General features: G+C 37.4%; 2 protein-coding genes across 16 annotated transcripts; one reads left to right on the forward strand and one right to left on the reverse strand.

Annotated features, from left to right (window-relative positions):
• Positions 1-9,199: 9,199 nt before the first annotated feature.
• Positions 9,200-14,653, forward strand: LOC135150428 (uncharacterized). The gene is made up of 3 exons (XM_064086721.1): positions 9,200-10,286; positions 10,584-11,503; positions 14,546-14,653. Exons 1-3 carry the CDS (start codon positions 9,200-9,202, stop codon positions 14,651-14,653), a joined length of 2,115 nt encoding a protein of 704 aa, XP_063942791.1.
• Positions 14,654-17,226: 2,573 nt separating this feature from the next.
• LOC135150288 (uncharacterized) lies at positions 17,227-57,965 on the reverse strand. 15 transcript variants are annotated; one of them, XR_010288651.1, is made up of 11 exons: positions 57,699-57,961; positions 57,475-57,582; positions 20,569-20,647; positions 20,263-20,409; positions 19,735-19,970; positions 19,579-19,652; positions 18,502-19,388; positions 18,327-18,405; positions 18,180-18,244; positions 17,678-17,788; positions 17,227-17,601 (listed from the first exon to the last, which is right to left on the reverse strand). XR_010288651.1 is itself a non-coding variant. In XM_064086548.1 (9 exons), the coding sequence occupies exons 4-8, from the start codon at positions 20,287-20,289 to the stop codon at positions 17,731-17,733; spliced, it is 423 nt and encodes a 140-aa protein (XP_063942618.1). In that variant the 5' UTR covers positions 20,290-20,409; positions 20,569-20,647; positions 57,475-57,582; positions 57,699-57,965; the 3' UTR covers positions 17,227-17,601; positions 17,678-17,730. The 15 variants fall into 15 exon arrangements, 1 of the variants encoding a protein (XP_063942618.1); XR_010288652.1 differs by having other exon boundaries at positions 18,352-18,405; positions 57,699-57,960; XR_010288645.1 differs by adding an exon at positions 17,968-18,078 and having other exon boundaries at positions 18,180-19,388; positions 57,699-57,959.
• Positions 57,966-70,467: the final 12,502 nt, after the last annotated feature.

A 70,467-nucleotide genomic window follows, 5' to 3' on the forward strand; every position in this document is an offset into this window, starting at 1 on the left:
AAGTTCATGATGATGAAGCACTTGCTGAGGGGGAGCATCAGAATGTTTCAGACTCTACCCAAGATTCCTCAGAGAATGCTGACTCAAACTCATCAGAGAATACTGATTCAAACTCTGATAGCACAAATGCAGGGGGAGCTACAGAGAATAATCAACAGAATCAAGAGAGCATGGATCAAGGGGGAGGATCCAATGATGAAAATGGTCAACTTCCACATGCTAGGAAGTGGACAAAATCTCACACACCTGATTTAATAATTGGAAATCCAGAAGCAGGTGTGCAAACAAGGACAGCTACAGCAAATGAGTGTTTACATCATTGCTTTCTGTCTCAAACTGAACCAAAGAAAGTGGAGGAAGCTCTTCAAGATGCTGACTGGATTCAAGCCATGCAAGAGGAGCTAAATGAGTTTGAGAGAAACAAAGTATGGACCCTAGTACCAAGACCTAAAGACAGATCCATAGTTGGTACAAAATGGGTGTTCAGAAACAAAACTGACAGTGAGGGTGTCATTACAAGGAATAAAGCAAGGCTTGTGGCAAAAGGGTACTCACAACAGGAAGGTATTGACTATGATGAGACATTTGCCCCAGTTGCAAGATTGGAGGCAATCAGAATCTTTCTGGCCTATGCTGCTCACAAGAAATTCAAAGTATTTCAGATGGATGTCAAGAGTGCTTTTCTGAATGGAAAACTGGATGAAGAGGTATATGTTGAACAACCTCCAGGATTTGTGGATCCAAAACATCCAGACTATGTCTACAGGTTGGACAAAGCACTTTATGGACTAAAGCAGGCTCCAAGGGCATGGTATGAAACTCTGGCTCAATTTCTTCTTGAAAATGGATTTACTAGAGGTACCATAGATAAAACCCTGTTTTATTTGAATCATGGTAATGATCTGCTTTTAGTCCAAATCTATGTTGATGACATTATTTTTGGCTCCACTAATGCTAAACTCTGTCAAAGATTTGCCAAGCTCATGCAGTCTAGGTACCAAATGAGCATGATGGGGGAACTCAGTTACTTTCTGGGTTTACAAGTTAAACAGACTGAAGATGGGATTTTTATAAATCAAGCCAAGTATACCAGAAATCTTTTGAAGAAATTTGGTATGCAAGACAGTTCAGCTGCAACTACTCCTATGGCAACAGCAACCAAACTAGACAAAGACACTGGTGCATCAGTGGATATCACAAACTATAGAGGAATGATTGGATCTTTGCTTTATCTGACTGCAAGTAGACCAGACATCATGTATGCCACATGTCTATGTGCAAGATTCCAGGCAGATCCAAGAGAGCCTCATCTGATTGCAGTAAAGAGGATATTCAGATATCTCAAGGGTACCACATCATTGGGATTATGGTATCCTAGAGAATCAGATTTTAGTTTAATTGGATACTCTGATGCAGACTTTGCAGGTTGCAAAATTGACAGGAAAAGCACAAGTGGGAGTTGTCAATTTCTGGGTGGAAGACTTGTTTCTTGGTACAGCAAGAAGCAAAAGTCCATTTCAACATCAACAGCAGAATCAGAGTATATAGCTGCAGGCAGCTGCTATGCTCAAATTCTTTGGATGAAGAATCAACTGTTGGACTATGGGTTATCCTTTTCTAAAATTCCTATTTATTGTGATAACCAAAGTGCTATTGCTATGACAGGAAACCCAGTTCAACATTCTCTGACAAAACACATCAGCATAAGATATCATTTTATAAGGGAGCATGTGGAGGAAGGAACCATTGAACTTCACTTTGTTCCTACAGAACAGCAGCTAGCAGACATATTCACCAAACCACTAAGTGAAGCAACCTTCACTAGACTGGTGAATGAGCTAGGAATGATATCAGGAACTGAGTAAACATACTGGTCAGATCTTTCAAATTACCATATGTATTGCTCACAAATTTGCCATGATATACTCTGATTGTTAAAATCTGATGTCATTCTCTGATGATATACTCTGTGTGCTATACTCTGCTGATATTCTCTGATCGTCATTCTCTGACGATATTCTCTGATGTTTGTAAACTCTGAATCTTGATTAATGATTTCATTTCTATTTCTCTGAGAAAACAAACCTGTGAAGATACTATGAAGCATGATATGAATTAGTAATCATGAATCTCAGTTCAGTTCTTTAATCTTGATCTCCATTTTGTGCTACTACTTAACACTATCTGCATATTGAAATCATTGAGACTCTATTACTTCACATATCTTAATTATAAGTGAGACTGACTAATTTGCATTTTCTCTCAGTAAATTAGACAGTGATTATAAACTCTGATGATATATACACTCCTGCAAATAAGCATGGTACTCCTTTGAGATCTTAGATGTCTATATGACAGTGACTGGGAAGACCCAAACCCTTACTGGTATTAAGTAATTGCCAAGATTTTAAAATCTATGGTGACCAGTCACAATCTCTGATTACTGGAGAAATACTGTGGCAAAATTATCCTTAAAAGGTCGTGATTCATTTACACTGAAAAGCGTCCTTTTGAAAAAAAAAAAAAAGGGGGGGTTTAGTTTATTTTATCAGAGTATATCGTTTGTCTATGTCTTGAGAGTTTAAATAAATTATTCTTGTCTACCTTATAATTACGAAATTGTGAAATTCTCTAGTCTCTGATTTAATATGTTAAATCACACACATAATGTCACAAGCACATTATTGAGCTATGGATTTTGTGACAAACTCTGATTTTCTGATGAATTTTCTAAAAATCATGTCTTTATTCTGAGGTACTTAGAAATTTATTTTCTTTGATGTAAATCTCAGAGTTTAAGATTCGAGAGATTTAATCTTGATTTTTAAATCTTGTACATTTCAGGAGTACAAATATTCAGAGAATATGAAGGGAGTATTTCAAACGGGTGTATTGTTAGTGGGTTTACCTCAAAAACATTTTAATAGGAGAACGTGTAATCAGCATTTATAACTGCACATGTTTTACTGCGCTCATGATTATTACTCTCTTTTCTCCATCCCACTAACTCTTATCTACCAGTTAAAATCTGACAGGTGTCCAAGTGAACAAAGAGCCATGCGTGTACAACTACACAAAATCTGAAGGGTTTATCACATCAGATTTTAATTCTTATCATTCACTTATACACTTATTCACTTATACTCTTACACATACTCTCTCAACAAACTCTTGCTCTCTGCTCTCTGATATTCAAATCTTCTCACACACACTTCCTCAAACACCTTCCTTCTCAAACTCTGATATAATGGCAACTACTACATTCATCTTTGCAGGTGTGGAATTTGTTACCAATAACCATGCTGCTATTCTAAACACTGCCGACGCTCCAAGGGATTATCATCCCATGCAGCAATTTCTGGCACAGAGTGCCATTGCTACCGCTCTCACCGCTCCTGCCAGACTCTCAGAAGCCAGCCAGATTCAAGAAGAGGGCTCAAAAGCCTGCAAGAGCAAAAGTCCCAATCACTGAGATCACAGACTTCACAGTTGAGGAAGACCACACACCATCAACTCCAGTTGCTGAACATTCTCAAGCTCTGATGGTGCTTCCTATCCAAGCTGTTCCTCTCACATCTCCTACAGCATCTACTTCATCCTCTGAAGTAGATGAAGAAATAAAGTGTGATGAACCAGTTACAACTGAAGCTGGAGCAAACATATCTGATCCTCATCCTCCATTATCTGATCATGGACCCTCCACTCCACTTCCTACTTCTCCAATGAAAATTCCAGAGGGTGCCATAGTTCATGATACAGCTCCAGACAACTACAGGTCTGATGTAGTTGATGAATCTGACAAAGTAGCTATGGAAGCTCTACAGTCTCTTGCTCAGACTGGTGAAGAGCCTATCAAATCCCAGTCTGAAGCTCAAGAAAAATCTGCTCAGGATACTGTGGAGAAAGTTGCTGATACTGTTCCTGATGCTGACAAAGCAAATTCTGATGCTGATACTGAGGATGATGACAGTTCAGATACTGACAAGGATGAAAATGATGGAGTTCCTCTAACACAACAAAAGTGGGAGTCTACTAGCCAGTATAATGTCAGGCTACAAACTCTGACTACAGACTCTGAGCCACTTCCCACGGATCTTCAAGTTGATCCTCCAAATGAAGTATGGGATAAACTCTGGCTGAGTCACCAACATTCTCTGGAGCCAGCAAAAGCTGAAGATTTTCTCTCTATGGCAGAGAACAAAATTTCAAACTCTGATGTTATGTCAAGCCTCAAAGGCACAATTCTCTATCTGAAGACATTTCATCCAGCTCATGCTCAGACATCTAAATCAATAGATAGTCTAAGAACAGAGGTGGCAAATATCAAGGAGACAACTGAACTGGAAAAGAAAAGGACCATGCTACCTCTGAAAGAGAATGTACAGAAGCTGGTGACTGCCAATGAATCTCTGGACAAACGGATGACCATGATTGAATCAAATCAAGAAAAGATGTCCAAGCAGCTTGAAGCCATCCAATCTTCACTTTCTCTGATCACATCAATACTGATTCCTGATGAGGATGATGTCAAAAAGGGGGAGAGAGTAGCTCAAGTCAAATGCAAGTCTACTACTCAAACTCTGAAGAGAAAGAAGAAGGATGATGATGATGATATTGATGATTTCACAAAGCACAAGAGATTTCAAGCAGGGACTGGTGGAAGAGTTTCAAACTCTGACAGTCAGAAACAATCTAAGCAAAGCACAAAGTCTGCTCCAACACATAATTTCACATCTGGATCTAAGCAAAGACCAGTGATTGGATCAGACAAACCCATGCCTGATGAAGAGCTTGCTAGATTGATCTTTGAACAAGAAAATCCAGAAGCTAATTTGGATTTGGAGTTGATTGCTGCAGAGGAAGCTGAGCTGAAAAAGGAACATATTGAAGCTATAAACTCTGGAAAGATCCAAAAGCCTGCAAAGTCAACTGCCAAACCAAAAGAAAAGGGGATATTGATTAAGGAATCTACTGTTGCTGATCAGAGTTTACCAGTCAAAAAGGTATACTCTGAAGATGAATACACTTCCAAGGGTAAAAGCAAAGTAGATGAACATCTGGAAAAAGGCTGGGATAAGAAGAAATCTACAACCTCTGACAAAGATCAAGTTGTAAAGGAAAAGAAAACAGAAGCTGCAATCTCTGACAAAGCTCATGTTGCAGAACATCAAAAAGAAAGATTAACCTCTGACATAGCTCATGTTAATAAGGATGCAAAGAAGGACACAACCTCTGACAAGGCTCAAGCTGTGTTCAAACCAACAACTACTCCACTGGCTGGATTTGCAAAGCCTACTCTGATGACTGAGATAAGCTTTGAAAAGGGCTCAATTCAACCAATCTCTCATCGTAAGGCAGGAAGAGATAAAGGAGGGCTGGGATCCAAATATGAAAAATTTGATCAGAGTATAGGATCAAGACCAGATGACCCCTCATCTCTCTGTGCTCCCAAGACTGGAGTATTGCAAGACAAAATGGACAAATTAGATTCAGTCCAGTTGGTGAAGAATGACAGAGGAGATAATGTTCTTATCTACTTCATGTCTGATGGAACAGTGTTTAGAGTACTTGAAGCAGATCTCTATGCTAAACACTGGGAAGAATTGAGATATGTCTCACACATATTTCTTGTGAAGAACAAGTCATGCCAACACATCTCCAACCTGCTCAAGGATCAAATCAGAAGAAAGATGGGTATTACAGGAAACAAAAATGCTGGACCTTTCATTCCTAAATACTTCAATCATAAGGGACAGCTGGTTGAGATGAAGACAAATTCAGCAAAGATTGAAACAATAGGTGGAATCAGAACTCTTGCATTTAATGAAGAGTCTGATAAAGCTTACAATATCAGGCTGGATAGAGACTTGAAGAAGAACAAGATTTATGATCTCAGAGCTGCAATTTATCAAACTGGAATTTCAGATCCAGAGCTGAGAGAGATCAAGAGACAAATGATTACAGTGCTTGAAGAAGCTGAAAGAGAACTCCTCAGAAGGTATCTACAGACAGCAAATGGTGTCTATGCAGCTAAGGAGTAAAGTATCTGTAAGTTTTAAAAGTTTTCTGTTGTATAGTTAAACTCTGTTGCATTTGACTTAAATGTTTTGACATCATCAATTATCTGTTAACTTGCACATAACTTATTTATGCACAAGTTGGGGGAGATTGTTAGATATAATTGATGATTACTAATATTCTTAAAGTCTGTTTTAGAACAGGAATCATCAGAGTTTAATCTGGAAGCTGATCAGAGTTTAGTAAAGTCTGACAGAGTTTGATAAAGTCTGACAGAGTTTGATAAAGTCTGACCAGAGTTTACATAGTCAAGATTCGACAGAGTTTACACGTGGAAAGAGCTCAGAAGCGGATATACTTCAAGGAAGGATAGAAGCGGAGGAGTGATTTACTGGCTATGGAAACTAAACAGAAAACTGGAGCAATCTTTGATTGATAGATTTATTAGCTGATTTATAGGATATCAAATCAGAGATTGATTTTGTAACTGTGTCTATATAAACACAGATTAGGGTTACTCTAGATGAGTTGAGTTATCGAGTACATTGTTAAGAACCCTAGCAGCTCTTAGTGATACATTATAAATCACTGAGAGAGTTTTTGTAACCATTAAAGCTTTGTGAATATAAGAGTTTATTACTTTCAATCTCTTATATTGTCTTACTGTGTTATAGATTGTGATCACTATATCAGATTATATAGTGAGTTTATAGGACCTAACATATATCAGCGTCTTTTACCTTATAGTCTTATCTTTTCCTTTACCGCACTTGTTTTATTTCACTTTACTTTCAGTACCGACCATAAACTTTTGAGATAATATTGCACCCCTTTCCTTTATTGTTTTACATTCTGTAAAGAAGTATGCAATTTATTTAGTTGAATAATCTCAAAAATGTTTTCAGAAATTTGTAACTCTGTTTTCTTAAAAACCTTTTATAAAAAGAGAATTTGATTTAAAAAGGCTAAGTGAATTGTTTCTTCTTTACAGAATGCCTCCAACAAGACATACTCGTGCCAACAGCAACCCTGAAGGCACAAACAGTACCAATAATAACAATGACAACCAGAATGTCAACACAGGCACAGTAGATCCTGCTGTTGCCCAACTAATTCAAATTTTGGCCCAACAAACTGCTCAGCTTACCCGACAACAGCAACATTAAGAGAATCCTAGGGTAACTTTTAAAACTTTTCAGGCAGTTAATCCTCCAGAGTTTAAGGGCTCAGCAGATCTTGTTGCAGCCCAAACATGGTTAAAAGAAATGGAAAAGTGTTTTGAGTTAGTTCCAGCAAGTGAGGACCAGAAAACAAAGTTTGCCAGTCATTACATGAAAAATTAAGCGACGTATTGGTGGGAATTTGTTAAGAATTTGGAAGGTACAGTTGAAATTACTTGGGAAAGGTTTAGAGAATTGTGCTTAGAAAAGTATTTTCCTAGGTTTCTTCAGGATCAGATGGAATTGAACTTTTTAGAGTTGAAACAAGGAAATATGTCTATGGTTGAGTATGAGAATAAGTTTGCGGAATTGGCTAGATTTATGCCAACTTATGTAGAGACCGATAGGCAGAAAGCGAAGAGGTTCCATCAAGGTCTGAAACCCTGGATTAGAAGCAAATTAGCTATTTTACAATTGGATACTTACGCAGCAGTTGTTGAGAAAGCGGTGATTGCGGAGACTGAAAATGAGTTGTTCAGAAGTCTAAGGAAGATAAGAAAAGAAAGCCAGACAATAGAGAAGGACCATCTCATCAAGGGAGGTTCCAGAAGAAAGGGAAATTTCAAGCAGGAAGGAGTTCCAATTTTAAGAAACAGAATGTAGGCAGTGGTGGACAAGGTAGTCGTTTTATTATGGGAAATCAGGCCAATCAGCAGAGGCCTTCAATACCAGAATGTCAGATATGTGGCAAGAGACATGGAGGAATATGCAACAAGCTGAACGTGGTGTGTTTTAAATGCAACCAGAAAGGACATTATTCTAGAGAATGTCAGAATCAACTAGCAATAAAAGATCAAGCCAATAGAAGCTCAACAAGTAAGACTCTAGTCATAGGATATACATGTTTTAAATGTGGAAAGCCAGGACATATGGCTAAGGACTGCAAGACATCAGCCCCTGTTAGTAATGCACTTAGGATCATGGGAACTGTTCCAGAAGTGAATGAACCTCCTAAGGCAAGAGTCTTTGATATGTCAGTGAAGGATGCTATTCAGGATGCCGATGTGGTGGCAGGTACGCTTAACGTAAACTCTTTAAATGCTAAGGTGTTAATTGATTCCGGAGCCACTAGATCATTTATTTCTCAAGCTTTTGTTGATAAGTTGAATTGTCCGGTTGAATTGTTGAATGAGGTTATGAATGTAGAGCTAGCTAATCAGGATCGTATTCCCGTTAATCGAGTTTGTCCTGATTGTGAAATTGAGATTTTAGGAAATAAGTTTTGTGCCGACTTGATACCTTTCAAGTTGGGAGAATTTGATGTAATCTTAGGGATGGACTGGCTGTCTAAACATAGTGCGCAAATAGATTGTAGAAATAAGAAGGTAATATTAAAGGCACCAGACGATAGGGTAATAACGTTTAGAGGACAAAAGCAAGTAAAGAAGTTCTTAACCATGATTCAAGCGAAGAGGATGTTACGTCAAGGATGTGAAGCCTATATTGCTTATGTAATTGATAAAAGTCAGGAATCAGTAAAACTTGATGATATTCCTGTAGTAAATGAATTTCCAGACGTGTTTCCTGATGAGTTACCAGGACTTCCTCCAGATAGAGAAATAGAATTTGCAATTGACTTAGCACCTGGAACGGAGCCGGTATCCAAAGCCCCGTATAGGATGGCACCCGTAGAGATGAAAGAATTGGCAAAACAATTACAAGAGTTACTGGAAAAGGGCGTGATTAGACCGAGTGTATCCCCATGGGGAGCACCAGTGTTATTTGTAAAGAAGAAAGATGGAAGTATGAGGTTATGCATAGATTATAGAGAGCTTAATAAGCTTACTATCAAGAATAGATATCCTTTACCCCGTATTGACGACTTGTTTGACCAATTGAAAGGAGCAAGATATTTTTCTAAGATTGACCTTAGGTCAGGATACCACCAGCTCAAAATCAAATCTGAGGATATACCTAAGACAGCTTTCAGAACAAGGTAAGGTCATTTTGAATTTTTAGTGATGGCCTTTGGATTAACGAATGCACCAGCTTTTATGGATTTAATGAATAGAGTCTTTAAGAAGTATTTGGACAAGTTTGTGATTGTTTTTATAGATGATATTCTGATATATTCTAAGACAACTGAGGAGCATGCAGAACACTTAAAAACAGCCTTAGAGATACTAAGGAAGAAGAAGTTGTATGCGAAGTTTTCTAAATGTGAATTCTGGTTAGAAGAAGTTCAATTTCTAGGACACATAGTGAGTCGTGAAGGAATCAAGGTAGATCCAGCAAAGATTGAAGCTATAATGAATTGGGAAAGACCAAAGACCCCCACAGAAATCAGGAGATTCTTAGGGTTAGCAGGTTACTACAGAAGGTTTGTACGGGATTTCTCAAGAATTGCAACCCCACTGACTAAGTTAACTAGAAAGAATGAAAAGTTCATATGGAATGAGAAGTGTGAGGAAAGTTTTCAGGATTTAAAGAAAAGATTAGTGTCAGCACCAGTATTGTCCCTTCCAGATGATCAAGGAAATTTTGTGATTTATAGTGATGCCTCTTATAAAGGATTAGGATGTGTATTGATGCAGCATGATAAAGTTATTGCGTATGCGTCTAGACAACTTAAACCTCATGAACAGAAGTACCTTACTCATGACCTGGAGTTAGCAGCTATTGTATTTGCACTAAAAATATGGAGACACTATCTGTACGGAGAAAAGTGTGAGATTTACACAGATCATAAAAGTTTGAAGTACATCTTTACTCAGAAAGAGCTTAACATGAGACAAAGAAGATGGTTAGAGTTGATTAAGGATTATGATTGTACGATTAATTATCATCCAAGAAAAGCCAACGTAGTAGCGGATGCTTTAAGTAGAAAGGAGAGGTTAAATGTATTGACTGTGCCAGAGGAATTGTATAAAGAGTTTCAAAAGTTGGAAATCGAGGTAAGAATTCGTGAACCATCAGAGATAGCAGTGTATACCATGACCTTCCAACCAGAGCTATTAGAAAAGATTAAGAAGTGCCAAGAAGAAGTAATGAATCAGGATGTAAACAAATTAGTAGGAGAAGAGTTATGTACACAGAAAGATGACCAGGGTATTCTTAGATTTTCTTCCCGGATATGGATTCCACCGGAGACAGAGTTAAAGAATGACATCTTGCAGGAAGCACAAAATTCTAAGTATTCAATTCATCCAGGCAGCACTAAGATGTATAGAGATTTAAAGGAGAACTATTGGTGGCCAGACATGAAAAGAGAGATTGCGGAATGGGTAAGTAAATGTTATACGTGTCAAAAAGTGAAAGCAGAACACCAAAGACCAAGTGGACTATTGCAACCTTTAGAGATTCCAGAATGGAAATGGGAACATATTGCTATGGATTTTATTGTAGGATTACCGAAGACAAAAGCAAATCATGATGCCATCTGGGTTATAGTGGATAGATTAGCCAAATCAGCTCATTTTCTTCCGATTAATGAGAGGTTTTCTTTGGATAAACTGGTTCATATGTACTTGAAAGAGATTGTAGTTCATCATGGAGTCCCCGTATCCATTGTATCAGATAGAGATCCACGATTTAATTTGAGATTCTGGAAAAGTTTTCAAGAATGCTTGGGCACTAAATTGAATATGAGTACGGCATATCATCCACAGACAGACGGCCAAAGTGAGAGAACTATTCAGACAATCGAGGATATGTTACGTGTTTGTGCAATCGATTTCAAAGGCAATTGGGACGAACATCTACCTTTAGTGGAATTTGCATATAATAATAGTTATCACGCGAGTATTGGAATGCCTCCATATGAAGCCCTTTACGGACGCAAATGTCGATCACCAGTATATTGGGATGAAGTCGGAGAACGCAAAATACTTGGACCAGAACTAGTGCAGCAAACCAAGGAAGTCATCGAAATTATTCAGAAGCGACTAATTGCAGCGCAAAGTCGTCAACGGAACTACGCAGATCAATCCCGGAGAGACGTAGAATTTGAAGACGGAGAAGCAGTACTGCTAAAGGTATCACCATGGAAAGGGCTATCCAGATTCGGAAAGAAAGGCAAGCTAAGTCCCCGATATGTCGGGCCATTCGAAATCTTGAGGCGTATTGGCAAAGTAGCGTATGAATTGGCATTACCCCCACAAATGGAGCATATTCATAACGTCTTTCATGTATCGATGCTTAAAAAGTATAATCCAGATTCGAAGCATGTGATAGAGTATGAGCCGATAGAACTGGAGGCAGATTTATCTTATGTAGAAAAGCCAGTAGAAATCCTAGATAGAAAAGAGAAGGTGTTAAGGAACAAGGTAGTTAACTTAGTGAGAGTACTGTGGAGAAACCCAAAGGTTGAAGAGTCAACCTGGGAATTAGAAAGTGATATGCTTGAAAAGTACCCTCATTTGTTTACCTAAGCGATTCTGAGGACAGAATCCTTTTAAGGGGGGAAGGATGTAACATCTGGGATTATCCGTGTAATTATTTTGATGATTAATGAATATTATATGAATATTATGTGAATATTATATGAATTTCTGTGAATTAATTGTTTCTTGTCCTATTAATATGGCTGCTTGTTTACGATCAAATTTGAGGAATATCAATTTTTATATGCTCAGTACAAAATATAGTTTATTTAGATATTTTTATATTGATTTATGTATTGTTGTATGATTTTATATTTGGTTTATGGATTTAATTACGTATATTATATTTAATTATTAATTATTTTGATTTTTCGAAAACCGTCAACCCGTAACGGTACCGAGATTTTACTTCCCGAAAATTTCGACAAAACTCACCTTTAGCTTAATTTGAATATTCCGGACACTTTTCATGTTTTGACTTTTTCGATCCGGAGTACGGTTTTCCCCGGAGTCGGTCCGGCGGAGCTTTTCGGGCATTTTAATTACCGATAATTATCTGGTTGTCTAGATATACGTGAAAACAAGATATTTTGATTATTATATTATTTCTTTTATCGTAATACGTGCAAACGGGACCCGCATACTAATGATTGATTGAAAAGCCCCGTTTTAATATATAATTATCTCGAAAACCGGTACCGATTGGACCCGCTTTATTAATATAAAGCTATTAAACATTGTATTTTCGTGTCATATATGATCCAGAGGGGTATTAATTATTCGTAAATATAAATAGTCTTAACCGTACTTTATTTCACTCGGGAAATCATAATATCAGTTAAATACGAGTTTATCGAGAGAGTGTTCTTCGCGTTCTTGAGATTCAAACGAAGATTTGGAAGCGTTATCGGACTCGGATTTTGGCGTTCAAGTACTCAAATCGAAGGTTTTGCTGAGTAGAATCCATATCTAGCATCAGAATCAGTGCAGCAACAATAGGTGGGCACGGATTTTTGAGTTTTAATTCGAATTAAATAAGCTTAAATTAGGGCTTTTTGATTTTGAAGTCGTTTGTGTGATTTGATGATTTCATGTTGTAGATTAGTTTCTCCTGATCATTTTGGTTTATTATATGTGTGATTTCAAGTTCAATAACATAGTTAAAAGTGGGTTTGATTCTGCTGTGTTCAAGAACTAGGGTTCTTCGTAGCTTTGAATATTTCTAATTGAAATTTGGGCTTTTCTTATTTGTTAATTGCATGCTTAATTGGTTTATATGGTTGGATTGGTCGTGAGGAGAGGAATTCAAACATGTGATTGGAATTGACGGACGACCTCGGAATCGGTCGCCGTGTTCTGAAAAACAACTCGCCGGCGGCGAGTTTGTTTCGATCTTTTCCGGCCAAACGGCCTATCTCCTGCAAAATCTGAGGCCACCAATCGATTCCTGGTGGCTGATATAGCTAATCTGGAAGTTTTGGTAGATGTTTAAGGCCGGGAGACCAACCTCCGGTGACACAGACGGTGGCCGGCGGCATTTATGCTGTTTGGTCACTGTAGTTTTGAAGATGGTGACGTTTAGTCACCGTCGTTTCTACACTTTCACAGATCGCATCATATTTTTAAAACCTGACAGTTTGCACCCCTGTGTAAACTTTTGATTATTTACAAAATAAACCTTTTCAATTTATTTTCAAAAATCATTTTTAAATTACTTATTTTAATTTCAAAAATAGTTTTTAATTATTTATTAGTTCAAAAATAAATCTGATTTAATTTATTAATTAATTTCAATTTGTAATTAATTATTATAATTGGTCAATTAATTTAAATATTAATTGATTAATTGTTTTAATTAATTATTAATTGATTTTAATTGATTTATTAATTAGATTTAATTATTTTAAATAATTTTAAAATTCCGAAAAATAGTTTCGAGCTTTGAAATATTTTTCTAAAATATGTTTGAAGTCCGTTAATTGATTTCAAATGATTTCGGACTTGATTTCAAGTATTCAAAATTGATTATTTATTTATAAAATGATTCTCTTATTCGTTTTAATTCCGAAAAATGTTCAAAAATTCATAATAAATGCCAGGAAAATCCTTTTGACTTCAAACATTCGTTGAAAAATAAATTTTAGTGAATACCTTATGTGATACGTGTTATGTGCTATCTGATCGATGTGCTATATGCCTATGTGAACGTTATATGGCTGTTTCTGGCATATTTTTCAATCCGTAAATCGGATTTGGGTAAAACGAAGGGTAGATTGAAGCTCGTTTCGAATGTGCGATAATAAGAATAGTATGAGATCATATATTGATAGATAATTGTTGTGATTAGCAGAAGAAGCGAGACGTAGAAAGGGAAAGCAAGTGGTAATAGAATAGTATATCGAGCAAGTACAATCAAAGCTTGAGATCAGCTATATAAGGCAAGTTTCCCTAATACTTTCTTTCAAATATATATGATAATTGATGTGATTACTTCGTGAGATTTCTAATTAAGCCCTGTTATTTCTTGAGCTATAGCATGAATTGGTTATTCTATTAATTCATGAACCTTCAACCAGATTCTTTGAATTACAACTTGGACTATTCACTTCATTGATTCTTGAGCCTCCAACCAGATTCTTGGGTATTTGTTACGAAACCTGTTTCAATTGCGAACCTCATGTTCTTGAAACTTTTAAAGAAATACCATACGAACCTTATTTCATTTCAATGACAAATCCTTGACCCCTAAACCAATTGATTTATATCCAGTAATACCTGAAATGACATATACCTTACAATTGTTCATTTTCTTCCGATAAACTAATTTCTTTGGTCTTGAAGATACCCATTTATATTCGAATCATTTTGTAAAAGAAACTAGAAACCTTCTTTCCTATAAACAGTGGCCTTTGATATACCTTACAATCCAATCATGCTTTATCTGATTCCTTGAATCATAAAGTATTCCTTATTCCTATTCTGAAGTATCTTGAAGATACTCTTGAATTGCATTCTACTTCTGCTTCAAAGTTAAATCATGATATTGATGACTCTGTTTTATTGAATTATATTGTTGATCATCTTGAATTATGATAGAGTTGGATAGTTTTTCTTAAATGGACCAAATGAATGGTCAGACCAGATGAGTGGTCGCTTTAGGCCAATGTGTGCCTTGGATCCAGTAAACGAGCATGGCCGGGCCTGCTCGGGGTTAGTGTCTGACTGATCAGCAGCCTAACCTTTGATTTCAAAAATAAATTTAATATCCAATTCTAATTGATACTCTAAAAACAAATCTTGATATTGAGATTGATTCCATTAGACACTGGTTTCCCTCAGCTTATGATTAATGTTTTAAATTGATATTGCTATACTTGCTGAGCTTGTTAGCTCACTCTTGCAATACTTTATGTTCTTTCCAGTGAAGATAGAGAAGGTTGGTAATGATGACCCTCAGGCTAGTGGTAAGGCCAGGATTCCAGGCTGAGAGACGGAGGGAGCTATCAGCAGCACTTGGCTTTTTATATATAAACTAGTTTGAGTAGCGGAAAACATTTGAGGTGTAAGCTTTGTAAGATTTAAGTCTATATTTTGGGATTTGGGTTTGTAATAATTAAAGTTATGTTGTGGCTTGTTTTATACTTTAACCTGTTGCGATCCATGGATAGTGAAGGGTCACCGCATATATTATATTAATTACAGGTTTATATTATGTTGTGGACCCCAAACTTCTGACCCGGGTTTGGAGGGCGCCACAATGTAAATAGGGAAAAGTAGTCAAAATATTGATTTTTAATGATTTTGGCATTTATTCCTTTTGTATAATATGTAAATGTTTCCCTATTCACTATATTCAATTCAATTTTCAAATCTAGACTTTTTGTTATAATTTCAAATTAATGGAGTCTTTTTTCACTCCACAATTTTAGCTCTTGATAAGGAAGTTTTTATATATTAGATTTTTAAATATTCAGATACATGGATCTCGACTGTTATAGCTCATATGCAAATAGGGAAGTCAGACTTTATTTGATTTCCACTAATTTTGACATTAATTACTAAAATACTTTTCTATTTAATTTTAACAGTTTTCATGTTCATTATATTCAATTTTCAAATCAAGACTTTTTGTTATAATTTCAAATAAATATCCCACTCCATAATTTTAACTCTTGATAAGGAAGGTTTTATATATTTTGACTTTTTTAATTTTTTGATACATGGGTCTAGCCTGCTATAACCCATATGTAAATAAGGAAAAATAGTCAAAATTTATTTGATTTAACTGATTTTGGCCTTTATTATTACAATACTTTTTTGTATAATATATACTGGTTTCCATATTCAATACATTTAATTTCCAAATCAAGACTTTTGTTATACTTCCTAATCAATGGAACACTTTTTAACACCACAATTTAGCTCTTGATAATGAAATTTTTATATATTAATTTTTTTATATTTTTCCGATACATGGATATAGACTGCTATAATTCATAGCAAAAAGGATTTAAAATTTAAATTTATTTAAAATATTTTCAAACGATAATTCAAAGCATTGTTTCTAGCACAATCCCACAAGTTATGCATTCATTCTAGCTTTTGTTTTTAACTGTCTTAACTAATACGTAAGCATTAATTCGATAAGTGCTATAATTCACAGCGTTTGAAATTTAAATTTATTTAAAATATTTTCAAACGATAATCTATTAAAATGGTTGAAGAAACGAAGACCACATAAGGATACTAAACCACCTGGTTGTGAAATAGTTTCTTCAAGTACCTCCAGACTCGGAGCTTACGGTGTAACTTGACTTGCTCAAAATAAGAATTGCAAGACTAACACAAATATGATGCATGAAGAAACGATAGGTGGTAAGTCTGATGTTTTCATATCATGGACGAAGTATATTCATCTGGTTTCTTTGAATGAAGTTTGCTAATCCATGTGTACTCTTCCATTTTAGTATATCACAATATTTGCATATTATACTCCTGTGAAATATATTGATGAATTACTGCATCAACATTTAGATATCAAGTTATATCTGCGACTAGTAATTTTGCCCGCTTCGCATGGGCGTTAATTTCAAAAAATTCATATCTCATTTTAGAATAAAAATTTTGTGAATAATTTATTTACAAATTATCTTGTCACAACGTCGGCTTGCTTCGTTTTATCTTTAAACTATTTTATCTTATTTTATTTTGTTTATAATATGTTAAACCAGTGATATATTATACAAAATTTAAAATTAAAAAAATAATTTATAAATTATAATAATGTCAGTTCAATTAATTTAAGATAATTATTAAATAGTTAAATTTCTATGTGAGTATAATGTAAAGAATGAGCTAATAAATGAAAAAAGTTTTGTATCAAAACTTTGTATGTAAGTATGATGTAAAGAATGGGATAATCTAAATTTTTATGTATCAAAACTTACCAGAAAAGGTGAATTATATAAACTTGAAATATCTACCAAAAATAAGAAAATTGGGAGAACTTGAAAGTAAATATTTACTTCAACAAATTCAAAAAAGATGTGATATAAACTTTTATTATTATATTTTAGTTTTTGAAAAATGAGGTTCTATTTTATGAGAAAATGAGAAACATAAGAAATATTCACTCCATAATTGTTGAAATATCAGCAACAGTGAACTTGAAATATCAGCAACAGTGAACTGACTGGCATGGACGATTCACTATTGAAAATTTAAAGCCAAAATAACATTATGAAGTTGTGGCTTGATTTTTTTATATTTCTTTTATCAAGAAAGTTGTGCCTTGTGAAATTGATTGATAAATCACATAATAACAATCATCTTTAGAGTTTTTTTTTTAATCTATTGGTGCACTCAGCTTATTCTATTCTTCATATGAACTGTGACTGCATTGAATGTTAATACATTCAAGCTATGGCTTCAGCATATGAAGAAAACACCTTCTCCTCATGGATGGTATCTCCCACTTGAAGTATCATCCCTCCAAATTCATCAAATGAGTCCTTGTTGCAGAGACCTTGTCCGAAGTAGACCTGTAGAAAATTATTTCACAATTCGTATCCGGAAAAAGATTCGATGTAAAGGAAATGAGTGGTTCTAGAGCTTAACCTTTCCATGGTGCCTCGTACTCAGTTGCAAGATTTTATCAGATTGAAACTTCATCAGTGTTTCATTCGGCTCTGGCCCAGGAATTCCATTCTCTTGGTTAAGTAAGGGTACCTGAAAAGTATAATAAAGTCCACAAAAATTAAATGAAACTCTGCAGCAAGAATGTGTCAAATGAAATGATATTAAACAAAGGAAAACAAAAGAATCTATAATCAAGCTCAACGTTAATAAGGATGCTAAACTTGCACAAACAATTTGTTAGATGGAGAGCATTTAAGGTAAATTTTAACCTTGCATCGAGGGCATAACTGAATGCTTATGAAAGTTATGTTGTTGAGGTCCTCAGCAAATCGTTCACCCCCATCAATAAATATGTTGTAAAAATCAAGTGTTTTTTTATACTATAGATTACAGCTTATATATGAGACAAAAAGTCCAAAGATAATAAGGCAATATTAAGAAATCAGATTAGGATATACATAGCCCTAAAAAAAAGTTAGACCTGGGGCGGAAATGATTAACAGGTAAAGGCTCCTCCAGCTGGCTATTAAGTTCATCTAAAGATCCCTGCATATGATACATACTCATATTAGGCACCAGTTCTGCACTTATATACAAAGATTATATAAATCATAAATGTTTAAATAACATGGGAAAGCATTAGAAACTGATACTGGTCGGTAAACACAAGATTGTATCCGGTTGTAGGAGCATAATCCGGGAGAGGCCTGGAGTCAGACTTTGTATGAGCAGGAATCTTTATTTCTCTTTCCTTCAAACAGATGAAATAGTTTACTTTGTGCCTATAACAGGAGAAGCATTACCATATCGTGCAGATGGATAGATGCTGAGACTCAAAGGGCGATAAAGTGCGCCGGCTTAGCCGATCAAAAGGAGCACCCACTATGTTGATTCTAATTACAGTTTTGGAACTGATTAACATCTATATATGCAGCTCAATGAACATGTATGTGCAATAACTACGGAGGGATTTGTGGGGGCGTAATTACAGTAAAAGCAATTAAATATTCATATATGTACTACTACAACTATTACATCCACATTTTGTCAAAAAAAAAAAACTATTACATCCACATTAACATCAATAAAGCCTCTTCATCAATTTCAACACAACTCCAAAGATAGCAGATGACCATGATTGTCCAAAACCGGTTCAATGACATAAAGACACAGAAAGCAAAAAAAAAAATGTCACTCTATAAACTACTGGCTTGAGTTATATTACTATGTTATTTTATTAAAGAAACCAGGAAGTTCTGCTACAATTTACAAAAACAAAACTATTAACTTGACCAAAACCCCTGCTTTACAATAAAAAGTTCAAATCCCCTGCTTTATATAAACAAAAATATTCAAAACCCCTGCTTTACAATAAAAAGTTCAAAGCCTACTCTTATATTAAACTAAAATATTCAAAACCAAAAGGAAAATACACCAAATATTCTACTTGATAACAAACATTCGGAACGTAGTTGAAACCCAGCTTTTTATTATTGTATTTCCTAGCAAAGGAATATAACAAATAATGACAGTAGGGCTCGTAAAAACATAAACATAAAACTTTTACATACCAGTGTGTAATATTATGATCAGGTGAAAGCTTGTATATAACTTTTCTTGTATGGAAACAATTTGTTCCAGTAGGCCAGTACATTGGTCCTTGAATTCCTGCCAGTCCATGCCCTATAAACTATACAGTTTATGCAATAATAACTCATAATTTAAGTCCAGGTGAAGGCATGTGTATATGAGAGAGAGCTTATATTCTTGTAATTGACCATAATGCAAATAATGCAAAAAGTAATATAAGAATGCTGGCTTCATATGTATAGACATAATAAATGGTTTACGAAAGTTATGAATGCCATTGCTTTACCTACCTTAGTTGGTTACGATTGCAGGCTGTGAAGAATGCAACAAAATCGTTTAAGATGCTCTGAACAGCTCGAGAGACCTAGAACAGAAACAATTTAGATGCAATTAGAACCAGTTTTTTAAATGCTCACAATAAATAACAAAAAGGTTAAGACTATAACCTGAGAAAAAAGGTGATTCCATAAAGTGCGCCACAAGGAAACCTCTGCGTTCACCGTAGCATCTGCAGTTGAAGCTAACTGGAAGATGCTACAGATAAAGAACCATATATCTCCAATAATAGCATATACTTTGCTATATATGAACACAATAAGATTGCATATCCCGAGAAAAAGGCGAAGGGGAGCGTATAATATTTCCCAAAGAATCCAGAATATAGGGTACAAAAAGGAAGCCACTGCAATCCATTCAGATCAGTTAATAATTATTCTTTTCAGTAATTAATTTCATAAAATCCTTAAACTGAAACATTCAGATATTAATAAAGTGTTTATAAGTATACTGGAAGAATTACGCACCAATATTCCATAAAAGTGACAGTAAAAACCAGAGGCAACAATACAGTCTCAAATTAGCAAAAACCCAGTTCAATATATACTAAACTCAACAACGGGTGACTAAAAATGATATAAAGATCGAATTACGGATCAGGAAGGAAGGCAGAGAAGCTAATGAGCAAGCAAACTTACAGATATATTATCACTTTCCAGCTCCATATCAACATGATCTTCGTCCTTGGGCTTGTATGAAGACTTTCCTAATACTCCAGATTTAAGATAGCGGTTACAATCATTCAAGGAGAGAAATATGTATCCATCAATAGGATCAGCGTAATACTGCAGAAAACATATATCAGTGAAACCGTGCTGTAAAGCTTACAATTCAGATTTTTACTACATCATATATCAAATAAGGGAGTGAGCAAAATCGCATCCAACAAATATACAGAGTGTGTATAATATGTGACAATAATGCGGGAATATAGTGAACCATACCTGGGGGCTTTGTATCCGAGAACCGCAAAAGGAATTGATGTGAGAATATTATCAACTGTTTCTGCAGAGTTCTTGTCACCTGCAACAATGGTGAAGAACCTGTTAGCCAGCGCGTTAAATTTTTATAGGAGCTCTGAACGACTTCCAATTACATTTAGGACATAAATTTAGTGCCATCGTTTTGCAGTACTAAAGTGTAACATAGATGATTAGTTTTAGCATGCCTAAACCATCTTTCTCTTTAGCTACACAATCATCACCACTCCCATCTTTCTGTTCAAACGCCATCCACATTAGATACACCACTCCCCCTTCCCGGCGGCATCCTTACCACTATAACAACCAAATCAAACCTAATTAACCCCACAACAAACCCTCACACATATAAATACACATATTGTTAGGTCCTATTAACTCACTATATAAGATGATATAGTGACCACAATCTGTAACACAGTATGACAATATAAGAGATTGAAAATAATAAACTCTTATTCACAAAGCTTGAATGGTTACAAAAACTCTCTCAGTGATTTATATATTATCACTAAGAGCTGCTAGGGTTCTTAAGAATATACTCGATAACTCAACTCATATAGAGTAACCCTATTCTGTGTTTATATAGACACAGTTACAAAATCAATCTCTGATTTGATATCCTATAAATCAGCTATGTATTCTATCAATCAAAGATTGCTCCAGTTTTCTGTTTAGTTTCCATAGTCAGCAAATCACTCCTCCGCTTCTATCCTTCCTTGAAGTATATCCGCTTCTGAGCTCTTTCCACGTGTAAACTCTGACGAGTCTTGACTATGTAAACCCTGATCAGACTTTATCAAACTCTGATCAGCTTCATCAAACTCTGATCAGCTTCCAGCTTAAACTCTGATCACTCCTGTTCTAAAACAAACTTTAAGAACATTAGTAATCATCAATTATATCTAACAATCTCCCCCAACTTGTGCATAAATATGTTATGTGCAAGTTAACAGATAATTGATGATGTCAAAACAGATAAGTCAAATGCAACAGAGTTTAACTATATAACAGAAAACTTTTTAAAACTTACAGATACTTTACTCCCTAGCTTCATAGACACCATAAGCTGTCTTTAGATATCCTTTGAGGAGTTCTCTTTCAGCTTCTTCAAGTACTGTAATCATTTGTCTCTTGATCTCTCTCAGCTCTGGATCTGAAACTCCAGTTTGGTAAATTGCATCTCTGAGATCATATATCTTGTTTCTCTTCAAGTCTCTATCCAGCCTGATATTGTAAGCTTTATCAGACTCTTCATTGAATGCAAGAGTCCTGATTCCAGTTATTGTTACTATTTTTGCTGAATTTTTCTTCATCTCAACCAGCTTTCCTTGATGATTAAAGTATTTAGGAATGAAAGGTCCAGCATTTTTGTTTCCTGTAATACCCATCTTTCTTCTGATTTGATCTTTGAGCAGATTGGAGATGTGTTGGCATGACTTGTTCTTTACTTGAAATATGTATGAGACATATCTCAATTCCTCCCAGTGTTTAGCATAGAGATCAGCTTCAATTACTCTAAACACTGTTCCATCAGACATGAAGTAGATAAGAATGTTATCTACTCTGTCATTCTTCACCAGTTGGACTGAATCCAGTTTGTCCATTCTTTCTTGCAATGCTCCAGTCTTGGGAGCACAGAGAGATGAGGGGTCTGTTGACATTGATCCTATACTCTGATCAAATTTTTCATATTTAGATCCCAGCCCTCCTTTATCTCTTCCTGCTTTACGATGAGAGATTGGTTGAATTGAGCCCTTTTCAAAGTTTATCTCAGTCATCAGACTTGGCTTTGCAAATCCTGGCAATGGAGTAGTTGTTGGTTTGAACACAGCTTGAGCCTTGTCAGAGGTTGTGTCTTTCTTTGCTTCCGTATTAACTTGAGCTGTGTCAGAGGTTAATTTTCCTTTTTGTGATTCTGCAACATGAGCTTTGTCAGAGATTGCAGCTTCTGATTTCTTTTCCTTTACAACTTGAGCCTTGTCAGAGGTTGTAGACTTCTTCTTATCCCAGCCTTTCTCAAGGTGTTCATCTACTTTGCTTTTTCCCTTGGATGTATACTCATCTTCAGAGTATACCTTTTTGACTGGTAAACTCTGATCAGCAACAGTAGCTTCCTTGATCAATATCCCTTTTTCTTTTGGCTTGGTAGTTGATTTTGCAGGCTTTTGAATTTTTCCAGAGTTTATAGCTTCAACATGTTCTTTCTTCAGCTCAGCTTCTTCTGCAGCAATCAACTCCAAATCCAACTTGGCTTCTGGATTCTCTTGTTCAAATATCAATCTAGCAAGTTCTTCATCAGTCATAGGTTTATCTGATCCAGCCACTGGTCTTTGCTTTGACCCAGATGTGACATTATGTGTTGAAACTGGAGCAGTCTTTGAACTTTGCTTAGACTTTGAACTGTCAGAGTTTAAACCTCTTCCACCAGTTGCAGCTTGGAATCTTTTGTTCTTTGTAAAGTCATCCACATCATCATCATCATCATTTTTTTTTCTCTTCAGAGTTTGAGAAGTAGACTTGCATTTGACTTGTGCTACTCTCTCCCCCTTTTTGACATCATCCTCATCAGGAATCAGTATAGAAGTTATCAGAGAAAGTGAGGATTGGATGACTTCAAGCTGTTTGGACATTTTCTCTTGAGTAGACTCAATGGTGGACATCCTCTGTTCCAAAGATTGATTTGCAGACACCAGCTTCTTCATGTCTTCTTTTAGAGGTAACAGGTGCCTTTTCTTGTCCATGTTTTGAGTTTCCTTGAAACTGGATACCTCTGTTCGAAGACCCTCTATAGACTTAGATGTCTGAGCATGAGCAGGATGAAATGTCTTCAGATAAAGAACTGTAGCCTTGAGGCTTGACATGACATCAGAGTTTGTGATTTTATTCTCTGCCATTGATAGGAAATCTTTAGCTTTTGCTGGCTCCAGAGAATGCTGGTGACTCAGCCAGAGTTTATCCCATACCTCATTTGGTGGATCAACCTGAAGATCCCTGGGAAGTGGCTCAGAGTTTGTGTTCAGAGTTTGCAGCCTGGCATTATATTGGCTGGTAGACTCCCACTTTTGTTGTTGATGAGACAGAGGGACTTCATCATCATTTTCATCATCTGAACTGTCATCATCCTCATCATCATCAGATGCAGAATCTTCAACATTCTTAGCAGAGTCTGGAACAAATTTTTCTTGAACATCATATTTTGATTTGCTAGGCTCTTCACCAGCCTTAGCAAGGGACTGCAGTGCTTCCAATGCTACCTTGTCAGATTCATCAACTACAGCATCTGACTTGTAATTCTCTGGTGCTGTATCATGAATAATGGCACCCTCAGGAAATTTAAGTGGAGATTGAGGAATTTGAATGGAGGGTCCATGATCAGAGATTGGAGTTTGAGGATCAGACATTGTTGTCCCAGCTTCAGTTGTAACTGGTTCCTCACACCTTATTTCTTCATCTACTTCAGAGGATGTAGTAGATGCTGTAGCAGTTGAGATTGGAACAGCCTGAAGAGGATGTACCATCAGAGATTGAGAAGATTCTGGAAGTGTAGTAGATGGTGCCTGCTCTTCCTCAAGAGGAAAATCTGTGATCTCTGTTATGAGTACCTTTGCCCTCTTAGGCTTGTTAGCCCTTCTTTTGAATCTAGCTGTCTTTGGCTGAGGACTGGACTGAACAGGTTCAGAGTTTGTTGTAGGAGAAGGTTCAGAGTTTACAGCATGTGCAGGTTCAAGATCATCATAATCATAGGCTGCAACCAGTCTCCTTCTTTTCTGTTTTTGAGGAGAAGCAGCTTCAGGGTTTACAGGATCAGTGCTTACAGCATCAGAGTTTACAGCATCAGAGTTTGCTGTTTTATCAGACTGTCTTCAGAACTTGTGTAGCAACAGAGGTTCTGGTCTTCTTAGTAGAAGGGGCATCGGACGGTGGCTGGAGTGACAGCATACTGCGCTCCGTCATACTCAAATACAATGGATGGTGACCCAGCTTCACCACCATTGTCATAATGCCCTGTTCTCCAGAAAGTAATTTGGCTTCCTGATAGTCTGGCAGGAGCGGTAAGGGCGTTAGCTAGGGCACTCTGTGCCAAAAATTGCTGGATGGGATGATAATCCCTTGGAGCGTCGGCAGTATTGAGAATGGCAGCATGGTTGTTGGGAACGAATTCCACACCTGCAAAGGTAAAAGTTGTAGTGGCTATTAGAACAGAGTTTGTGAAGGAAGGTGTTTGAGAAAGTGTGTTAGAGAAGATTTGAAATTCAGAGAGAAGAGCGTAAGAGTTTGTTGAGAGAGTGAGTGTAAAGATTAAGTGTATAAGTGAATAATAAGCAATAAAATCTGATGTGATAAACTCTTCAGATTTTGTTTAGCTGTACACGCTTGGGCTCTTTGTTCACTTGGACACCTGTCAGATTTTAACTGGTAGATGAATGTTAGTGGGATGAAGAAACGAGATTAATAATCATGAGTGCAGTAAAACATGTGCAGTTATAAATGCTGATTACACGTTCTCCTATTAAAATGTTTTTCATGTAAACCCACTAACAATACATCCGTTTGGAACACTCTCTTCACATTCTCTGAATATTTGAACTCCTGAAATGTACATGATTTTAAAAAATCAAGATTAGGTCTCTCGAATTTTAAACTCTGAGATTTAAATCAAAGAAAATAAATTTCGAAATACCTCAGAATAAAGACATAATTTTCAGAATATTCATCAATAAATCAGAGTTTGTTATAAAATCCATAGCTCAATAATGTGCTTGTGAAATAATGTGTGTGATTTAACATATGAAATCAGAGACTAAAGAATTTCACAATTTCGTAATTATAAGGTAGACAAGAATAATTTATTTAAACTCTCAAGACATAGACAATAGGCATACTCTGATGGAGAAATATATAAACTAAACTAACCCCTTTTTTTTTTTTTTTCAGGACGCTTTTCAGTGTAAGTGAATCACGACCTTTAAGTATAATTTTGCAACAGTATTTCTCCAGTAATCAGAGATTGTGACTGGTCACCATAGATTATAAAATCTTGGCAATTACTTAATACCAGTAAATGTTTGGGTCTTCCCAGTCACTGTCATATAGACATCTAAGATCTCAAAGGAGTACCATGCTTATTTTCAGGGGTGTGAATAGTATCAGAGTTTATAGTCACTGTCTAATTTACTGAGAGAAAATGCAAATTAATCAGTCTCACTTATAATTAAGATATGTGAAGTGCTGGAGTCTCAATGATATCAACATGCATATAGTGTAAAACAGTAGCACAAAATTGAGATCAAGATTAAGGAACTTAACTGAGATTCATGATTACTAATTCAAATCATGCTTCATAGTATCTTCACAGGTTATATGTCTCAGAGAAATAAAAATGAGATTATTTATCAAGATTCAGAGTTTACAAATATCAGAGAATATCGTCAGAGAATGACGTCAGAGAATGACAATCAGAGTATATCATCAGAGAATGTCATCAGAGTTTAACAATCAGAGTATATCATTGCAAATGTGTGAGCAATACATATGGTAAGTTGACAATTCAAATTTGAAAGATCTAACCAGTATGTTTACTCAGTTCCTGATATCATTCCTACCTCATTCACCAGCCTAGTAAAAGTTGCTTCACTTAATGGTTTGGTGAAAATGTCTGCTAGCTGCTGTTCAGTAGGAACAAAGTGAAGTTCAATGGTTCCTTCCTCCACATGCTCCCTTATAAAATGATATCTTATACTGATGTGCTTTGTCAGAGAATGTTGAACTGGGTTTCCTGTCATAGCAATAGCACTTTGGTTATCACAATAAATAGGAATTTTAGAAAAGGATAACCCATAGTCTAACAATTGATTCTTCATCCAAAGAATTTGAGCACAGCAGCTGCCTGCAGCTATATACTCTGACTCTGCTGTTGATGTTGATATTGACTTTTGCTTCTTGCTGTACCAAGAAACAAGTCTTCCACCTAGAAATTGACAACTCCCACTTGTGCTTTTCCTGTCAATTTTGCAACCTGCAAAATCTGCATCAGAGTATCCAATTAGACTAAAATCTGATTCTCTAGGATACCATTATCCCAATGATGTGGTTCCCTTGAGATATCTGAATATCCTCTTTACTGCAATCAGATGAGGCTCTCTTGGATCTGCCTGAAATCTTGCACATAGACATGTGGCATACATGATGTCTGGTCTACTTGCAGTCAGATAAAGCAAAGATCCAATCATTCCTCTATAGTTTGTGATATCCACTGATGCACCAGTATCTTTGTCTAGTTTGGTTGCTGTTGCCATAGGAGTAGTTGCAGCTGAACTGTCTTGCATACCAAATTTCTTCAAAAGATTTCTGGTATACTTGGCTTGATTTATAAAAATCCCATCTTCAGTCTGTTTAACTTGTAAACCCAGAAAGTAACTGAGTTCCTCCATCATGCTCATTTGGTACTTAGACTGCATGAGCTTGGCAAATCTTTGACAGAGTTTAGCATTAGTGGAGCCAAAAATAATGTCATCAACATAGATTTGGACTAAAAGCAGATCATTACCATGATTCAAATAAAACAGGGTTTTATCTATGGTACCTCTAGTAAATCCATTTTCAAGAAGAAATTGAGCCAGAGTTTCATACCATGCCCTTGGAGCCTGCTTTAGTCCATAAAGTGCTTTGTCCAACCTGTAGACATAGTCTGGATGTTTTGGATCCACAAATCCTGGAGGTTGTTCAACATATACCTCTTCATCCAGTTTTCCATTCAGAAAAGCACTCTTGACATCCATCTGAAATACTTTGAATTTCTTGTGAGCAACATAGGCCAGAAAGATTCTGATTGCCTCCAATCTTGCAACTGGGGCAAATGTCTCATCATAGTCAATACCTTCCTGTTGTGAGTACCCTTTTGCCATAAGCCTTGCTTTATTCCTTGTAATGACACCCTCACTGTCAGTTTTGTTTCTGAACACCCATTTTGTACCAACTATGGATCTGTCTTTAGGTCTTGGTACTAGGGTCCATACTTTGTTTCTCTCAAACTCATTTAGCTCCTCTTGCATGGCTTGAATCCAGTCAGCATCTTGAAGAGCTTCCTCCACTTTCTTTGGTTCAGTTTGAGACAGAAAGCAATGATGTAAACACTCATTTGCTGTAGCTGTCCTTGTTTGCACACCTGCTTCTGGATTTCCAATTATTAAATCAGGTGTGTGAGATTTTGTCCACTTCCTAGCATGTGGAAGTTGACCATTTTCATCATTGGATCCTCCCCCTTGATCCATGCTCTCTTGATTCTGTTGATTATTCTCTGTAGCTCCCCCTGCATTTGTGCTATCAGAGTTTGAATCAGTATTCTCTGATGAGTTTGAGTCAGCATTCTCTGAGGAATCTTGGGTAGAGTCTGAAACATTCTGATGCTCCCCCTCAGCAAGTGCTTCATCATCATGAACTTGTAAATTTTCATCAGAGTTTGCTGTATCTTGTTCACAGTCAGAGTTTGACTGTTCATCAGAGTTTATTGAATCAGAGAATATTTCTTCATTCTCAAAATGCAGTTTTTCATGATCATCCATATCTGTTAAGCCAATAATTTTCTTGTCATCAAATGACACATGTATGGATTCCATGATCACCTTGGTTCTGAGATTGTAGACTCTGAAGGCCTTAGTTATCAGAGGATAACCTACAAAAATGCCTTCATCACCTTTTAAATCAAACTTGGTAAGCTGTTCTGGATGAGTCTTCAAGACAAAGCATTTGCACCCAAATATATGAAAGTACTTCAGATTTGGCTTCTTTTTCTTCACCATCTCATATGGGGTCTTGCCATGCTTATTAATCAGTGTTGCATTTTGAGTGAAACAGGCTGTTTGAACAGCTTCTGCCCAGAAATAAGTAGGCAATTTAGCCTCATCAAGCATAGTTCTGGCAGCTTCTATAAGAGTCCTGTTTTTCCTTTCAACTACACCATTTTGCTGTGGTGTACCAGGTGCAGAGAATTGTTGCACTACACCTCTTTCTTTGCAGAACCATTTTGCTGTGGTGTACCATTTTGCTGTGGTGTACCTTGGTTGATTTCCAATAGCTGGACGGTTACCTTGTCCACTACCACCTACATCTGGCTTCTTAAAAGTGGGATTTCTCCCCTGCTGAAATTTCCCTTTCTTCGGGTTGTTAAAATTCTGAAACCTTCCCTGCTGAAACTGTCCCTCGTGATGCTCTGACTTACGCTTCTTTCCCTCTTTCTCTTTCTGAGACATTTCGCTCTCCGTTTCTGCTATCATTGCCTTCTGAACAACAGCCGCATAAGTATCTAATTCCAATATGGCTAGCTTTCCCCTGATCCATGCCTTTAAACCCTGTTGGAATCTCTTAGCTCTCTTCCTATCAGTATCTACATAGGTTGGAACAAACCTAGCCAACTCAGCAAACTTTTTCTCATACTCAGCCACTGACATATCCCCTTGCTTCAATTCTAGAAACTGTAACTCCATTCGATCCTGGAGAAATTGAGGAAAGTATTTCTCCAAAAACAACTCCTTAAACCTATCCCAAGTAACATCCTCTGTCCCTTCCATTGCTCTCACAGACTCCCACCAATAGGTGGCCTCCTCCTTCAGATAATAACTAGCAAACTCGGTCTTCTGCTCATCTCTCACTTTAACTAACATAAATGCCTTTTCAATTTCCTTCAACCATATCCTAGCCTCAATAGGGTCCGCTGAACCCTTAAACTCTGGGGGATTAACAGACTGAAAGTTTTTGAAAGTAACCTGGGGATTAGCCTGCCTTTCCTGCTGCTGAGTCAGGTTGGCAGTCTGTTGGGCCAAGATCTGAAGAATCTGGGCCATTGTAGGTTCTGGATTGTTATTATCATTGTTACCGTCACGGTTGTTTGCACGGTTTTGCCTTCTGGGAGGCATAGCTCTGTAAAGAAACAAGCAATTTATTTAATCTCTAAAACCTTTAACAATCGTTTTTAAAAACAGAACATTCTTTTGAAAACATTTTTAATCATTTAATTAAATAAATCACATGCTTCTTTACAGAACAGAATGATGATGAAAGAAACAAGGTTTATATCAGGTACAGTTGGCAAGATAAATAAAACAAGTGCAATATGTAAACTAAATAAAACAGGTGCAATAAGGTAAAAGACAGTACGAAAAGGAAAGTTCTGATATATATATATAAAGAGCTGGGGGTACATCAGCGCAAGCGCTTGTCAAAAGTAAAGCAGAACATCCAACCTACACACTAGTCAGCACCGCTAGTCTATACAGGGTCAAAACTGGCTGACGATATACTACACACTACACACTAATATACATGGTACCACCACTCTGTAACTACCACTATCTAACTCCAAGGAAAAGTTGGACCTCCAAGCTTGTCCAACTCCTGCATCATCCATAGAGCCCACTTTACTAGATCACCGTAGGTACCCTGATCTTCAGCTGCGGCACTAAGCTTTGCCCTTGCGATCTCCCTGACGGTCACAATCTCCTGTCTCAGCTCTCGCTCAGCTCTACCAGGATCCATCATCTGGATAACACGCTCTAACTCCCTAATCTGCCCAAGAAGATACTGGCGCTCCATCACCATCGCCTCATACTCATGGTAAGGAACAGGGTGTTGTGCGGTACGAAATGAGGTATGAACAGAAGAACCTCGGGTGGAACTGGGAGTACTGGGTGGGGGTCCAGGTATGAAAGGCCTAGCACGAGAGGTCGAGGCTATGTCTCTGGGAGGAACTACTGCTGCTGCAGCCAACACCTCCTCCAAAGTGGGTGGGACAGGAGGGCGAGGCTCTGGTATCTGAGGGGGTGGGGGTCCACTAACAGTGGTGTCTGAATGCTGGGGATATGGGGGAATGATAGGATCTGACATCGTGAATACGTGAAAGTCATGAGATAACGCATACATAAGAATCTCTGATAATAAGAATACCTGTTAGCCACCGATACTCACCTCTCAACGTTCTATCTACCTATCACTCGCTTCTACTCTTAATCCCTCTACCCAAACCCGACAATCTAGGCTTGTTTCATTGACTCATAACCTGTAGCTCTGATACCAACCTGTGACACCCTCCAAATCCGGGTCATAGACTTGGGGGTCACACCTAACAATATAAACCTGTAAACCATGATAATATATGCATTGACCCTAAACATCCATGGATCGCTCCAGGTTATAGTATGAAACAAGCCACTACTTAAGTTATATTACAATACGTCAAATCCCAATCCATATCTTACAACTTACAAACATAAAACGCAGTGCTTACACATAAAAGATACTCAAAAGTTCATAATATCAGCAACTCCTAGCAAGGCTTCCCAACACTCATCCTGATACCTTAGCTTGATGGCTAGCCTGTGGGTCTTCGCTAACAGTAGTCTCTTTCTTCACTGGAAAAGAACATGAGACATCGCAAGAGTGAGCTTACAGCTCAGCAAGTAATATAAACAATAAACTGAAGTTCAACATTTATCAATAAGAATGAATCAAGGCATCAAGTCCTCTTTTTAAACAATGATTAGAATTGGATATTCACATTTTTATTTTAAAAACCAAGGTTAGGCTGCTGATCAGTCACGCACTAACCCCGAGCCAGGTACATACCAAGCTCTATCACTGGATCCAAGGCACACATTGGCCTAATGACCACGAATCTGGTCTGACCACGAATCTGGTCCACATTTATAAAACCATCCAATTCTTTAACAATATAATGAAATCAACAATATCTTAACCAATCAGAATTAATACCATTGGAACAGAAGTAATATTACCAAAACAGAATCATGATCGACAAATCAGAATCATAATAATTAGTGGTGCAATACATATCAGGATCAAAGGACAATTCAGAAGTGGGTTCAAGTATCCTCACAATATGTTTGAAGAATGTCTTGAGGTTGAAAGGAAGATCAAGTATACAGTGAAGCTAATCTGAGGTTTTGTATAGAGAACAATGTCAGTGAGAACAGCTTGGGGTTTCAAATATGTTTAACTTGTAGGAATTTCAAGTGTTAGGGTGTATATGTGTGAACATTCTTCAAAAGAGTAGTATAGGTATTTGGTAAGACATTGTATAATTTGGTGAAGTATTGTAGCATATCGGCTTGTACTGTGTGGTCATTCAAGGATGGAAGAGTATCAGAGCAAATGATTTGTGTTGTCCAGTCTCAAAGAAATGGGTATAAGTTTAATTGAAATCAAAATCAAGGTTCAGCTTGCAATTCAGGTGTTGAAAGGATTGAATAAGGTTTATCAATAATCAGGATCAATAGCACAATATACCAACAGAAATACTTTCAAATCTATCCAGAACAATGACACTATATGCAGAAGAGTAACTCAAGGAGTTTACAAAAGTATAAGTTGAGAATAGAGCACTTGCCTTATTCTGAAGCTTTACTTCTCTCTATCGCTTTCACTAGACAGAATCACTCCAACACTACCTGCTTTCCTTTTCTAAGCCTGTCCTTCTCTGACAATCATAATATTCATCTATCAATATTCATTCTCATGTCATCCTATTTGTTTCATAATCGAAACAAATTTCTATCTACCCTTCGTTTCACTTAAATCCGATATACGGTTCAAAAGATACTAATAAAACAGTCATACAATGTTCACATAAGCATTTCACATATCAATCAAGTAACACATAGCACATAACACATAAATTAATCAATAAAATAGTCTTTCAGAAAAGGTTTGGGGTTAAAATGATTTTTCTGGCATTTATTATGAATTTTTAAACATTTTTCGGAATAAAAACGGGTAAAAGTTTCAATTTATAACTGAATAAACAAGTCCGAATACTCGAAATAAGGTTCGAAATCATTTGAAATCAATTAACGAACCTTCAACATATTTTAGAATAATTTTCTAAAGCTTGAAACTATTTTTCTGGATTTTTAAAACAATTAAAACAATTAAATCTAATTAACAAATCAATTAAAATCAATTAATAAATAATTAAAACAATTAATCAATTAATATTTAAATTAATTGACTAATTATAATAATTAATTACTAATTAAAATTAATTAATAAATTAAATTAGATTTGTTTTTGAATAAGAAATAATTAAAAACTATTTTTAAAAATAAATAAATGATTTTCGAAATTAAAATAAATGAAAATAAATCAGTTTTGAAAGTTTTTAAAACTTCAGGGTTTAAACTGCAAGGTTTTGAAACTTAAAGGTTTGAATTGCTAAAAACCAAACCGCAGTACTGAATCTTTATCCCCCCCAAAAGTTGGGGGGTCTAACTGCATTTTTTCCCCGCCGCCACCGTTCCCGGTTGCGACGTCGCCGGAGAAGCCGTTTACGGCCTCCATTCGGCTCCAAACTCTCCAGAATTATCCCTTGACTCATTTACAACTCATACATAACTTCAATTCGATCCGTAGAGCCCTGGTTTGGCCGGAAAAAGGTGAAGAAACTCGCCGTCGCCGGCGAGTCTTCTCTCCTTCGATTCCGGCCATACGAACACCTCACATACAATTTAAACACATGTACAGATTCCTGGGAACTAGATGAACATGATGGTGCCTTCCAATTTCACTTCTACCTCCTGGATTAAAAAGCCCTAATTTCCAATTGAAAACATTCATCGTGCATAAACCCTAATTCTTAATTCGAACAATTAAACTCAATTTTGAACATGTTATTGAACTCCAAATCATGCATATGATATACCAAAATGATCAGGAGAAGATTATCTACAACATGGAAGCATAAAATCACATAAAACACATCAAAATCAAAAAACCCTAATTTAACCCTAATTAATTCGAAATCAAAAACCCTAATTACTTCTAACCTGTTAATCTAGAGCTGTTTTTGAAACTTGATATGGATTCTACGCTTCGATATCTTCGATTTGACTGCTTGCACGCTCGATTCTGAGTCCGATAACGTCTTCAAATCTTCGATTAAACTCCAAGAACGCGAAGAACGATAACCCGGTTTCTCTCGATTCCCGTGTATTGAAATGATAATTATGAAAAATAAAATAGTAATTATCCTATTTATAATTACGAATAACTGGCCCCCATTTGGATCATACCGGATATAAAATACACTTCTTAATCATTAAGTATTAATAAAACTGATCCGTTCGGGACCGACTTTAAAGATAATTATCAATTACACACATTACGAGAAACTTATGGGGCTCCGAGCTTTGTCTGGCACGAAGTACGAAAATATAATGCTGTAGCCAAAATGATTTGGGGTTAAAAATATCCAGCGTACACGTTTATCGATACAGTAAATAATAATAAAATATTCATAAAATCGTTCCGAAATCTTTCACGTAAATCCGTACACCGGATGGGAAAAGTTAAAACACGAAAGTTGTTCAGAATATCTCGAATAATAAATCGGCGAAACTTTCCCGGAAGCCCCCCGGGGTTTAATTATCGAGTAAACGGATTTAAAATCAATTTAATAATAATATTTTATAATATACTTAATTAAATCCTTAAATCCAATATCAAATCATATATTAATCCATAATTTATCAAGTAAGTGCCAAAATTCTCCATATTTTGATCTGATCATATAAAAATTATCAACTTACAAGTCCTACCACACATAGACGATCATACAGCAAGTCACTTAACATATAATTCACGATTAATTCACATAAAATTCACAAAATATTCACATACTGACATAAATAAATACATGCCGAAATCCCGGATATTACATCCTTCCCCCCTTAAAAGGATTCTGTCCTCAGAATCTGCTAAGAAAACAAGTGAGGATATTTCTCACGCATCTCACTTTCTAACTCCCAAGTTGATTCTTCAACTTTTGGGTTTCTCCACAACACTCTCACTATTTTCACCACTTTATTTCTTAACACTTTCTCTTTCCTATCTAGAATCTCAACTGGAGTCTCAACATAGGACAAATCTGCCTGAAGCTCTACTGGCTCGTACTCTATCACATGTCTAGAATCTGGATGATACTTCTTAAGCATTGACACATGAAAGACATTATGGATATGCTCCATATGTGGGGGTAACGCTAACTCATAAGCCACTTTACCAACGCGCCTTAAGATCTCGAATGGTCCAACGTATCTGGGACTTAGTTTTCCTTTCTTGCCAAATCGGGATAGTCCTTTCCATGGCGAAATCTTCAGTAATACAGGTTCTCCTTCTTCAAATTCCATATCCTTCCTGGCTTGATCCGCGTACTTTCTCTGACGATTCTGTGCTGCAATCAGTCTTCTTTGAATGGTTTCAATAACTTCCTTCGTCTGCTGAACTAGTTCTGGCCCAAGTAGTTTGCGTTCTCCTACTTCATCCCAACACACGGGTGAGCGACATTTACGTCCATAAAGAGCTTCATAAGGAGGCATTCCAATGCTCGCATGATAACTGTTGTTGTATGAGAATTCCACTAAGGGTAGATGTTCATCCCAATTGCCTTTGAAATCAATAGCACAGACGCGTAGCATATCCTCGATCGTTTGAATAGTCCTTTCACTCTGGCCATCCGTTTGTGGATGATAAGCAGTGCTCATTGATGTGCTAAAAATAAAGATTTTGATTGCAAGCGCACAATCCCGTTTTAATATTTTAGATTCGAACCACAAGGACTTAAACAATTTTCGCGAAAACCTTGATTTCTAATTTAGGCGAATCAGACAAATTAATTTTTGAGGATTTTATGTTTATCTAAATTAATAATTATAATAAAATTAAGAGTTAATAAATCTATAAAACAAATAAGAGAAAAAAAACATAAATTAGAAAACAAATAAAAAGAAGAGGAAAACAGTAAGGCGCGCGGAGCAAGTAAACAATCGGACAGTAAATCAGGAAAGCCAGAAGCCAAACATAAAGAAACAGAGCATAACCTTAAAACTTAATCACGTGATTAATAATTAATAAATCTAATAATAAAACAAGTAAAAGAAAATTAAAAAAAAAACGTGCGACGTGAACAGACAGTGGTCAACGCAAATGAAATGAATCTGGGAAAGTAGTACGCGCGATTACTAACTAAACCAAACCACCGGAATTAATGGAGGTGTCCGGAATAACTTAAATCTCGCCGGAAAATTAATTTGACCGGAAAATCTAGTCATTCCAAATATAACAAATCAAAGCTCCCTAACCTCTAAACCAAATTCAACACTAAATTCTACACTAAATAGCCCCTAAACTACTCATTTTTTACCAAAACAAGACCCAAATCAAGCCAAAACAACTCCAAAATATACCAAACTTCAAATCTAGCCTAAACATAATATTTTCAACATAAACCCACTAACCTCAAGTCAAAATCATAAACTAAAATTTACACCAAAAAGCCCCAAAATCAAGAACAAAGAGAACACCAAATCTTACCAAACTAACTCCAAATCACACAAAATTTCAAAACTAACTTATCTACCAAGTCTCTAACAAAACCCCATCAAACTACAAGCTAAAATCAAAATCTAGAATACTAAATCATTGAACCCACTAATAATATTGAAAATTAAAAGGAGCTCAATCTAAATACTAAAAAATGCAAGCTTAAAACATACAATTAGGCTCCTTTCAATCCACAAGTAATTTTGAGTCTCATGTGGTTAGAGAAAGATTTCATAGCCTAGAAGTAAAAGTAAAGGGCAAGATTTAAGAACAAAAATGAATACTTGTATTGATATAATAAAAGTGTTTACAAATTTAGAGTGCTACTACTAGATCTACTACATAAAAGAGAGGCTACTAAAAATATGAAATCCTAGGTTGGTTAAAATATGATGGGGAGATGAGTATTTATAGGGGGAAATTAGGGTAGAGGGGGGTGTAGGTGTCCCATCTAGATGCTTCCTTGAGAATATTCCTCTATGATCCTTTTCTTCCATCTTTTTCTTCTTTTTGCTTTATTCTTTTATTTCTTCAAGCTTTTGCAATTTTCCTAAAAAAAAGACAAATAAACAAATAAATAAGTGAGAACAAGCAATAATTAGGCATTTAAAATATACAACAATATGCACTTATCAAACTTCCCCATACCTATATTTTGCTCGTCCTCGAGTAAAATCAAAAGAAAAGAAAATAAACTATGAAAACTAGATGTGATTCCTAGGCTCCTTTTCGTAGGCGTGACGAGTGATTTTAGGTTCACCAACCCGTTAAACTCGTAGACGATCTCTACAAGAGGAGTTTTGTCTCCTAAGGGTTTACAGAAGATATACCCATAAAATCTTCGAGACATTCTAGCAAGTGTCTACTCGACTCTACTCTAATTTCGTTGGTGTTAACAAAAAGCGTTTTTAAGGAAAATACGACTTAAAGACTCATCTACTAATAATCAAGATACAGTTGTCTCTAATCTACTTGCATCGACACAAAGATTTACTAGAAATCTAAGGAGTGTAAGTAATTTAAGGCCTTTGATGGATCCTAATCGTCTAGGAACATTTTCTCTTTTTCAACCAATATCGAACTGACCCAATCTCTATCGAAACAAATATCTAGCCAAACTTCACAAACTCTTATTCTCTTTTCTTTTTTTTTGTCTCTTTTTTTTTTGCATTGACTTTATTTTGTCCATTTTTTTAGGCAAACAATGTTACCCATGTAGCGAGCTTTAGGTCAGTGACTCCCAAACCAAACGGTCTTAGGGCACTAGGTTTTAAAATCCCCCTACGGACTTAATTGCTCGAGTAACAAAGGCCACAAAACGAGACTAGCCAATCTACTTTTGCCCATTTATCTAAAGATTTTATCTATAAAGAACAATGGGTATTGAAGTAGTTATTCCTTTTCTTTTTCTATCTTTTTTTTTCTTTTCTCTCTCTTTTTTTTAATTCACAAAGGTTCGATTCGACATTGTTTCAACATGTGGGTTCTCTCTCAGGTATCGAATAATATCACTAGACAATCTCTCCATCAAAGGTCTCGTGCAAAAGTGTGTGCTATCTTGGAATTACGAGTACAAATCGGTCGATACAAGCTTCGAAAAGACAACCTTACTCAACTACGTTCAAATTATCTAAAAGACACTACATATATATACTTTTCGAAAACATGCTAAACACCAACTACTCCTAAAGTTCGAGTGAGGGAAAGACAACTTAGCTAAATGTATCTCTATTTTTGGATTTTTCTAATTTTTCATTTTTTTAGGGATTTCATTTTTTTTAGAATTACACTAAAGCCCTCCCCATACCTAAATCATGCATTGTCCTCAATGTATGCAAAAATTAGAATTGAAATAAGAGAGTAAAGAGAAAAATACCTGAAATGGATATGAAGGGGATTTTTATTAACGAACGAAGCACTAACACGACCCACACACTCACACATTTCCTTCCCCATACCTGAACTTCATGAGGGAAGGTTCTGAGAAGGAACCACTTCAGCCAATTCCGGAAGGAAATATGGGAGGAAGCTTCGAGAAAGAATCAAAATGTTTTCGAAAATTTTTATGCACAAAGACTTTCTAGCATGTGACAATCGTTCATCCCTATAGGACAAGTATCACTAATGTTCTCCCTAAACCAACTTAATGCTTCTTTATTATCAAGCAAATTAGAGACTATGCAATCTTGGTCATAGGATAAATCACTAGGAATGATGTCATCCTCCCCTAAGGCTTTATGTGAATGATGGAACAATGAGTCAAATGTTGGTGTTTCACCACCATGACTCGCAAAATCGGGCCTAGGGTTCACACTAACAATCTCGGGTGGAGTTTCCCATTTTGAACAAATGTCGTTCAATTCACCTAATAACTCCTCCGAGGTCAAATCTTTCAAAGACTCATGATGCGCTCTATTATCCTCGTGGTTGACTTTGAAATCTTCACCGAGAAGAGACTCAATCTCACTATCCTCAAAGCTAGACCATGTGACAAACTTGTTGACCACATTGACCCCTATAGGTTGCTCATAAAGCTCGTTGGGTTCTTTTCCTACATTGAAAATGTTTAAGTCAATGGTCATGTTTCCGAATGTGAGCTTCATTGAACCATTCCTACAATTAATTAAGGCATTGGATGTAGCAAGAAAAGGCCGTCCTAAAATTATAGGAATTTGGTTCTTAGGATTCGAGACGGGTTGAGTCTCGAGAACAACAAAGTCAACAGGAAAGATAAAATCACCAATTTTGATCAACACGTCCTCAATAATTCCCTTTGGCATTTTAATAGATCGATCGGCAAGTTGAAGGGTCATATTGGTGGTCTTGAGATCCCCTAAACCTAGGGCTTGGTAGACCGAGAACGGAAGAAGATTCACACTCGCTCCTAAATCAAGTAAAGCCTTATCCACATAAGTGTCGCCTATGACACAAGAAATTGTAGGACAACCGGGGTCCTTATATTTCACGGGAATTTGATTTGAAAGAATCGAGCTAACTTGTGAGGTCAAAAAGGCTTTCTTTGGAACATGTGTGGTTTTCTTATGGGTACACAAATCTTTTAGACACTTAGCATAAGAAGGAACTTGTTGAATGGCATCTAAAAGAGGAATGTTTATCTTGACTTGTTTAAAAACCTCTAGGATTTGTTCCATTTGGGCCGATTGTTTAGGAGGAATGAGTCTTTGTGGGTAAGGAACCCTTGGCTTGTAAACTTCTTCGTTGGGCCTTTGAGAGATGGGCCCAGGACTAGGTTCACTCATATACTCACGCACTCTAGAACATTTGGGTTTGTCATGATTAGTGCTAGACAAAGAATGATTTGTTTTAGGAATAGACTCCTCATTTTCATTAACGTTCTCACCAACTTTGTTATCCACTTGATTTCCCGACCTTAGAGAAATAATTGCATTAACATTCTCGTGAGGTCTTTGATTGAGAGAAAACTTTGGGTTGACCTCGGGTTGACTTGGAAACTTGTTTTTCTCGCGCTCACACAACGTGCTAGCTAATTGACTTAATTGAGCCTCTAACTTAGAAACGGCTTGCACATTAGAATGCAAGATTTGCCTATCTTGGATTAGGGTTGTCATGAAAGTTTGCTGTGACTGGGTCAAATTAGTTTGAGATTTTACTAAGGCTTCCAAACTCTTTTCCAAAGAATTAAGACGCTTATCTGAATCATTAAAACCGGGAGGATTCAAAGGTGTTTGAATTGGTTTAGGAAATGAGTTCGGAATTTGGGTTGGGCAAGAGTTTGGGTTGGGCCTTTGAAAAGTTGTTTGAGGAGTTTGAAAAGAAGTTGGGCCTTGATTTTGAAAAATTTGACCTTGGGTCCATGAGAAATTTGGGTGATTCCTCCACCCGGGATTATAAGTGGGTGCAAACGCATCATTCCTAGGATTTTGAAACATTGCGTTTACTTGTTCAAACTCGTGCGCGGGTTGGGTTCCGGGATTTCGAAAATTGTAATTAGGGAACATGGACATTTGTGGGGGAGATTTACTAGTTTCTAAAGCTTCGAGTCTCCTAGTTAGGGTAGCTAATTTGGCGTCGGTTGCCACATTGTTTCCTATCGAGTGCAAACCCCTAGAGCTAGACGACTCGATCGACTTTTTGGGTTCCCTAGTTGACTCCCACAACATCGTTTTCTCGGCTAAGTCCTCGAAAAATTCCCACCCTTGATCCTCATCTTTCTCCATGAATTTGCCTTGGCACATAGACTCTAACAAAGCGGTTGTTTGACTATCTAAGGCCTCGTACACAATCTTACAAAGTCTCCATTTTTCTATTCCATGGTGAGGGCATTGTGATAAAAGATTTTTGAAACGATCAAAGAATTTCCAAAAAGACTCATTTTCCCTTTGATGGAATTGATTTATTTCATTTGTAATTCGAGTCGTTTTATGGTTTGGAAAATACTTTTTAAGAAACATTACCACAAACCCCTCCCAAGTGGAAATAGAATTGACGGGTAGACTATACAACCATTTTTTAGCATTTTCTTTCAAAGCAAAATTGATTAGTCTAAGCCGAATGGAGTCTTCACTCAATTGTTGGAGTTTTTGCAAACCGCAAACCTCCTCAAATTCTTGAATAAAGAGATATGGATCCTCACCATCACTCCCTAAAAATTTAGGCAACATACTAATGTGATGTGCCTTAATCTCGAAATTATTCCCATTAACGGGAGGAAGGGTGATGCACGATGGTTGAGCGGAACGGGACGGGTAACATCGGTCTTTAAGAGACAACGCCATGTTTACTATCGGTTCGCTAGCTTCTATGGGTTCGGAGTCCGAAGAGGACGAAGAAGGAATTTCGATGATCGGTCTAACTAATCTAGACGATTCGCTCCTAACCCAAGTAGTTCGCATAAACTAGATAGTAAACACGTAGCAAGTAAGTGCGAAAAATTAAAACACACAAAAGAAAGGGTGTAAAAGAGAAAGAAAAACCTAAATCTAGGGTTCCCTAAAAAAATGAACTAGACCTTGCTACTAACGTTAAGGACCACCAAAAACTCGATAAATCCAAAATTATTCGGACCGGTTTGGCCAGTTTGGAGCAGGCATTGCCAAGAGGCCAATCTCCGCGCTTAGACACCAAACCTTAATCGGCCAGGTAAGCTTTCGCTTGTCCTTAGACACCGAAGAGTCGGAATAATTAAAGATTACCTCGTCTTTTAGGTACCTTCCTAATTGAGCGCGAAACCTAAGGGCTAATGTCTAATTCAATTTTATTAAAAAGCTAGGGAAATGCAAAATGTTGAAATTAAGTTGTTGTGGGCCAAGGAAAGAGTGATGAAATCCCTTCCCTTATCTTGTGAGTGGTTTTTGCCCTTAAGATTTATTTAAATGATGCTCCACACAACGAGATAATGAAAGCTATAAACAACTATGGATGCTCTACACTACGTGTTTTAATCTAAAGAATGGAAGTAAATTAACGTACCTTGGGGTCCTCCAGCGATCACCACAAATATAGGTACGAAAATTTAAAAACAAAAATTAAAATCTAAATGATGTGCCCTAAGTGATTAAATGCATGATGCAACACATATGTATTTCTATCTAATATTTTTGGATTTTTTTTTTTAATTTGTTTGTGATTTTTTTAATTTTCAATTGTTTTTGTGATTTTCTAAATAAAAAAAATTGAAATAGGAGAGAGATACAAGTTACCCAAGCAAGCTTCCAATACTTAAAGAATATTCTCCACTTATTCCAAGCTAGCTCATATTCCTCCAATTTCCTAAAATTCAACTAAAAAAAGTGAGAGAATATATAAAAAAAAAACTAATCCGAAAAATTAAAAATTAAGGCGCGAAAATTAATTTTAGTCCCCGGCAGCGGCGCCAAAAACTTGATGTGCTAAAAATAAAGATTTTGATTGCAAGCGCACAATCCCGTTTTAATATTTTAGATTCGAACCACAAGGACTTAAACAATTTTCGCGAAAACCTTGATTTCTAATTTAGGCGAATCAGACAAATTAATTTTTGAGGATTTTATGTTTATCTAAATTAATAATTATAATAAAATTAAGAGTTAATAAATCTATAAAACAAATAAGAGAAAAAAAACATAAATTAGAAAACAAATAAAAAGAAGAGGAAAACAGTAAGGCGCGCGGAGCAAGTAAACAATCGGACAGTAAATCAGGAAAGCCAGAAGCCAAACATAAAGAAACAGAGCATAACCTTAAAACTTAATCACGTGATTAATAATTAATAAATCTAATAATAAAACAAGTAAAAGAAAATTAAAAAAAAACGTGCGACGTGAACAGACAGTGGTCAACGCAAATGAAATGAATCTGGGAAAGTAGTACGCGCGATTACTAACTAAACCAAACCACCGGAATTAATGGAGGTGTCCGGAATAACTTAAATCTCGCCGGAAAATTAATTTGACCGGAAAATCTAGTCATTCCAAATATAACAAATCAAAGCTCCCTAACCTCTAAACCAAATTCAACACTAAATTCTACACTAAATAGCCCCTAAACTACTCATTTTTTACCAAAACAAGACCCAAATCAAGCCAAAACAACTCCAAAATATACCAAACTTCAAATCTAGCCTAAACATAATATTTTCAACATAAACCCACTAACCTCAAGTCAAAATCATAAACTAAAATTTACACCAAAAAGCCCCCAAATCAAGAACAAAGAGAACACCAAATCTTACCAAACTAACTCCAAATCACACAAAACTTCAAAACTAACTTATCTACCAAGTCTCTAACAAAACCCCATCAAACTACAAGCTAAAATCAAAATCTAGAATACTAAATCATTGAACCCACTAATAATATTGAAAATTAAAAGGAGCTCAATCTAAATACTAAAAAATGCAAGCTTAAAACATACAATTAGGCTCCTTTCAATCCACAAGTAATTTTGAGTCTCATGTGGTTAGAGAAAGATTTCATAGCCTAGAAGTAAAAGTAAAGGGCAAGATTTAAGAACAAAAATGAATACTTGTATTGATATAATAAAAGTGTTTACAAATTTAGAGTGCTACTACTAGATCTACTACATAAAAGAGAGGCTACTAAAAATATGAAATCCTAGGTTGGTTAAAATATGATGGGGAGATGAGTATTTATAGGGGGAAATTAGGGTAGAGGGGGGTGTAGGTGTCCCATCTAGATGCTTCCTTGAGAATATTCCTCTATGATCCTTTTCTTCCATCTTTTTCTTCTTTTTGCTTTATTCTTTTATTTCTTCAAGCTTTTGCAATTTTCCTAAAAAAAAGACAAATAAACAAATAAATAAGTGAGAACAAGCAATAATTAGGCATTTAAAATATACAACAATATGCACTTATCACTCATATTCAATCTGGTGCCCAAGCATTCCTGAAAGCTCTTCCAGAATCTCGAGTTGAATCGTGGATCTCGATCGGATACAATAGAGACTGGAACCCCGTGACGAACGACGATCTCCTTCAGATACATATGGACTAACTTGTCTAATGAGAATCTTTCGTTAATGGGAAGGAAATGAGCTGACTTAGTTAGTCTATCTACAATAACCCATATGGCATCGTGATTTGCCCTCGTTCTAGGTAATCCAACTATAAAATCCATCGCAATATGCTCCCATTTCCATTCTGGAATTTCTAGGGGTTGTAACAAATCATTCGGTCGCTGGTGTTCTGCCTTCACTCTTTGACACGTATAACATTTATTTACCCACTCTGCAATCTCTCTCTTCATATCTGGCCACCAATAATTCTCCTTCAAATCTCTATACATTTTAGTGCTCCCGGGGTGAATTGAATAAGCGGAACTATGTGCTTCACTTAAAACTTCATCTTTCAACTCCTGTACTGGTGGAATCCATATTCTAGAAGAAAATCTTAGAATACCTTGCTCATCTTTCTGGGTACAAAGTTCTTCCCCAACTAAATTATTAACATCCTGTTCCATTACGGTCTCTTGACATTTCCTTATCTTTTCTAGTAACTCTGGTTGAAAAATCATTGTATATACTCCAGCTTCTGAGGGTTCACTCGCTTTAACTTCTATTTCCAGCTTTTCGAATTCTCTATATATTTCCTTAGGTAACGTCAACACATTCAGTCTTTCTTTCCTACTCAAAGCATCTGCTACTACATTGGCCTTTCCCGGGTGATAATTGATGGTGCAATCATAATCCTTTATCAATTCCAACCACCTTCTCTGCCTCATATTAAGCTCCTTCTGTGTAAAGATATACTTCAGACTCTTATGATCGGTGTAGATTTCACACTTTTCTCCATATAAATAATGTCTCCAAATCTTCAATGCAAACACTATGGCTGCTAGTTCTAAATCATGTGTAGGATACTTCTGCTCATGGGGTTTGAGTTGTCTGGATGCATAAGCAATGACTTTGTCATGTTGCATCAACACGCAACCCAATCCCTTATGAGAAGCATCACTATAAATTACAAAATTCCCTTGTTCATCTGGAAGTGATAACACTGGGGCTGATACTAACCTTTTCTTCAATTCCTGGAAACTTTCTTCACACTTTTCAGTCCACACGAACTTTTCTTCTTTCCGGGTAAGCCTCGTCATTGGTACAGCAATCCTTGAGAAATCTTGAACAAATCTTCTATAATAACCTGCTAAACCCAAGAAACTTCTGACTTCTGTTGGTGTCCTTGGCCTTTCCCAATTCATAATTGCCTCAATCTTGGAGGGATCTACTTTAATTCCTTCTTTACTGACTATATGACCTAGAAATTGAACCTCTTGTAACCAGAATTCACACTTTGAAAACTTAGCATACAGCTTCTCTCTTCTCAATGTCTCTAAAGCCATCCTTAAGTGGGTTGCATGATCCTCAGTGGTTTTGGAATAGATCAAAATATCATCTATGAATACAATCACAAATTTATCCAAATATGGTTTAAAGACTCTGTTCATTAAATCCATAAAAGCTGCGGGGGCGTTGGTTAATCCAAAGGCCATCACTAAAAACTCATAGTGGCCATATCGGGTTCTAAAAGCTGTTTTAGGTATATCTTCTTGTTTAATCTTTAGCTGATGGTATCCCGACCTTAAATCAATCTTCGAAAAACATCTCGCTCCCTTCAATTGATCAAACAAGTCATCTATTCGAGGTAATGGGTATCTATTCTTAATGGTTAACTTATTAAGTTCCCGATAATCAATACACAACCTCATACTACCATCTTTCTTCTTCACAAACAACACTGGTGCTCCCCACGGGGATACACTGGGTCTAATCACTCCTTTTTCTAACAAATCTTGTAACTGGGTTTCCAATTCCTTCATTTCTACTGGTGCCATTCTATATGGGGCTTTAGATACTGGTTCGGTTCCAGGTGCTAAATCTATTGCAAATTCAATTTCTCTATCTGGAGGTAATCCGGGTAACTCATCTGGAAATACATCTGGGAACTCGTTTACTACCGGAATATCTTCAAGCTTCACAAGTTCTCGACTCTGATCAGTTACATATGCTATATAAGCTTCACAACCTTGACGCAACAATCTCTTCGTTTGAATCATAGTCAAAAACTTCTTTACCTGCTTCTGCCCTCGAAATACTATCGTCTTCTCATTCGGTGCTTTTAACATTACCTTTTCACTACGACAATCTATCTGAGCATTATGCTTCGATAACCAATCCATCCCTAAAATGACATCAAACTCCCCCAACTTGAAAGGTATCAAGTCGGCACAAAACTTACTTCCTAAAATCTCAACTTCACAATTCCTATAAACTTGGCTAACAGGGACACGTTCCTGATTAGCCAACTCTATATTCATAACCTCATTAAGCAATTCTATAGGATAATTTAACTTCGGCACAAAATCCTCAGAAATAAACGATCTAGTAGCTCCAGAATCAATCAAAACCTTAGCACATAAAGAATTCACGGTAAGCGTACCTGCCACCACATCTGCATCCTGAACTGCATCCCTCATAGTCATGTTGTAGGTTCTGGCTTTGGGAACTTCTGAGACTACTGGAGTGGATCCCATAATTCTAAGTGTAGGGTTACTTGGAGCTGGTACCTTGCAATCCTTCACCATGTGTCCTGGTTTTCCACACCTAAAACATGTTATCCCAGCTGCTGGAGTCCTATTGGGTTGGTTCCTTGCTGGTTGATCTCGAATCATCGGGGTCTTTGCTGGTGGGTTCTGACATTCCCTAGAATAGTGTCCCTTCTGATTACACTTATAGCATACCACATTCAATCTATTACAGATTCCCCCGTGTCTCTTTCCACATATCTGGCACTCCGGCAGTGGAGGCCTTGGTTGATTTCCAATAGCTGGACGGTTACCTTGTCCACTACCACCTACATCTGGCTTCTTAAAAGTGGGATTTCTCCCCTGCTGAAATTTCCCTTTCTTCGGGTTGTTAAAATTCTGAAACCTTCCCTGCTGAAACTGTCCCTCGTGATGCTCTGACTTACGCTTCTTTCCCTCTTTCTCTTTCTGAGACATTTCGCTCTCCGTTTCTGCTATCATTGCCTTCTGAACAACAGCCGCATAAGTATCTAATTCCAATATGGCTAGCTTTCCCCTGATCCATGCCTTTAAACCCTGTTGGAATCTCTTAGCTCTCTTCCTATCAGTATCTACATAGGTTGGAACAAACCTAGCCAACTCAGCAAACTTTTTCTCATACTCAGCCACTGACATATCCCCTTGCTTCAATTCTAGAAACTGTAACTCCATTCGATCCTGGAGAAATTGAGGAAAGTATTTCTCCAAAAACAACTCCTTAAACCTATCCCAAGTAACATCCTCTGTCCCTTCCATTGCTCTCACAGACTCCCACCAATAGGTGGCCTCCTCCTTCAGATAATAACTAGCAAACTCGGTCTTCTGCTCATCTCTCACTTTAACTAACATAAATGCCTTTTCAATTTCCTTCAACCATATCCTAGCCTCAATAGGGTCCGCTGAACCCTTAAACTCTGGGGGATTAACAGACTGAAAGTTTTTGAAAGTAACCTGGGGATTAGCCTGCCTTTCCTGCTGCTGAGTCAGGTTGGCAGTCTGTTGGGCCAAGATCTGAAGAATCTGGGCCATTGTAGGTTCTGGATTGTTATTATCATTGTTACCGTCACGGTTGTTTGCACGGTTTTGCCTTCTGGGAGGCATAGCTCTGTAAAGAAACAAGCAATTTATTTAATCTCTAAAACCTTTAACAATCGTTTTTAAAAACAGAACATTCTTTTGAAAACATTTTTAATCATTTAATTAAATAAATCACATGCTTCTTTACAGAACAGAATGATGATGAAAGAAACAAGGTTTATATCAGGTACAGTTGGCAAGATAAATAAAACAAGTGCAATATGTAAACTAAATAAAACAGGTGCAATAAGGTAAAAGACAGTACGAAAAGGAAAGTTCTGATATATATATATAAAGAGCTGGGGGTACATCAGCGCAAGCGCTTGTCAAAAGTAAAGCAGAACATCCAACCTACACACTAGTCAGCACCGCTAGTCTATACAGGGTCAAAACTGGCTGACGATATACTACACACTACACACTACACACTAATATACATGGTACCACCACTCTGTAACTACCACTATCTAACTCCAAGGAAAAGTTGGACCTCCAAGCTTGTCCAACTCCTGCATCATCCATAGAGCCCACTTTACTAGATCACCGTAGGTACCCTGATCTTCAGCTGCGGCACTAAGCTTTGCCCTTGCGATCTCCCTGACGGTCACAATCTCCTGTCTCAGCTCTCGCTCAGCTCTACCAGGATCCATCATCTGGATAACACGCTCTAACTCCCTAATCTGCCCAAGAAGATACTGGCGCTCCATCACCATCGCCTCATACTCATGGTAAGGAACAGGGTGTTGTGCGGTACGAAATGAGGTATGAACAGAAGAACCTCGGGTGGAACTGGGAGTACTGGGTGGGGGTCCAGGTATGAAAGGCCTAGCACGAGAGGTCGAGGCTATGTCTCTGGGAGGAACTACTGCTGCTGCAGCCAACACCTCCTCCAAAGTGGGTGGGACAGGAGGGCGAGGCTCTGGTATCTGAGGGGGTGGGGGTCCACTAACAGTGGTGTCTGAATGCTGGGGATATGGGGGAATGATAGGATCTGACATCGTGAATACGTGAAAGTCATGAGATAACGCATACATAAGAATCTCTGATAATAAGAATACCTGTTAGCCACCGATACTCACCTCTCAACGTTCTATCTACCTATCACTCGCTTCTACTCTTAATCCCTCTACCCAAACCCGACAATCTAGGCTTGTTTCATTGACTCATAACCTGTAGCTCTGATACCAACCTGTGACACCCTCCAAATCCGGGTCATAGACTTGGGGGTCACACCTAACAATATAAACCTGTAAACCATGATAATATATGCATTGACCCTAAACATCCATGGATCGCTCCAGGTTATAGTATGAAACAAGCCACTACTTAAGTTATATTACAATACGTCAAATCCCAATCCATATCTTACAACTTACAAACATAAAACGCAGTGCTTACACATAAAAGATACTCAAAAGTTCATAATATCAGCAACTCCTAGCAAGGCTTCCCAACACTCATCCTGATACCTTAGCTTGATGGCTAGCCTGTGGGTCTTCGCTAACAGTAGTCTCTTTCTTCACTGGAAAAGAACATGAGACATCGCAAGAGTGAGCTTACAGCTCAGCAAGTAATATAAACAATAAACTGAAGTTCAACATTTATCAATAAGAATGAATCAAGGCATCAAGTCCTCTTTTTAAACAATGATTAGAATTGGATATTCACATTTTTATTTTAAAAACCAAGGTTAGGCTGCTGATCAGTCACGCACTAACCCCGAGCCAGGTACATACCAAGCTCTATCACTGGATCCAAGGCACACATTGGCCTAATGACCACGAATCTGGTCTGACCACGAATCTGGTCCACATTTATAAAACCATCCAATTCTTTAACAATATAATGAAATCAACAATATCTTAACCAATCAGAATTAATACCATTGGAACAGAAGTAATATTACCAAAACAGAATCATGATCGACAAATCAGAATCATAATAATTAGTGGTGCAATACATATCAGGATCAAAGGACAATTCAGAAGTGGGTTCAAGTATCCTCACAATATGTTTGAAGAATATCTTGAGGTTGAAAGGAAGATCAAGTATACAGTGAAGCTAATCTGAGGTTTTGTATAGAGAACAATGTCAGTGAGAACAGCTTGGGGTTTCAAATATGTTTAACTTGTAGGAATTTCAAGTGTTAGGGTGTATATGTGTGAACATTCTTCAAAAGAGTAGTATAGGTATTTGGTAAGACATTGTATAATTTGGTGAAGTATTGTAGCATATCGGCTTGTACTGTGTGGTCATTCAAGGATGGAAGAGTATCAGAGCAAATGATTTGTGTTGTCCAGTCTCAAAGAAATGGGTATAAGTTTAATTGAAATCAAAATCAAGGTTCAGCTTGCAATTCAGGTGTTGAAAGGATTGAATAAGGTTTATCAATAATCAGGATCAATAGCACAATATACCAACAGAAATACTTTCAAATCTATCCAGAACAATGACACTATATGCAGAAGAGTAACTCAAGGAGTTTACAAAAGTATAAGTTGAGAATAGAGCACTTGCCTTATTCTGAAGCTTTACTTCTCTCTATCGCTTTCACTAGACAGAATCACTCCAACACTACCTGCTTTCCTTTTCTAAGCCTGTCCTTCTCTGACAATCATAATATTCATCTATCAATATTCATTCTCATGTCATCCTATTTGTTTCATAATCGAAACAAATTTCTATCTACCCTTCGTTTCACTTAAATCCGATATACGGTTCAAAAGATACTAATAAAACAGTCATACAATGTTCACATAAGCATTTCACATATCAATCAAGTAACACATAGCACATAACACATAAATTAATCAATAAAATAGTCTTTCAGAAAAGGTTTGGGGTTAAAATGATTTTTCTGGCATTTATTATGAATTTTTAAACATTTTTCGGAATAAAAACGGGTAAAAGAATCAATTTATAACTGAATAAACAAGTCCGAATACTCGAAATAAGGTTCGAAATCATTTGAAATCAATTAACGAACCTTCAACATATTTTAGAATAATTTTCTAAAGCTTGAAACTATTTTTCTGGATTTTTAAAACAATTAAAACAATTAAATCTAATTAACTAATCAATTAAAATCAATTAATAAATAATTAAAACAATTAATCAATTAATATTTAAATTAATTGACTAATTATAATAATTAATTACTAATTAAAATTAATTAATAAATTAAATTAGATTTGTTTTTGAATAAGAAATAATTAAAAACTATTTTTAAAAATAAATAAATGATTTTCGAAATTAAAATAAATGAAAATAAATCAGTTTTGAAAGTTTTTAAAACTTCAGGGTTTAAACTGCAAGGTTTTGAAACTTAAAGGTTTGAATTGCTAAAAACCAAACCGCAGTACTGAATCTTTATCCCCCCCAAAAGTTGGGGGGTCTAACTGCATTTTTTCCCCGCCGCCACCGTTCCCGGTTGCGACGTCGCCGGAGAAGCCGTTTACGGCCTCCATTCGGCTCCAAACTCTCCAGAATTATCCCTTGACTCATTTACAACTCATACATAACTTCAATTCGATCCGTAGAGCCCTGGTTTGGCCGGAAAAAGGTGAAGAAACTCGCCGTCGCCGGCGAGTCTTCTCTCCTTCGATTCCGGCCATACGAACACCTCACATACAATTTAAACACATGTACAGATTCCTGGGAACTAGATGAACATGATGGTGCCTTCCAATTTCACTTCTACCTCCTGGATTAAAAAGCCCTAATTTCCAATTGAAAACATTCATCGTGCATAAACCCTAATTCTTAATTCGAACAATTAAACTCAATTTTGAACATGTTATTGAACTCCAAATCATGCATATGATATACCAAAATGATCAGGAGAAGATTATCTACAACATGGAAGCATAAAATCACATAAAACACATCAAAATCAAAAAACCCTAATTTAACCCTAATTAATTCGAAATCAAAAACCCTAATTACTTCTAACCTGTTAATCTAGAGCTGTTTTTGAAACTTGATATGGATTCTACGCTTCGATATCTTCGATTTGACTGCTTGCACGCTCGATTCTGAGTCCGATAACGTCTTCAAATCTTCGATTAAACTCCAAGAACGCGAAGAACGATAACCCGGTTTCTCTCGATTCCCGTGTATTGAAATGATAATTATGAAAAATAAAATAGTAATTATCCTATTTATAATTACGAATAACTGGCCCCCATTTGGATCATACCGGATATAAAATACACTTCTTAATCATTAAGTATTAATAAAACTGATCCGTTCGGGACCGACTTTAAAGATAATTATCAATTACACACATTACGAGAAACTTATGGGGCTCCGAGCTTTGTCTGGCACGAAGTACGAAAATATAATGCTGTAGCCAAAATGATTTGGGGTTAAAAATATCCAGCGTACACGTTTATCGATACAGTAAATAATAATAAAATATTCATAAAATCGTTCCGAAATCTTTCACGTAAATCCGTACACCGGATGGGAAAAGTTAAAACACGAAAGTTGTTCAGAATATCTCGAATAATAAATCGGCGAAACTTTCCCGGAAGCCCCCCGGGGTTTAATTATCGAGTAAACGGATTTAAAATCAATTTAATAATAATATTTTATAATATACTTAATTAAATCCTTAAATCCAATATCAAATCATATATTAATCCATAATTTATCAAGTAAGTGCCAAAATTCTCCATATTTTGATCTGATCATATAAAAATTATCAACTTACAAGTCCTACCACACATAGACGATCATACAGCAAGTCACTTAACATATAATTCACGATTAATTCACATAAAATTCACAAAATATTCACATACTGACATAAATAAATACATGCCGAAATCCCGGATATTACAAGCTTGGCAAATCTTTGACAGAGTTTAGCATTAGTGGAGCCAAAAATAATGTCATCAACATAGATTTGAACTAAAAGCAGATCATTACCATGATTCAAATAAAACAGGGTTTTATCTATGGTACCTCTAGTAAATCCACTTTCAAGAAGAAATTGAGCTAGAGTTTCATACCATGCCTTGGAGCCTGTTTTAGTCCATAGAGTGCTTTGTCCAACATGTAGACATAGTCTGGATGTTTTGGATCCACAAATCCTGGAGGTTGTTCAACATATACCTCCTCTTCCAGTTTCCCATTTAGAAAAGTACTTTTGACATCCATCTGAAATACCTTGAATTTCTTGTGAGCAGCATAGGCCAGAAAGATTCTAATTGCTTCCAATCTTGCAACTGGAGCAAATGTCTCATCATAATCAATACCTTCCTGTTGTGAATACCCTTTTGCCACAAGCCTTGCTTTATTCCTTGTAATGATACCCTCACTGTCAGTTTTGTTTCTGAAAACCCATTTTGTACCAACTATAGATCTATCTTTAGGTCTTGGTACTAGGGTCCATACTTTGTTTCTCTCAAACTCATTTAGCTCCTCTTGCATTGCTTGAATCCAGTCAGCATCTTGAAGAGCTTCCTCCACCTTTTTAGGTTCTGTTTGTGACAGAAAGCAATGATGTAAACACTCATTTGCTGTAGCTGTCCTTGTTTGCACACCTGCTTCTGGATCTCCAATTATTAAATCAGGTGTGTGAGATTTTGTCCACTTCCTAGCATGTGGAAGTTGACCATTTTCATCATTGGATCCTCCCCCTTGATCCATGCTCTCTTGATTCTGTTGTTCATTCTCTGTAGCTCCCCCTAAATTTGTGCTATCAGAGTTTGAATCAGTATTCTCTGATGAGTTTGAGTCAGCATTCTCTGATGAGTTTGAGTCTTGGGTAGAGTCTGAAACATTCTGATTCTCCCCCTCAACATTTGCTTCATCATCATGAACTTGTAAATTTTCACCAGAGTTTGCTGTATTTTGTTCACAGTCAGAGTTTGACTGTTCATCAGAGTTTGTCGAATCAGAGAATATTTCTTCATTTTCAAAATGCAGTGCTTCATGATCATCCATGTCTGCTAAACCCATAATTCTTTTGTCATCAAATGACACATGTATGGATTCCATGATCACCTTGGTTCTCAGATTATAGACTCTGAAGGCCTTTGTTGTCAGAGGATAACCTACAAAAATGCCTTCATCAGCTTTTAAATCAAACTTGGTAAGCTGTTCTGGATGAGTCTTCAATACAAAGCATTTGCACCCAAATATATGAAAGTACTTCAGATTTGGCTTCTTTTTCTTCACCATCTCATATGGGGTTTTGCCATGCTTATTAATCAAGGTTGCATTTTGAGTGAAACAAGCTGTTTGAACAGCTTCTGCCCAGAAATAAGTAGGCAATTTAGCCTCATCAAGCATAGTTCTGGCAGCTTCTATAAGAGTCCCGTTTTTCCTTTCAACTACACCATTTTGCTGTGGTGTACCAGGTGCAGAAAATTGTTGCACTACACCTCTTTCTTTGCAGAACTCTTCCATTGTTGAATTTCTGAACTCAGTTCCATTATCACTTCTAATGATCTTCACTTTGTCTTCAGATCCATGATCCAGTTGCTTCACATGATCCATCAGATGCAAGGCTGTTTCATCTTTAGAGTGAAGAAAATATACCCAAGTGTATCTAGTATACTCATCAACAATGACAAGAGCATATTTCTTCCTTGCAATGGATGGTACATTAACTGGTCCAAATAGATCAACATGTAGAAGATGATATGGTTTCTTTATTGAGAATTCAGTCTTACTCTTGAAGGATGTCTTTCTCTACTTGGCCTTTTGACATGAATCACATAATCCATCAGATGTGAGTAGTGATTCAGGGAGTCCTCTCACAAGCTTTTTCTTTATAAGCTCATTTATGGAGTTGAAATTTAGATGTGAGAGCTTCTTGTGCCACTTCCAACTTTCTTCTGCAGAGATTCTTGTAGATAATCAAATTGCTTTTCCTTCAGAGTTTGTAGGCAAGTGAATTTCATAAATATTTCCATGTCCGTGAGCAATCACTGCCACCTTGCCTGTTGACTTGCTTACTATCTCACTGTGTTCTTCATAGAAATCAACATGATATCCTCTGTCACAGATCTGACTGACAGAGAGTAAATTGTGCTTTAGCCCTTGAACAAGAGCTACATTTGATATGATGACATTTCCAAGGTTGATGTTGCCATATCCCAGAGTCCTTCCTATGTTGCCATCTCCATAAGAAACACTTGGGCCAGCTTTCTCCACAAACTCTGACAGCAGGGCCTTATTTCCAGTCATGTGTCCTGAACATCCACTGTCCAAGACTAGAATATTCTTCCTGTTGCCCTGCAATCACAAAGACCACTAATTGTTGGTTTTAAGGACCCAGACTTGCTTGGATCCCTTGGCCTTATTAAGTTTGTTAGCTTTTGCAGCGGAATCTTTATTATTATCAGAGTTTGAGCTAACAGACTTTGTAACAGAGTTTGAACTAGAAACAGAGTTTGTACTTGCAGAGTTTTTATTAACCTTTAAAGAAGGTTTCAATTGATAATAATCATAATACAAACTATGATATTCTTTGCAAGTATAAATAGAATGCCATAAACTACCACAATGAAAACATGGATCTTGTGGTTTATATCTAATACTACTTTTTCTAACTCCAGACTTTGTAGGTAAGGAGTTAATGTCCTTGTTCTTCCTGCAAAAATTAGCAAGATGATTAGTATTCCCACAGTTATGGCATGTCTTCCTAGGTGCATTTGGAATAGGCATGTAGTTATTACTCTTGTCTATTCCAATCTTGCCATTTCTATTTTTCCTAGGCTCCTTGTTTTTGTCATCAGACCTTACCTCTTTAAGCTTATGTTTAAGCTGTTTCTGAGTCATCAGTCCTATGTTAACCTGTTTGGGCTTCTTAGATTTTAAATTGTTGTTATTCTCTGATTCTGGTCTACTCTGTTTAGACTTAGAAGATTCAGCAACAAATTTAACAGGTTTAACCTTAGGTTTTTGAGTTTTAACAAACTCTGTTTTTGATGACTTAGCTTCTGAGTTATCAGTGTAACCTAGTCCCTTCTTCCAGTTTCCACTACCTAAGATATCCTGAGTAGTTTTGCCTGAACTAGTCCATGTTTTAATGATATCCCTTTCCTTAGCAAGTTCTGATTGAAGAGATGCATACCTCTTTGATAATTCATCTTTGATAATGACAGCATCATCTCTCTCTTTCTGAACTTCTAACATATGAACTAATTCCTTTTCTAGATAATCATTCCTTTTCTTTACACTTAGAGTTTCAGATTTTAATCTTTCATTCTCTAAAGTCTGATCTCTAAAGCTAGTATGCAAAGTTTTAAGGAACAATCTTAACTCAGTTATATCTTCAGTATCAAAGGCAAGAGTAGAATGAGGTACCTTAGCAGTAGATTCAGAGTTGTTGTCAGTGTTTGCCATCAAAGCATAATTGACTTCTTCCTCTGAGTCAGATGTATCTGTCCAGTTTCCTTTCTTGGTGATAAAGGCTTTTTCTTTTTCTTTCTTGGCTTTCTTGCATTCAGATGCAAAGTGACCCTTTTCACCACAGTTGAAACAGGTATACTTGTCAGCTTTTCCAGCTTTCCCTTCCTTGCCCTCATTCTTCCTGAAGTTCTTCTTATCATAAACTCTATCAGAGTTTCTGTCTTTCCTTGAAAAACTTTTGCCTTTGTTGAACTTTTTGTAGGCCAACTTCTTGAAGCTTTTCACCATCAATGCTGCTAACTATATCATTTCACCATCACTGTCATCAGAGTCTGAGACATCAGAGTTTGAGTCATCAGAGTTTGATGACTCAATGTCAGACTTTGTGACATGAGCTTTTCCTTTGCTCTTAGCAGCTTCCTCTTGAACTTTCAGAGCAACAGACTTTGGTTTGCCTCCATGACGTTTGCTTCTTTGCTCCATCTCAAGTTCATGGGTCTTCAGTCTTCCAAAAACATCATCAAGAGACATTTCTCCAAGATCAAGATTGTCTCTTATTGTGGTGACTTTCAAATCCCACTTTTCAGGAAGAGCCAGAAGGAATTTGAGGTTTGAGTCTTCAAGATCATATTCCTTGTTCACCAGAGATAAGTCATTCAGCAGTTTGACAAATCTGTCATACAGATCTGTCAAGGACTCACCAAATTTTGAGTCAAAGTGCTCATACTCCTGTGTAAGGATTGTTTTTCTATTTTTCTTTATAGCCTGAGTTCCCTGACATCTGGTTTCCAGAGCATCCCAGATTTGTTTGGCAGTTTTGCACCCAATCACCCTATTAGACATTGCATTATCAAGGGCACTGTGCAGAAGGTGTTTCACCTTAGAGTCTTTACCAATTGACAAGATGTCCTCAGGGGTATAATCTTTCTTTTCCTTTGGAACCATCTTCTGAGGTTCATCTGCAATCCCAACAGAGAGCTTGGTGGGCATATGTGGTCCATCATAGATCCTGTCAAGGTATTCTGGATCAACAGAGTCTAAGAATATGATCATTCTCTCTTTCCAGACTGGATATTCAGATGCCTTAAGGATTGGAACTCTAAAGGATGAAGCTTGTGATTTTTCAGACATGATTGTGATTAAGATCTCACTGTAGTAATCTTAACAGAGCTGGCTCTGATACCACTTGTTAGGTCCTATTAACTCACTATATAAGATGATATAGTGACCACAATCTGTAACACAGTATGACAATATAAGAGATTGAAAACAATAAACTCTTATTCACAAAGCTTGAATGGTTACAAAAACTCTCTCAGTGATTTATATATTATCACTAAGAGCTGCTAGGGTTCTTAAGAATATACTCGATAACTCAACTCATATAGAGTAACCCTATTCTGTGTTTATATAGACACAGTTACAAAATCAATCTCTGATTTGATATCCTATAAATCAGCTATGTATTCTATCAATCAAAGATTGCTCCAGTTTTCTGTTTAGTTTCCATAGTCAGCAAATCACTCCTCCGCTTCTATCCTTCCTTGAAGTATATTCGCTTCTGAGCTCTTTCCACGTGTAAACTCTGACGAGTCTTGACTATGTAAACTCTGATCAGACTTTATCAAACTCTGATCAGCTTCATCAAACTCTGATCAGCTTCCAGCTTAAACTCTGATCACTCCTGTTCTAAAACAAACTTTAAGAACATTAGTAATCATCAATTATATCTAACACATATACATAACCAAATTAACTCTTAATAACTTCAAAACACAATATAAAGCCCTAATTAAAAGCTTTCAACAAATCCTTGTACACAAACAGAAATCATAAGTATCTAACCTCAATTTGTAGCAAATTAACACTTAATAAGCATAATAATAAGAAATACAGTGAAATAAAATGTGAAGTGAATTGTGCATACCAAATTGAGGTTAGAATGTTAGATACTTAATGATAATCATCTATCAAACTGAAGGTGGATTGTGAATCATACCTAATGATAATCGTTCATCAAATTGAATGGCATCTTTGGAAGCTTCGAAGTTTTAGGGAAAGCTCGACTTGACTGTGTTTAGGACCCCTTCTGTTTACAGCCCAAGCCCTGCCACGTTTCAACACAAAAACATAAATGTACACTTGCAAATATACATGATCAATAACAATTAGAGAGTATCGTTGAACATAAAATAAAATTCTCCAAATTCAATTATCTTATACCTCTCCTGCTCTCATCCACAACTTTCATCATTCCTTCAACATTCATTGGCCTCTACTGCTGTAAATGCAATTCAAAAGTGATAACAAACTCTCTTCGAGCTTTTATCAAACAGTAGGAATGCAATAACTTAAAATCATCCCGAAACAAAAAAACAGCACAACAATAACTTAAAATCATCACGAAACACAAATAGCACAAACACAAACAACTTAAGTTGTATTTCATACCTGATTTTGTCTAAAAAACATGAAAAAAACAGAAAGAGAGATATGTAGACAATAGGAGAGAGGGATTCAGGGAGAAAGAGAGGGAGGCAGATATAGAGACAGCCGGAGAGAGGGAGAAAGAGAGAGAAAGAGCTTCACGAAGGGAGACGGGGGACTTACGTGGAGAATACGGAGGTTCAAGCGATGAGATCTGAATACGTTTGAATCCAATCACACGCGAATTTGAAATTTGAAATTGAAATCAGAACAAAAGCAGATTGTACTGGGCTACAGAAACAGACTGTATTTTCGTTTGTTTCCGAAAAAGAGAAGAAATGTGAATTTGCAGGGGACATGGGGAAAAGTAGTTTTGGTTACATTACACACAAGGAAAGTGTATATACATACACATCTGTGTGCAAGAGCTTTTCAAAATCTATTGTTGACTGTAGTGGCAAAAAGTGTAAATAGGTATGAAGATTTGGGGTAGCTCCGGATAGAAAATGGCAAAAAGAGCCCAGAATACAGGATGTGGAATGGCATGAGTGTAATTAAGCATCAACTCTTGGGGTAGGGGGTGTAAAAAAGACTTCCAAAAGGCAACAGGATTTATAATTTAAAGGATTCATATTTATCAAGACGACTTAGAAACACCGGTGATCTTGGTTCTAGCAAGTATATATGAAGGTTCAAATGTGTGAAGGTTAGATCAAAATTTTCACTCGGCTCAATCATATACACATCTAAATACATTTAATTTTTAAATCTATTTGGAAACAATTTATAAAACTACAGGAGATATCAGATTTATCAACACAACAGCATCGAAAGTCTATGTTAACCAAGTTTGAATGTAGTATATAGCATGAGACATAGATTCTTATTTAATTTGCTCATCATTCACACGTAATCATATAACTGTATATTTGATTTCAAAACAGTACGAGACTAATTTTAAAAATAATTATGTCGTTCTAGGCTTAATCGTGATATATATGTATCACTGCTATATCTCTGATTATAACATCTCCAAGATAGTTGAATAAACGTACTACAATATTTAGATTTTTATGAAACAATAATGTAATAAAGTATTTCAAATTATGCTCACATCCTTTATAGACTAGGAGCTTTTCATCCGGGCTATGTTGATTTTAAATGATATTTTATTTTATTAAGTTTAATTTTTAATTTGGGATTATTTGATGGTTTGATTTTATGTTCTTAATCATAAAAATTATTTCACAACGCCAAAAAAAGAACAACTACAATATCAGGACACCCGTGCGCGGAGCGCGGGCAAGAAAATCTAGTCATGGTATAATTTTAATTAGAAAGGTTAATTCAAGAATTGTTAATTAATAAAAGAAAGTTGAGTATTAACTGGCTTTGATACAAGCCATAACTTAAAATTCGTAAGAGCTTTAGGAGTTGTAATTGATTTCATAATATTATAATAAATAGCATAGATTACTATTTCTTTAAGAGGGTGATTACTAAATTCTTATTTTATGTGGTTTAGAATATAAAATATCTGGAAAAAGGCGGAGTCAATTGTATATTAAATTTCAGGAATAATACCGGCTAAGGACGTCAAGCAAGTTCACTATCCCTGTCTTGACGTGAAAATTTTCCATGCCTATTTCATAATTTTGTGAAAAGTGTTGATTGTGAAGATATTACATTTTGTACCATTGTGAATCGAGAAAATATCTCCGTTTCATTTTGAAGTCTTTAAAGATATTGTTCATATATTACTTTTCTATAATTCGAGCCCTCCCATTGTTCAGGAATGAGCTGATCTAATAACGATAATATTTTGAATCTTCGTGACTTGATGTGAATTCATTGCAGCGATGATCTCAATTTACTCCTTTTGGAGATCATCTTATCCGTTGGAATCTAATTCTTTTAATTATCTTCCACTTCTGCATTCGGGTAATCTTTGTATGACGAAAGGGTGCATTGTTCGCACTTCTTTGATTGAGATGAGAAGTGTTTGTTTGGGAAAATTTCCTTGTATTCGGAGGAATCTGTTCAAGCTGGTCAACACGAATTTATTAAATTCGTGGTAGAGTTGAAATTTACTATCTGGTAAGGCAGATAGTAGGGTTCCAATGTTAAACCCTGATGCTAGCAAAGAGAGTGTTGGTGGGTCTTTAGTGGTTACGATCAAACCACTAGGACTACACAGGAGAACGGTATTCATGAAATGGTGTTGATCGAGCCATGTAGTGTTACCGACAGGTGGAAGACTAGCATTTTCTTTACTTAAAATTGTGTTGTCATTTGATGGTAACTGTTTTGTTACTTTGACTTGAATTGTCTTCTATGTTATATTCGCATATCATATTAAATTGTTGTTTTGTGCTATGTGGACTTGCTGAGCAATTAGTTGCTCATTCTTGCATCTACTTTATTCCTTTTGAGCAGTAAAGAGTGAGTATGGCACAACTCAAGAGAACCGCCTGGAAACGGGTTTTGGCAAGGAAAACGAGAAGGCACATCAGATGAGCTAAAGATGCTAGGCAATGTTGTTTGGTGGTACCAATAATAGTTATTTTAATAGTCTGTAATCAGACTTGCTATTATGTAATAAAGTTAAACTTGGTAGTAGTGTTATAGATGATCGACCTTGGACTTGTGGGGTAAAAGTTGGTTTGTATAATATTAGATAGAATGTAATGCAAGTGTTGTTTTGAGCTAGATGTTTAGTGACGAACCAGATCTGCGGGATGCGGATCTAGGGGCGTCACAGTTTTATATGTAATATAAACTTCTATTAAGATATTTTCACGTCGTTCTCTTAATTTTTTTTGTTAATATGTATTCGTATGGCATGATTTTATATATATGTGACACCAACTTCTATTAGATTATATTTACGAATGTGTTTTATATTAGGACAATGATATCTAATATAATATATTTATTTTTTTAAATATTTATATCGTTCAAGAAAGAAAATTGGTATTCTTAATTTGTCATGGATTAAAAAAAATTATAAACTTGCAAACAGAAGGGGGAATTCGTTTTGGATTAAGAAAATGTGTTTTGTGCTCGTTCCCACATTAGTGCTACACTTGTTACGGGTAAGCTTCCTAATCATGTTTCTACCACAAACAGTCTGCAAAGTAAATCATTGAAATACACAAATTACAGTAAAATTGTTTGAATCAATGACTAGTTTCATCCAGAAAATACAGTATAGATTTGTTTAACTACAAATATATTTGTTGTAGAACTAAAAACGGGGGTGAGCGATTCGTGCTTTGGACTGGTCTCGATGCGAGATGCCTACGTATCCTCTGCTAGGAGAAGAATCAAGTCCAAAACGTAGTTCTAGTTATGAGGGGTAGAGCCCTTTATATAGGCGCTTCGGAGTCAGAAGTCGGATGGAAGTAAGATTCCGTGTATCAGACTTCTTATCGAAGTATGCCTCGAGGCAAGAGATAGGATAGAACTCTTATCCTTTCATTGCTGATATTTATCCGAACTCCGGGATGTTTATCTGTTAGAATCAGATGTATTATAGAATTTGGACTTGTAACTGGTCCTCTGACTGGGCCTCTATTAATTAATTACGAAATTAATTAATATTTAAGAGCCTCAGGCCCTATTTAACTGGGCTTCAGTGTTCTTGGGCTTTTAATATCTAATAATAATTAAATATTACTTCTGACCCATATCATTTGCCCCCCAACTTTCGACAAGTTTTGTAGAAACTTTTCAAAAGTTGTTGATATCCTATCAGCTTTCTGAGCTTTAAACACCATGCGAGAAAACTTACTTCTCCTAATTCTTGTTATCCAAGGTCTGAAGTTTCATAAATAGCGCAAGGATCTCATTGACAATTCGAGAGATGATTTGACCATGTAGTAAAGATAACTCTGTTTCGTATCCTTCGGGATTTTCGACTGGAATATCGGAAGACACGAGTCCTTTTTATGACCTTCCTAGTAGTTTTCGCATTATTACGGGTCTTTTGTACAACGAGTATCCTTCTCGGATTTATGCTTGTCACGCTGCTCTCGAGCATTTTTGTATTTTTCCCGAGGCTTAATTCAATTAAATCGGAATTTCTGCAATTAAATTCCAATTTTCTAGAATTTTTCGAGCCCTTAAAGAATTTTAAAAATCTCAATTCTATGATTTTTCCTGAATTTTCAGGATTTTTACCATATATATATTTTTTTTGTTTTTGGGGAAGGCTCACTAGTCAGGTGGCTCCCTTGGCGTTGGTAATCCACGCCAAGGAGGTATCAACGCATCCACGCCAAGGAGGCTTTGCTTCCTAGGCGCGGCTGGTCTCACAAGAATCAACAAAGAAATGCTCCCTTGGCGTTGGTATACCACGCCAAGGAGACATATGTACGAGCACGCCAAGGAGACAAGGCTTCCTAGGCGTGGTCGGTCTAGCAAGACTCAACAAAGAAATGCTCCCTTGGCGTTGGTGTACCACGCCAAGGAGACATATGTACAAGCACGCCAAGGAGACAAGGCTTCCTAGGCGTGGTTGGTCTCACAAGACTCAACAAAGAAATGCTCCCTTGGCGTTTGTATACCACGCCAAGGAGACATATGTACAAGCACGCCAAGGAAAATCTTGTTTTCTAGGCGTGGTTGGTCATTCATGACTTAACAAGGAAATGCTTCCTTGGCGTTGGTGATCCACGCCAAGGAGACATACACATATCCAGGCCATGGAAATCCTGCTTCCTAGGCGTGGTTTGTCGCTAACTTGATTTTGCCGGATCCTGTGGGCCAAGGTCTATGTCTGATAGGCCTATGTAGCTTAATTTTCCTTTTCTTTTTACTTAGACATCTCCAGATCCTTCCAGAACGATCGAGGCACATCTGAAAAGTTTGAATTTCATGGGCTTCCCGCTTGGACAAAGCCCATTCACCGGCTAGGGGCCCATTTGACCGCAAATAGACGGTAACCCTAGAGTTTACCGGCTGTTGAACCGGTTAGAGCTCCCTATATATTAGAGTGACTTGGGAGTTCATTTCCCTCATTCACCAAAATTTTCAAATCTCGGAGCCTAAATACTCTCCCAAACCCTCTCAACTTTCTATAGTTTTCAGGCGAGTTTTCAGGCGAGTTTCCCGGCAATCTTCAAGAAGATCCCAGTTTTCGGCCGATATTCAAGCAATTTTCCAGTTTCCGATCAATCTTCATCTTTTCTCCATCATTTTCTGGATTTGAAGCATTCATCCGAAGAACATCAATGGCGGACTCCAGTTCTTCTCAACAATCTCAACTTTCCCAGCCCTCAACCGCTCATCCTCGCGCGAACCGAGGTAAAAAGAAATCCCTAGTCCATGCTAGTGTTTTTTCACTTAGGGATTTACTTTCTGAATTCGGGGAAGCTTTCCCTAATTTGTTGCATTTAGAAGCATATAAGTTTCCTTCGAAATATGATCAAAAGGCCGTAGATACTATAGCTGTAGCCTTTGGGATAAATGGGCCATACAGGGCTGAGGCTCCGGGCCCAAATGATAGGTCTTGTTATCCAAAGCCCGGGGCCCTTAGGATTTATAAGGAAACTCTTTATGCTGGTTTTAGGTTTCCTCCGCCCATGTTTGTTTGTAGGCTCTTAGCTGAGGCCCGTATTTGTCCTACCCAACTTCAGCCCAACGGGTGGAAGTTTATTTACTGTTTTCTAGTTCAATGTAGAAAGCATAATTTGGAGCCCAGCGTAGCTGTTTTTAGGTACTTTTTCAAATTTGTAAATGCACCCAACGATGAGGGCTGGGTTAAAATTCAAAATAGAAATGTGGCCCGTAGTATTTTTGTTCCTGACACGGCCCCTGACTCCCTCCCAAATTGGAAAAAACAATGGTTTTATGTTTATATGGAGGGGGCCAGTTGGGAGGATTGCTTCTTTTCCAACTTTAGTCGGGCCGAAGACGGGCCCGTTAGGTCCCTCAAGTTGGGCTTAGAAGAAGAGGCCGCCATTCTCATCTTGATGGGAGACAACCTTCACCATTGCTCTCTCCTACTTTCCGAGGCCTCACTTCAAGCACATGGGCTTAGCGATTTAGGCCCAAAGGGTATCCCCTTTAATCCTTATTATTTTTTTTTATTTTTACGAAATTGATTATGGGTCGTAACTTATTTGCTCATTTTTTCTTTTTGCAGCTCTTGCCACTTTGGGCAATATTTTCAAGAAAAGGGAGACGGCCGCTTCGAAGACCGTTCCCGTGGAAAAGGTCCGCACTAAGCGGCCCAGGAAGGAGGGCGGTTCTCCTATTGTGGAGAAGGTTCCGGCCTTTATGGCCGAGAGGCCCATTGCCATCGATGAGGATCCAAATCCTTACGTGGTCCAATGGGGCCTTTTAAACAAAGACACCATTGTGGGCGACACTCGGGCCGCCGCAGAGTGGTCGAGGAATGTTGTGACTCCGAGGGACAAGGCCCACGTGGTCGAGTCCTCGGACGACTTGCAGATTGAGCTTCTAGGAGCTCAGGCCGTGGCGTCGGTAAGACATTCTCAGCCTTTTATGTATCTTGTAATACTTTGTCTTTATTTATTTCTCTTAACGTCTTTCTTTTCTTGTTTTCACCATCTTGTAGGTCAATACCTACCTTCAGGCTGCCCTCCACAACCTGAGGGAGGTGAGGACCGAGAAGACGATCGCCGAGCGGGATCGTGATAGGTACCTCGAGTCTTCCACAACCAACTTCGAACGCTTTCGCGAGGTGGAAAAGGAGTTGGCGGCCGAGAAGGAGAGGGTTCGAACCCTGGAAGCCGAGCTGGCTCGAGTCCGAACGGAGGCAATCGAGGACTTCAAGAAGTCCAAGGAGTACGAGGATCTGATGGCGGCCGAGTACGACGCCGCCTTCCCGGAGACCTTCAAGAACTGCTGGGAGGCCATCATCGGAGAGCTCAGCTCTAAGATCGAGGGGGTTACCCTGGAGAAGTTCCCTGTTCCCTCGATTCCGGGGAAAACCTCAGAATCCTCAGAGGACCTCGAGGAGACGGAGTTCGGGGATTCCCACCCAGTCGAGACCCAGGATGAGGAGGCTCAGGATGGGGTCGATTCTCCTATGGCTGAGGATACCGAGAAGGAAGAGGAGATCCCTGAGGAGGAGGAGGACGAGGAGGTCCCCGTGAAAGCGGCTGAGGCGAAAGGGGGGAACGACATCTTTGATGATGGTCTGCCTTAGATTAGGTGGCTTTAGTTTGTATATATTTATTCGAATATTTATGTCAACCCTTCGGGGTTTAACTCTTTTATTAATTTGTCAACTTTATCTATCAAGTTAACTTCTTTTGCATATCATGCTTTTAGCTTCGTAGTATTTTTCCACTTCGAGCTTTTTATCCAGGTTGATTCATACCTAGAATTTCTATCTTTAATCATGTGAGTTCAACTTAGAACTTGTGAACTTTTCATCAAAGAAAGCACAAGTACAGGTAAAAATGACTTGGACAAACGAGCTAGATAATCCTCAGGACTTTATTAATATATTAGTAAAAGAGATAAACTACTTTCGGAAATCAACTACATGGCAGTGGTCAACATGACCTTATTCTTGTGGTAACTACTACTTCCACTATCATAGGATAAGCATCAGATATAATATATCTTCAAGTTGGTCGCATGCCAACTTCTGGGGACTTCAACTCCTTCCAAGGTTTGAAGCTTGTATGAGCCATGGCCTGTGACAGTTTTAATTTGGTAGGGGCCTTCCCAATTTGGAGCCATCTTGCCTTTGGGACCTACCCCAGAAGCTTCAATTTTTCTAAGTACCAGATCTCCTTCCCGGAAGTATCGCTCCTTAACCCGTAGGTTATAGTAATAGGAAGCTCGTTTCTGGTTTACCACAATCTTAGCATGAGCTTCGTCACGAACCTCATCAATCATATCAAGCGCAAGTCTCATACCTTCTTCATTGGCTTCTGGCTCATACTGCTGGACCCTGTAGGATGTATGAGTGATTTCAAGTGGCACCACTGCCTCGGCTCCATAAGCCAGCTGAAAGGGGGTTGCCCCAGTTGAAACCTTGCAAGTGGTTCGATACGCCCATAGTATAGGAAGTATGTCATCGGGCCATGACCCCTGGGCCTTCTCAACTCTTTTCTTCAGTCCATCGAGGATTATTATATTGGCCACCTCAGCTTGTCCATTAGCTTGAGGGTGAGCAACTGAAGTAAAGCGTAACTCAATCGAGTAATCCTCACAATAACTTTTAAACTTAGCGTTATTGAACTGAGTCCCATTGTCTGTAACCATGACTCGAGGTATTCCGTATCTGCAAATGATATTTTCCCACACAAACTGAGCAACCTGCTTGGTGGTTATCTTGGCCAGTGGTTTGGCCTCAATCCACTTAGTAAAATAGTCAATAGCTACCAATAGAAACTTCCTTTGCGCGCTAGCAAGTGGAAAAGGTCCAAGAATATCCATCCCCCACATTGCGAAGGGGATAGGAGTATTGATAGATGTCAGCATCTCAGGTGGCTGTCGTACAACAGGTGCAAACCTTTGACAACGATCACACCTTTTCACATAGTCTTGAGCGTGCTTTAGCATATCTGGCCAATAGAATCCAAGGCGAGTTACTTTATGAGCCAATGCTCTTCCACCGAGGTGTTGGCCACATACCCCTTCATGAACTTCTCTAAGGGCTTCTCGAGCCTCATCCGGCCTCAAACATCTTAAATAAGGGATCACAAACGATTTTCTATATAAGACCCCCTCAATGAGTACATACTTAAGGGCCCTTACCTGTAATTTTCGTGCTTCATCAGCATTAGGCGGCAGATGACCGCTTTGTAAATACAACTTAATCTCATCCATCCAAGTGGCCCCTGTGTCAATGGGGGCAACTAACTTTGCTTCGATACTAGGGGTGCTCAAAACCTGATAATAAACGCTTCCTGAGCATACCTCATCATCGGAGGATGCAAATTGCGATAAGGCATCAGCCTTGGTGTTCTCCTCCCTTGGCACATATTCTACCAGGCATTCTTCGAATAGTGCCATCTGGGTCTTTACAATCCTTAGATATTTCAGCATAGTCTCCTCACGGGCTTCAAACTCACCATTCACTTGGAAGACTACAAGCTTTGAGTCACCATAGACCTTCAAATTCTTAACCCTCAAGGTTCTAGCTAGACCAAGTCCAGCTATCAATGCTTCTGATAAGTGGTATTTATACACACTTATAGGCCTTCATTTCCACTTAAATTGGTTGGTTGTACTTAAGTGTTTAGTGTCTTTTGATGTGTTTTTATTGTTTTTCTGTGCAGGTCACGAGTTGAGGTGATGAAGTGATTTTCTATCATTTTAGGTTGTTTTTGGTGCATTATTTGCAAGAATAGAGAATTGTGGATTCATCACGACTTGGGATTTTGTGGGTACATCTTCTACAAACCCTCACGAGAACACACTCGTCCACTAGAGCTATCTAGGGGTTTAAAGGGCTTGTTGCATGTGCTAAATGCAACCGTGATCACCTACGGAAGTGGTACTAGAGCGAGGAAGGGCATGCACGCGAGAACGAGCTAAAAACGAAGAAACAGGGCTGCCAGTGGCAGACACTAGCGCGCCCGCGCTAAGTGTTAGCGCGCCCGCGCTATCCACTGGGACAACTAGCGCGCCTGCGCTAGTTTAGCGCGGCCACGCCCAGCAGAAGTGCCCCGGGCCGATTTTTGAAGCTTTTCTGATGGATTTTCGCAGCGGTCGAGGCCCGGTTGACTTGGTCAATGCACTTTAATTTTCTCATGTGTAAAACCCTAGCCTCGAAGTAGTTTTTGAGAGTAGAATATCGGATTATAGTTTTATCAGTTTTTTTTCTCTTGTAATCAAGCACATTATCAGTTTTGTATTGGATCGTTCTTCGCGAGGAAGTGACAGTTTCGAGCGAGATCGTGAACATCAAATCTGTAACGTTGTGTTCTTTATTATTAATTCAAGTACTTTTATTCTATTTAATTCTCGTCTTTTCTTTATCATGCTTTCACTAGGACCCATGATGTCGATTAGTTCGATTATGAACTAACCGCCTTCATGGGATTCTAATGGATTTATCGATGTAGTCTAGTAACGAATATTAATTGCTTGATTTTGTGACGTATGTTGATTTCTTTGCATGAGCCGTGCTTATTCTTCTTAGGAGCGTAGCTAACTTCTAAGTTGTTTGTTAATTCTTTCTGAAGCGAGAGTGGATGATTGAATTTAGAACTATGCCATGTAAACATAGGATTATGTGAATGAAGCATAATTTGTGGTAGACTTGAACTATTTTTATCACCCTGTGTAATCACGATAGACGACCTGTTATTAAACCTCTCTGCTTACACTACCGCTATAGAGATATAGGGTCTGAGCCTTGTTGGTGTCCATGAGATTTCTGTCTTACTTGCGGATTTTGATTGGTATGATATGTGTGCAACGAGAGTTGGCATGTATTGCTTTCGTGTTGTCTGATTAGGATCAACAGTCGCATGATAATCAGTAATTTCAATTCTAGACGAATTCGATAATGAAGTTAGAATCCCATGTGTTTTCATATTCTGAATTTGATTAGTAAATTTAGTTATTAGTATAAAAGAACCCTTCCTTGTTAATTGTCTTGGCAGTGAAAATTACTCATACATTGTTGCATAGGTGCGTATTCTTAATTCACCAGTCTCTGTGGGATCGAACTTAATATATTACTTGTGATCACGTGCGCTTGCGTGTAGATTTTTGCGAACAAGTTTTTGGCGCCGCTGCCGGGGACTCGGTGTTAATTAATTAGTTTATGTACTTGTCATCAGTGTGCATTAAAATTCACTGACTAGGATTCTATTCTCTTCTCACTTTTCTTCTTTTCTTTATTTCAGGTACTTGAGTCGCGTTATGCTAACACGTTCTAAAGCTCGTAAGGAAGCAATTGATTCATCTTCTTCTTCTGATTCTGAAACAATGGAGTATGCAAAGACAACAGTTGATGAGGCGTCACAGGAATTTTCTCGTTTGAATATCAATGATAACCAAGCTGAGACAATTGAGCCAGCGATATCAGCCAGTGGTATTCGAATTAAGCCATCAATCATTCTCAGGCTGCAGGATACTATTCAATTTGGGGGGTCTGTTCATGAGGACCCAAACCTGCATCTAAGGAAATTCGAGGAATTCAGTATTGCATTGGATTTCAATATCGGACCTAAGGATCTGGTGAAGCTGAGACTCTTTCCATTCACGCTACGTGATGTAGCACGATCGTGGTTTCTCTCTCTCTCGGCAAGCACTACTAATAGCTGGAACAAGTTGGAGAAAATATTCTGTACCAGGTTTTACCCTCTAATTAAAGTATCAGCTATCAAAAACACCGAAAGTAAATTCTCTCAATTCTCAGGAGAATATCTTTGTTTAGCTTGGGACCGGTTCAAGAAAATTCTCGAAAATCTCAATGAAGATGGCATGCCTCCTGGAATGGCAATTCATTATTTCTACAGGGGTCTTAATGGTCAATGTAGAGCAGAGTTAGACGTGGCAGCTGGAGGAAATCTGTGGAGCAAGAGCTTCGATGAAGCTTACGTACTGATAGAGAACCTGGCTGCTGCCGAGCACAGAGACCTAAAGTGGAAAATTCCAAGAGAGGAAGAATCAGAGGATGATGAAGCGGTCGAAGTCACTCAGGAACTTCAGATGACTAATTGGCACAGAATTAGAGCTCACTCCGACTCAATTTCTAATGCATGTGGAGACACTTGTCCTCTACTTTCTACCAGTGCAAGTAGCCAATCTGTAATTCAATCACCTGCCGATTCAACATTGAATGAAGCACAGTACCGAAGGATAATCCGACGAATTGACGCGGTTGAAGAACGAATCGGTCGCTTTGCTGATATCTTAACAGACTCTCTTGCTGAAGCATTCTTAGCACTAGATGTTAATGTTACTTGGAATTCGTTTGGTTATGGAACGAGGTATCCTCCACAGGATACTTCATCGGAATCGGATTAATTCAGGACTTCACGTCGAGCTAACGACGTTAAACAAGCGCTTCGCGGGAGGCAACCCACGCACTGGAACCAGGTTGTACCGTTGTAAACCTCAAAAACACTAAAAACGAGAAAAATCAGCCCTGAGTGTCAGACACTAGCGCGCCCGCGCTAGTGTCCAGCGCGCCCGCGCTAAAGTGCACAGCGCGCCCGCGCTACACTTAGCGCGGCCGCGCTACTGACTGCCAGAAACTCGATTTTTCTCCCAAAAATATTTTCTTTTCGTTTTTAAAAGCCCACAATCCTAATTTTGCATGCCTAGCCCGAAATATATCCTCCATAACCCTAACTCAGCTCTCAAATCCTTATATAAACACAAAACCCATCTCCAATTCCTACTCTAATTCTATAAACCCTAATTATATATATACACATCCATACACACAACTACCATCAAATCTCTCAAACCCACTACACACAAATCTCTTACAACTCTAATCTCTATCAATGGCACCCAAAAGAGCCCGAAGATCACAAGGACCAAGCACCCAAGCCCCTACATCTAGCGATTCTTCCTCGATGGGTGAGGTTGAATTCACCTCCGATGGTGCACGAAC

This window comes from Daucus carota, chromosome 2 (assembly GCF_001625215.2).
Source record: "Daucus carota subsp. sativus chromosome 2, DH1 v3.0, whole genome shotgun sequence".
In the NCBI taxonomy this organism is placed as follows: Eukaryota; Viridiplantae; Streptophyta; class Magnoliopsida; order Apiales; family Apiaceae; genus Daucus; species Daucus carota.

What these genes read in the sequence shown, in the direction of transcription:
- LOC135150428 (XM_064086721.1), top strand. Translation starts at nt 9,200, where the DNA reads ATGGCCTTTGGATTAACGAATGCACCAGCTTTTATGGATTTAATGAAT. An exon ending in TACACAGAAAGATGACCAGG is followed by an intron (nt 10,287 to 10,583) that starts GTATTCTTAGAT and finishes ATTTTATTGTAG; the next exon opens with GATTACCGAAGACAAAAGCA. An exon ending in AGAAGGTGTTAAGGAACAAG is followed by an intron (nt 11,504 to 14,545) that starts GTAGTTAACTTA and finishes CCTATTCTGAAG; the next exon opens with TATCTTGAAGATACTCTTGA.
- LOC135150288 (XM_064086548.1), bottom strand. Translation starts at nt 20,289, where the DNA reads ATGGAGCTGGAAAGTGATAATATATCT. An exon ending in AGTTTCTAATGCTTTCCCAT is followed by an intron (nt 18,245 to 18,326) that starts GTTATTTAAACA and finishes TATCATATGCAG; the next exon opens with GGATCTTTAGATGAACTTAA. An exon ending in GTTAATCATTTCCGCCCCAG is followed by an intron (nt 17,789 to 18,179) that starts GTCTAACTTTTT and finishes TATACTTTTCAG; the next exon opens with GTACCCTTACTTAACCAAGA.